Source organism: Acanthaster planci, linkage group LG04, assembly GCF_054643075.1.
Source record: "Acanthaster planci isolate LZ-2023a linkage group LG04, COTS_SCS, whole genome shotgun sequence".
NCBI classification, from domain to species: Eukaryota; Metazoa; Echinodermata; class Asteroidea; order Valvatida; family Acanthasteridae; genus Acanthaster; species Acanthaster planci.
Genome location: NC_141780.1, coordinates 6658187 through 6711469, shown reverse-complemented (window position 1 = coordinate 6711469; position 53283 = coordinate 6658187). Strand labels below are relative to the sequence as shown.

At 41.2% G+C, this 53283-nt stretch overlaps 2 protein-coding genes and 1 pseudogene across 8 annotated transcripts; 2 read left to right on the top strand and 1 right to left on the bottom strand.

The window, feature by feature from the left end:
- Nucleotides 1-1229: 1229 nt before the first annotated feature.
- Nucleotides 1230-10164, bottom strand: LOC147799332 (uncharacterized; annotated as a pseudogene).
- On the top strand, nt 9384-13863 carry tmem187 (transmembrane protein 187). Of its 2 annotated transcripts, none has more exons than XM_022253351.2 (2): nt 9384-9493; nt 10480-13863. In XM_022253351.2, exon 2 carries the CDS (start codon nt 10502-10504, stop codon nt 11321-11323), a length of 822 nt encoding a protein of 273 aa, XP_022109043.2. In that variant the 5' UTR covers nt 9384-9493; nt 10480-10501; the 3' UTR covers nt 11324-13863. The 2 variants fall into 2 exon arrangements, with proteins under 2 accessions (XP_022109043.2, XP_086992327.1); XM_087136201.1 differs by lacking the exon at nt 9384-9493 and adding an exon at nt 9501-9753.
- Nucleotides 13864-18994: 5131 nt separating this feature from the next.
- LOC110989173 (uncharacterized) lies at nt 18995-52872 on the top strand. Of its 6 annotated transcripts, none has more exons than XM_022253345.2 (20): nt 18995-19152; nt 23032-23132; nt 23927-23995; nt 24798-24863; nt 25756-25797; nt 26006-26080; nt 26880-26945; nt 27804-27845; nt 28059-28133; nt 28374-28430; nt 29185-29226; nt 47439-47516; nt 48108-48173; nt 48633-48701; nt 49196-49273; nt 49667-49732; nt 50474-50551; nt 50970-51035; nt 51613-51650; nt 52194-52872. In XM_022253345.2, the coding sequence occupies exons 2-20, from the start codon at nt 23072-23074 to the stop codon at nt 52209-52211; spliced, it is 1152 nt and encodes a 383-aa protein (XP_022109037.1). In that variant the 5' UTR covers nt 18995-19152; nt 23032-23071; the 3' UTR covers nt 52212-52872. The 6 variants fall into 6 exon arrangements, with proteins under 6 accessions (XP_022109037.1, XP_086992078.1, XP_086992081.1 ...); XM_087135952.1 differs by having other exon boundaries at nt 28365-28430; XM_087135953.1 differs by lacking the exon at nt 18995-19152 and adding an exon at nt 19174-19312 and having other exon boundaries at nt 28365-28430.
- Nucleotides 52873-53283: the final 411 nt, after the last annotated feature.

Genomic DNA, 53283 nt, shown 5'->3' with positions numbered 1-53283 from the left:
TTTTTGCAGTCGTCTTTACGCCTACATGCTGCAGGAAAGACTTGTCCCGTGCAAAATATTCTGCTTTTCAATCTCGGAATAATCTCAAGCCCTTTCAAATTAAAAAGACTAAGCGCCAGTGTATTCGAAAATAAAAGTAAAACTAACGTAGGCCTAATCAAACGGAAGTAGATCGGTCCTTATTTTGACTTAAGCTTGTACACTTAGTAACGCGCTTAATTATTTCTACAGCACGGGTAGGCCTATACCGTTATCAGGGATGAGGGGGAATGTTTTCATCAGGGAAAGGGTTTTGAGAAATTTTCCAACCTAACAACAACTTGAGATGCATGTTGCAAACTATTTTGCGACTCGTGGTCCTTCATTTCCTTGAAATCCATCGGTGCATTTACTCCCTCAGTATACTTTCTCCACACAAAGAGAAATTCCCTTCAGTTGAAATCCAGCAACCCAAAAGTTAGGTAATAGATTCTTTCGTTGATATTGCAGAAAATACAAGATCAGATCGAATCGGATCAGATTCATAGGATGATTACATCTGCCCGTCAGTGCGGCAACCGACGATGTGAAACAAATTGTCACCTATAACTTTTTTTCAAATCATGTTCAATTAATTCCCAAATGCTATTCGTGCACAATTTCAACATATAGCTCAAACGGCATGATAACTCCATTCATTTTTCAATGCACTTATATGATGCTAAATTACCCAATCAATATGACATTAAACTAATATAATAATAGTTTATATTAAATCAGCTTGTTCGTGCAATGTTGTAGCAAGGCACAAATACTGTAAAGACAGTAATTGAAACAATATTTTACAATATATGTCGTTTATTTAGCTCACATCATAGACCTTGACTACACAGCGTACCAAAAGAATGCTCCCACAGAATATTTACATTATATTTTGGTGCATAATTATCGGGAGAGAGTTGTTTTGTTATCTTGAATGAACTATATATAGACCAATTCTCTTTTCGGTCCGAAAAAAATCCACATTTTTGCGGTACATTTTCTTTATAGATTCCAGTCTAAAAACACCACGGGATATGATGGTTCAGTGTTGTAACTGAACAAAAAGAAAACTGTGTAAATCTAAGAATAAAGTTATACATAATTAGCAATTTCACTAAAACTGGAAAAAGCTCACCAGCATCCTTGAGTTGGACAGTGAGTATAACATTGAAATATAAAGGCATAAATAGCGCCCGACTTTACCAAGAAATAATCTCTTCAATTAAATTTCTCAGAATTAAGAATTATCAGTGAAACTTTCGATTGTTGAAAATACTACATATATACAGTTTGCCTTTAACTTGAACGTCGTCGTTACTGACAGAAGCTTAAGATTTGCGTACAATAATTGTAAGGTGTTCTCTGATTGCCATTAATATCATAATGTATCCAAATCTTGAAAATTCAAAGCTTAAGTTTTCAGTGCATTACTGTTGACGCTCCGATCCGTCTCTTCTTTAGTTCCCGATCGTGGAACGTTTTTGGTCGCATGAGTGGGAATAGACCTCGTTTCCGTTTCTTCTTTCAAACCCAACATCTTCTTCCACATCGCCCTCACGCGTGCATTAAACGCATTCACTGCGAAGATGGTGACTCCTTGAGTGGAGTTGGTGACGACGAAAAGGAACCACAGAGGGCGCCATGAAGTGGCTTGGGCGATGCATCCAAAGATCCAAGTGAATCGCATTACGCAAGAGATCTGAGGGAGGTGACCGAAAATACCAAGGCAACAGATTGCCATGTATTATTAAGTTCAATTCACATGCCTAACTTAGTCTTCTGAGACCACTAGTCTCTCAATGTCTTTACAAATCCCAAGAGAAGTTATCTCTTTTTTTTCTTTTTTTTAAATTAACTCACTCACCTTCAGGTAGATAACTAATTCGGTTGAAGTATTCCTAGCTTTAGATCTTTCTTGATGGACCATTGAAGCTGCCGCCATTGTCTTATGCACGCCCCAAACAGTCCAGGCGAAGAGCAACCCATTCAGGATAACAGAAAACAGGATGGGGACACCAAACGCCAGCAGCACCGCGAATTGCCCGACAATCCAGCAGGCCTTGTCGCTGCCGGACCGGAACCCCAGACCCGTACAGTCACCACAGAGATGGAAGGAGAAGAACACACAGACGATCAGGAGAGGCGTGCCCCATCCATAAAGGCAGTAAAGGAAAAAGCCTTTTCATCTTGGACCCCCCTAGGGAGGGATGCCTGGACGCAAAGGTCCGTTTGAGGTCCCAGGCTAACACCGTCAGCCAGGTGAACGTGGAGAGCCAAAGGTAATGTAGGAATACGGCTGTAATAACGCAGACAGAGTTGTTTAGAGTCTGCCCGAGAGCAGTGACGGGTATCAGCTGAGCAAGGAACAAAGCAATGCAGAGTCTCAATGTGGCTCCCCCTGGAACACTCCTCAGTTCAACGAACACCGAGTATGTAGCAATGGCGGCCATAAGAGCAATCATGGAGATGATGAATCCGATAAAGTTAACCAGGGTTAGAGGCTCGGTTAGATCAATGTACGGTCCGTTACCTTTAAACACATCAGAGCAGATAAGGACGAGCCCGTCAGGTAAAGACGCAAACTCGTCTTCCATGAACTCCTCACCGGCAAATGAGAGAGACGTGAAGTCTCCTCTGGCGACGACCGAGGTGTCATTCACGTGAGGAAAGCGGCAAGTTAAATGTTCTGGTTGCCGTCCACACACCCTAACCACAGTTTCTTTGAAGAAACCTCCATTGTGGGTATTCTGGTATACGTGCACGCGAGAAAGATAGTATGGCTCAACAATAACGCCTCGGCCTAAGTATAGAAATGAGGAGTTTCCAACTGAAAAGTTGCGGATCACTTCTACGTCTTTGGTGCTGCACCGCTGAAACTCGCATTCTCTTCCTGTTGAGTCAATAACTACATTGCAAAAATCGGCAAGTTCAACCACCTCCAAGTCGCATTTGCCGAGCCATGTGTTCTGGATAGACTCGCCCGATGTCTGTCCCTCTGTTAACACGTAGTCAAAGAACCGCTCGGTGTCTGAGAAATTACCGACCAGGGTGCAGCCTCTCTCTTGGAATTCGCCGGAGTCGACGCTGAGCAGCTTTGATAAAAATGGCAGCGTCAGTCGCATGTTTTGCCATGCTAGCCGTCGAATGAAACATCTTGTGATCTCATATCCTCTTGTGGGAGGCTCTTACGTGGGTCAAGATTGACTTCAAGAGGAATGGTGTGACTCCTGGGAGAAGAGGCATTTAATGATGAGCCTCCCGGCGGCTGCGGCACCACTGTAAGATGCAGTTCCTTACTCAGACAATGGACCAAATCCCTGAGGTGAATATCCAGCGAGGGTGACGGAAACCACAGGTCTGAATCCCGGCCTAAGATGATTTCGAAGGCCGAAGGAAGGTATACGTCGAGCGGCCGGTCGCAGTAGTTGAGAGTTTTCAGGTTTTCTCCATTGCAGATGGCGCAGTGAGGGTTCTTGTACCAATTAAGATCCGTTGATCTTAAGAATTGCTGAATAATCAGTGCAAACCTTCTGAAGATCACTTGTTTCATTATAAACTCCTAAGCAAGTGTCTATCCGACCAGAAGCATTCCCGTATTTTTCTCTGGCATACGTCTCGTAGTTTATAGTATTCCCCGTTGTTGTGTTGACGTAGTTACACTGGGCACATTCCCTGTTTTTATACAGAATTTCCCCAGATGACATGACCGGAATATAGTACACCGGGTCAAAGAACACACTCCCTTCACATCCTAGTCTTATGTCATCGTTCTCCCAAATATGCAAACATCTCTGGATTATGTATTCGCGTTCTCTTCCAGGAGACACCCGACAGGCTATTGGGAAATTGACAATCAATAAAATTCCACGCATCGTGCCTAACACGAACCGATAGAGAATTGCAAATGGCGATGACAATCAAACAGTGTTTGGTCGATTTGAAACTGATAAAGATGAATGTCTCCAAATGAACATAAAGATTTCCCAGATTCAGATTTCCGTCCCATGAGAAATGCGGGATGGAATCCAATCTGCTGTCCGTTATGCTCCAATACGAACATGGAGATATTAACTGATCTACTGACGAAAAAGAAATTCATCAAACGTCATAGTTTGTCTAGCAGGCAACGCTGAAATCTCTATACCCTAAGTCGACGCTACTGTGTCCAAATCTTCTGTCGGTAAGGCAGTCGATCATAAACTCGAGTGTATAATTTTTTACTTATATGATGAAGTGAAATTGCATAATCCAGTTTAGAAATTTTAAAGCCCCGTTTAAAACCACGTCAGCTCTACGTACCGTCATACCGTCTTAAATACATTTTTTTTATTTAAGATGAAGAGTATTTTCTTTCAAAATTTTGGGATATGTTGGAAGTAAGAGGACACAATAGCATCTGCATCTTCAAACAAACCAGAGTTTGTTTACAAACTAATCACACAGAAATCAATACATCTGACCATGTGAGCTAATCGTCAGTACAAGCCACAAAAAGTGTAGCGAAAAGGTAAATTTGAAGCAGAAAGTGCCATGGCCACAAACTTTCCGATGACCAAGATGCAACGTGATGCGGTTTTTTTTCTGCAAAAACAATACGTCTGATTGGTTTATATTGAAAGAATACTTCTACTGTTGATGAATCATAATACCAGAAAGATTTTTTTCTAGTTTGGAGATCTGACCAGTCTAAAATGGCCCTCAGTAAATCACGGAGGTGTATAGTTTCGGTTTGGTGATCTCGATGTAGGCCTGATTGACATTAATCAATAGGCAACTCGATTTCATGACTCCACAATCCTTTCTCCCTGTGTGTGTGAAAATATGCGAAAGTCCTAAATGCGAGGATTTTGGACATCATGGGTTACCTTTATCCAAGGGAAATCTAACAGTTTGGTCCTGAGGTCAAGTTTTGAGGCGCTGTTATTTGCACAGCGTGCTCCCTTGGGTCTGGTAAAACACACCGCATTTTCATCAAAATGTAATTTTGGTAGGGTCGTGCAGTTTCGCCTATGATGAGCAATGTTTCTGTTTACGTGGTTTGGACTGCTAAAATACAGCATACTTTGAAAGACAGTGATTCAGGATGTTTAAACGAGTGAGCAGTAAAGACCCCTCGTTCTCACAAAGAAACTGGCCAATCCCTCCTCATAATTCATGTACGTGCATTCGTACCTGTGTAACAAACCAGACCGACGTCCCAACTGTGGTCGCAAGTATCATTAGCCAGCTGCCATGGCTGCAGCGAACACTCTTCCAACTTTCCACGACTCACCAGCACGTCCCTGCTGCAATGTATGTCGTCAAACCATATCGGGCCAGTGCTCCGACCAAACGGGGAAGTGGCCGACACCGAGTACGCCGCCGGATGGCCGAGTTCACGGCAGGCCACCGACGCCGCCCTATACGGTTCCTCGATGTCTGTGCAGTAGGTTCCCCACTGGACCTGGGTGGGAGGCCAACGGAACGCCAAACAGCCCTCGTTCGGGTAACGGCCTCCAGCTAGACGGACCTCCAACTGATGAATGGAGCTGTGGAAATCTGGTGGAATGGTTTCAGAAATATTCTAAACGTTATCCCTTACCCTAAGCATGGTCAAATCTTCCTTAGCCAATGAACAGCCCGGCTCGGCCATTCTATTCCAACGCAGTGTGTTATTCGGACATGAAGGAACACAAGCAATCGAGTTTATCTGTGCCGGGGACTGGGAGGGGGAATTACTCAAAAAAAAAGGAAAAAATTGCCTGGCCATTGAAATTCCAAAAGCAGTTAGGCCTATTTTATACCGTAAGAAAAGTTAGGCACATTTAACCAACCATGGCCCCAGTGGTGTAAATATCAACTTCGCAACTTCTGGTCACCAGGTGTCCACACAACTGTTCGGTAAATCATAGAAAATGACCGAAATCTAAAATAAAAAGACCAACATCTGGATCACTCAGTCTTTTGACCAACGTTTTTACAATGTACAAATTGGTCAAAACGTTAGTTTTCACTATAACACACTACTTCTTCACTTTTAATAGTCTTGCAATATTAACAATGGTGGACGGTAATTTGTAAACATTATGTTCATCAATGATCAAACCCTTGCAGCGTCGAGAAGCAGCATTTGTAGTCGTACCAGTGTCGTGAGAGACGCGTGCGTCTTCTGAAAGCACAGTTATCTGTCGACACTGGTGTTCAACAACCGACGAGAGAAGCAAGCAAGAACAGGCCAGTCCAAGTAAAAAAATTTGCAATCTGAAGAGCTAACTTCATTCTTAATTTCTGAGAAATCGAAGAGCAAGAAGAATTGACGTTCTCAGACTGTATTCCTGAAACGGTTCCTTGCTTGTCCTATTCGCCCCTCAAACAAAATAGAAAATGCTCTCTCCGTTGGTACCTGCTGATAAATAAAATCTTTCTGGAGCAATTATTCTTTTTAAATATATACTTTTCTCTCTTGCCTGTCTTTTACAGCGTTTTTTCACTGCGCATGCATGGAGGTTTTCCCCCCATTTTTATCCTGGTATTAATAAACGTCATATAGGCCTGCCTTTTCCCATTGTATTGCATTGTACGTGCCTCACGGCAAAGAATGCAAAGAATATGTCCCAAGTAGTACTTGGGAACAAAGCCTCTAAGTAACGACAAAGTAATCGTATTCTCATTCCTTTGGACCATACTCATCTGACTTCCTACCTTCAGGTGTGCACCATCATATTAAGAGGAAACGTGACTTGGACACGCAGTGTTGTACGCGCTACATCAGACAAATCCATTTATGCAAGGTTACTGTTGACAGAAAACGCTTTTTTCACGTAAACAAGTTCACTTCACCACCCAAAAAGTAGCACCGTACCTGATGCTATTCGGGAACAATTTACATTCAGTAAATGAGATATCTTGGTTGAAATAATTAATCAGTTTTTATCTTCTGATTGTTTTAAGGGACTGATTGGATTAGCGTACTGTAATAAAAAACCTAGGCCATTTCCTGAGCGAATTGAAGAGCACTTAGCACATGCACTTGGGTTAGCTGTTTTCTCTCAGTCTGTTGCTGTGGAACGAAAGTTTGTGCTTTGCTGGCTGCATTTTGCAGAGAAATACACCTTTTAGGAGAGCAGTAGGCATCTTGCCCGGTAAAAGTACACTGGCTTGGAAAAATTTCCCATTCTAATTCTATATTAAATCTATAGCTGTCACTACTCTGGTTGCCTTAAGTAGTACACCAAGACAAGTGATTAAAGGGATGAACCCCAAGAGTAACAGATAGAAACCCATCAAGTCAAGATATAAGTTTTGCTAATTACTCCCGAGGAGTACACTACGCCACGTTTTGCACGGTGGGGGGGGGGGCTTTAGCCCCTCCCAAGTTTTTGTGTAGCTCCTCCCAAAAATGCAAAATGAAACGCAGTACCAAAAGTTAGGTGACGTCATGTGCTAAGGGTCTAACCCCCCCCCCAAAAAGAAATCGGCTGTAGAACCACTCTTGACATTAACTGCAGATTTCCAAAGAAACCCACAAAGACAGCTAACGTCCAGCAAGTGATATAAGCCCCAACCTCTCCCAGCCCCCAAAATTGTGGGTTCTTATCAGCAATCATCAGACAGTGCAGGAGAGAGGTAGAGTCGATGACAAATAAAAATGTGTTGTGGGGGTACACGCCTTGAAAATAATTTTTTTCTCAAGGCAAAATTTTGGTGTAGCCAAAATTAAGTTACCGAAAGCAAACAAAAATACGGAAGCTTAAATGAACAGCCATGTGATCTGGTTACTGGGTTAATTTATTGTTGGAACAGACAAACATACACTGGATAACACTGATTTCAAAGATAAATTATCCCTGAAACTCGGAATACAAAGTTAAACACTTTGTGGAAACACCGATTTCCATGATAATACATCCCTGAAATGCATACTACAAAGATAACAAATCTTGGAAGCATGGAATTCCACGATGCTGTATTTCGGAAGTCAATGATGATATATATCTCCAAAATTCGGAGTTCAAAGATTATGTTTTTCCAAAACTCAGAATGCAGTGATAAACATTTAGAGGGTGCACTGGTATATGGCGCATAGCCTTTGCACGGTAGCAGACCCAATTGAGGGTGATGACGTGGATGGGGGCAACTGGGCCATGCGTCTGTGCAGCTGCTTTACATTTTGACTAGTGCCATCATTCAATGCAAAACTTCACCGAAGACGCTGCTTTACAGGTTTGACCCCCCCCCCGAACACAAATTAGGTCTGGAAACGGCCTTACCTACTACCAGTCACCTTGTTTCCATTCCAATTGTATCTTTTGCATAACACGAAGGGTGAATACCCGAGTCTCCGTTGGAAATAGTTTATGTACGTCATGATCATTGATTTCCAGATTTCCGAAATACATAATCGTTGAATTCCATGTTTCCAAGATAGGCCTACTCTTATCTTTGAATTCTGCGTTTCAGAGAAACATTATCGTTGAAATCTGTGTTTCCACAAAGCGTTTACCTTTGTATTCCGTGTTTCAGGGATAATTTATATTTGAAATCAGTGTTATCCGTATGTTTCTCTGTTTAAATGATAAATTAACTCAATAAGGCGGTAACATGGATGGTCATTTAAGTTTCCGTACAAAAACCTTTAAACAGAAGGTATCATTTGTTTTGGTTGTAATTTTCGAAATTTTCGAGAAATATAAAAGTCAGCCTTTCGCTGGATCTCTAGTTCTCTGTATTGATGTGTCGTAATCTCTCCCTTCTTTACTAAAAGTGGCTGCGCCTGTGGGGACCAACAGCCAAGCTTTGCTGGTCGCCCAGCACCCGAGCAGGGCGTTGTTAAGGGCTGATAGCCTTGTAGACATTTTAGTGAAGGTTATACGTCACGCGGTGTCACAGCTAACGACGCGCAGAGCATTGTGGGTAAATTTCAAGCGGTGGTTATCAATTCGATATTTGTTTCTTTTTTCCTCATCGGTATTCTCACTACAGTGCATTCGTTCATCCAAAATGAACAAAATAAGCAATGACTTGAAATGTATCGCCAAAAGGCACGTGATCTGTGATACTTAGTGAAAACAAAAAAATAATCTACTTCACTCTGATTGTACCAACGCCATTTTCATCATAATCATAGCCGATACTTTGCCGGTGCCAAAGCACTGCCATCTGGCGAACCAAAAAATTAAATAACGCTTCTCTCACAGGAAGTGATTCGCGTTCACAGTTTGTGCACAACGTAGCCAATCACAGTGCAAAACTATCAGCCCCCCCCCTCGCGACGCAACGAGCAAACAACAAAATGGCCCAACCTGCAGGCTTGGCCTGGCGGCGCGGCCTGCTACCTAGGCCGGGGCGCGGCGCGGCAGAGAGCTTTTGTCAACAGAGGGCGCTTGTGATCGCGCCAAGAGAGTCAAGCTTGGTGAGACGTGCGAACCGAAAACTGGACTTGGAATTGCTGAGCTTTTATTCATCATCTGAACATCGTTTGACCTTTTAAGAGGTGTGTTTTCTTGTTATCCTTACATTCATGCTCATGGGCACTAATGTTTCTAATATTAGATCTGTTTTAAGCATTTTTTTGTATTTCAGTAGGCGTGTACTTGTGACTACACAAACAGGACAAAAAGCAAAAAAGAGTGCCTAGGCTTATGTCAGTAGGCCCATGGTCAGTAAGGAACAGCGCAGATAAATTACATGTACAACTACATGCACAATTACTCATGGCTTTACAGCTGTAGGCTAAACGCCTTTTCTGGCAAGGTAGGTGTATAATGTTGAATTAAGCCAATGTGTTGAGCATACATGATGTGCATATTGTACATGTACATGGATGTAACTCGTTGTAAATCAAGACCAATTTGTATTGTATATATGTATTTGTAATTAATAAACCATGGTTTGCAGTATTCTGAATAGCCAAACTACATGTAGAATCTAAACGTTTGGACATGATTTGGTAATAGTAGTGTCCTAGAACCAGAGAAACTTCCAGAGACCTTGTTTGCCGTTACTTAGTAGTTTCACTTGAAATATGTAGCTCATGCCCCCAATCAAAATCCTCAGATTTCACCCTGCCCTAATAGTCTCGACACTTTCCAACGTTTCCACTTTAAGATTTCACTTCCAGTGATGATGGTTAAATTCACTTACCTTTGAGAAGAAAAGAGGCATTTCCCGTTCAAGCTGAAAAAGTCTCGGACTGTAGTTGAGCTAGAAGCTTGCCATGTCATTGTCATATGGTCACAGCATTTCAGATGGTACATGTATGCCAGTGTTCAGGGACATAGCAGCACACTGGCCAGTGCACCGTTCATTATACTTGAGCCTTGGGCTGTTTGCTGAATGGAGCAATGTCTGTTGCACAACCTGATTTGCTCAAAGCTAATCGTTATACATGTACTTACACCGTTCAGCAAACAGTTGTCGGTAGAGGCTTGAACGCACTCCAGGCTGGATTTAACTGGATTTCTTTTATTGCAATTTCAGGTCACTAGAAACAAAATTCAAGATGCTGGTCATAAGTACCCTTCTTACAGTTGTTGGGTGCACAGCCCTCATGGTCATCATTGTCTTTCAGGGCATCTTCAGCCCAGCCAAGGTAGACCTCGGGCATGAGCACTATGGCGAAAAGGCTGATTTTTCAATTGGCCCGTTCAAGCTACCTGCATGGATGGGATTTGCCATGCCCCTGAATGCCCTGGTGAATGCCGGTTACTCACTGGTGGGCTTGGCTTGGGTGCTGCGGACCTACCTGGCCCGGAGGAGAGGGGAGGTAGGGGAACTCCAAGCGTACTTTGCCTACACGTTTGCCTGGATGTGCATCCTGTATGGCCCTGTCCAATTCTGGCGGATCATCAGCCAGACACACGAGAGCGCCGTCCTGGACCAGTGGGTGACGCTGCCATTCTTCGCCTGGGCCATTCTGTGGTGCAAGGCCCTGACGGTCGGCTGGAACCGAGAGGTGACGGCCATGCTCATGCTGTCCTCCATCCTCAGCTACAACCTGGTGTTCTTTACGGAATTTGGCTTTGAGATCGCGCTGGTCATCCACTCCGTCCATACCGCCAGCACGGGCTTTGCCACAAACCGCCAATACCCCTGCAAGGGCAACAACTTTGCCCTCTTCATGTGCGGCCTGACCTATGTTAATTTTGTCGTTTTCAAGGTGATGGACCTCCACCTTCCCCACTACAGCGAATTCTTCACCGAGGTCAGTGGCCACTTCATCTCCAAGCTCTTTGGCGATGTCGCATTAGGTCATTTCGCGTTCTTATTCTTTGAGAACCTTGCCAAGAAACAACAAGTGGAAAGCTCCAAGAAAGTCAAGTAAATCAGAGAGGTTAACTTATTCAATGCATCACTTTTGCTGAAATTTGCATCGTGCATCACTACACAAAGGTCATAACACAATGTGCATGACGGTATACATTCTACAGTTGTTACCTCCTGTGTAGGGTTCTATGATGTTTTATCCATCCAAGGTGGCAAATGGCACCCTCAGGTGTACAAAACACCAGGGACTCCTACGCAGCAGGCAAATTATTGTGTAGTGTAGCGTATACATGTAGTTGCATATAGTTGAGGGCATTTTTGTGTTGTGATTAGTCGGATATCACGTACACTGTGGTTGAGTTCAGGTGGCCCGTTCTTGACATGGGTTTCTTCTCGCACTCGAGCAGCAGGAACACAACTCAAGAACACTGTTCTCAGAACAGGATCTCACACCACCTCGTCAGGTTTTTACTGGAACACACAGAAAAACTCGTGAGATTTTGATTTTTGAACAGCCGCAAAAAGTAGAGAGATGGCTTACAAAGCCAGAGACAAAGGGAAGTTGTGAAATTAACATTAGTTATTTCCACAACACCATACAACGCCATGTTGCATGTTGCTTGCCACTAAATACCAGCAATAACTGGTTGTCTGTTCCCGACATTTGAGCGGCCAACCCACATACAGCAAATCAAGCTGTTCGAGAACAAGCTTGTGTGTGGGGCCTCAAGCTGGACCAAGAGAGGGCGCTATTTCCTTAGCAACAGAGGCTCCTTTGGAACTAACTGCACATCGCTGGTTCACGAACGACTCAAAAAGCAAGCGTTACAGTTGCATCGCTACCAAAAAGATTGACCAACTGGTCAGAGATTGACCAATCACACAGATGAACTGATTGCAACCACAGATGCAGTACTATGGAGACAATTCAGAAATCATAGAAAGCCCAACACTCCCTCAAATCTAGTACATCTTTTGTCTACTTGAGAATAAGTAGAAGAAAATTGTCAAATGATGGGCTAAAAATAGTTGCTTGTTCTATTACATTAATCATGTTAATTAAAAAAAAGTGACTAAGACTCTTCAATATGACCCTGTATACAAATTGAGGTGGCAGATGGTGGGGGAAATAACATATCAGGCCACTTTTTTTTCAAACCAACCTATTAAAAGAATTCAAACCAAACCCCCAAATTTCATAATGATGCACCCAAGGTTGTGTGTGTGCACAGCATGGGTTAATATTTTTCATTAATTTGTTAAAGAAAAAATAAAACTTCCTTGTGCTTTACTAGAAACACATTTTTTGGGGGTGGGGGGAAGGGATTGATACATAATGTTTTATTAAAATGTCTTCTAAGGATACTTGAGAGTTTTTTGTGACAAGCAATTTATTTTGATAAGCAATTGTTTTTTTCTTTGCTAACGTTTGTTTTTTACTTAGTTTATGTAGTAATTATGCGTGTCTGAACTACTAGTGTTTCTAAACTCAAGAATTAAATTCTGAATTTAAGCATTCAGATAAACTGTTATCAAAGGGTGAATATTTTATTTAAGTACAAAATGTGGCTAAAAGCCTGAGCAATTAATGAGAAAAAAATAATCTTGTGTTTAACACTGTGTGAAAAATATACCTGTGGCTATAATAAATGTGCATTTTGGTTTAAACAAATTGGCAATAGAGGCTTTTCACGGTAGCCATTTTGCAGGGCAGTTGTTTTGTTCTGCAGGGGAACTGCCTTTGTGCATACCCTGTGGAACAAAAGCACTGGCCTGCAAGATAGGAGCCGTGCATACCCTCTATTATTAAAACTTTTCAGTTGGAATCCTGTAAATTGTTCAGGTAAATACATGTACATTTTACGTGTGCGTGTGCTTGGCACTGAAAAATGTGCATGTTAAAATCAACAATGGCTTGCTGTAACAAATACATTATGTGAATGTAATACAGACATTGGCCCTGACTCCCTTCAGCCCTTGGAAAGTCCTCCCAAGTTGCCCACTGTACACTATACATTTACAGCCTGATATGGGCGTAAATTTTGTTCACCAAGCCGCATGATAGTGGCCAGGCTCTATATGTACATGTGCATTGACCTTTCTCAGTGACAGTCCTTTAAAATTCTGCCGAACAAAGTAATGAAATTATACAACTGGTTCACACATTGGGTCTTCTTTGTCTGTTGTGTCTTTCGCATTTGTGTTAATGAGCTGATAATCAACGTTTGAAATTTGCAGTGTACTGTGTGTCAATGCTGGCATTCTTGGACATAAGTTTTTTTCGGGAGTGGGGCGGACCTTAAAGTTCAACAGTATGAAGTACATGTACAATGCATGTTAAACCTGTTGTACATGTACATGTGTCAATGTCTAAGGATAAATTTAACATTTGTTGACTGCTGTGGTGTGAGCCAGTTCCTTTTCTCATACTGTAAGCAACACAACGGCGCCTGAGGCAAAGCTTAGGGTGTCTGGTGTCTTTGAGGGTTCTCATTTCAGCAGTTGACAACTGCTTTGTTGTATTTTGCCAAAATTCGTTGGTAAGTGGCAATCATGTCTTGCCTGTAAGAAATAAATCAAGCCATTGCAGCATAACAATTGATTAGTTCGAGGTTTTTTGCTGAATATGTATCAGGTGGAGAGTTTTCTATCCCATATTCAATGTGAATCGTACGAGACTGCCTCCACACGCTGTACTTGTTTCTGTGGGACAGAATATGGCTCTTATTTAGTAAAATGCCCTTGATTAGCATGTTGCTCAAGACTAGTGAAATCACAGGACCCAAGACAATAATACTACAAGCACTCAATGTAGACAGATATGTACATTTACTTCACACATGAAGTTGCACGTTACCTGACCCAACAGTATAAATGAATGCCACCACCTACTCGGCTAGGAAATATTTAAATGCCTCTCTCCCTTTCATGTACATGCATTGGTCACCCACTCGATAATGTATCCAGGTTCAGGGTTGGAAGGGGATAGGGAGATGGCGATTTTTTTGGGGGGGGGGAGGACAGTTAATATTTTCACCAATAAAAGAATTCTCACTCCCTGAGAAAGGGTAGAACTGTTTGCTCAAGTGTTGGAGTTTTCAGAAAGTAAATATCAATTAATGAATAAAGTCAGAAAAAATGGCACCATGCCAGGGGTGGGGTGGAACTTACCAACCCCCCTCCCTTCCCGCGATGCACCACCTCGGTATTGGCGGAAGCATTTTAGAAAGCTGGCCAATCACAGTCTAGTTTGTACTGATCTTCGGCGAGGTTGAATACTTGGGGGATAGCCCTGATTTTGCAATCCCCAATATTCAAGGCAGTATTGGATTTAGTTCAAACAAAAAATGCCTTTTCTAATTTGCAAGTGAAAAAGTTACACATCAATATAATTGACCCAACTCACTAAAATTCTAGCGCGCATTGCGTTGTTACAGAGTACAGTTAAATCATACAATCCAGACCGCGAAGGATATTTGATAAAGGACGAGTAAAAAGAGCAAGTAAACCGGTTTTCAGACTTTTAGAGTTTATGTATCACACTTATCATAAATGTTAATAGAAAAACACAATGACGTTGAAGTTCAAGTGACTGACTACTCCCCCTGCAATATTCGTTATCATTTGACCCGTGCCCGGAGCACTTTGGTGTAATTAAAAGTAGAGCCGCTGCCAGTAATGTCACAAGAATCAACAACTTCAACTTTGGAAAGGACGTTGGACTCGGGCTGTTCACGTACTTATGTGTAGTAGGCAGGGCGGGGGTATTGACGAAGGTCCTTTAATTCGCGCTCATATGAGGCTGGAGGGAATACACGCAGGAGTGAGATGCAGTAGTAAGATGCACGTATTCTACTCGAACGTGAAAACTACTAAAATTATTCTATGTTGTCTGGTTGGATGAAATGCTATTTATTTTACTTTAGATTAACGTGTTGGACAACAGGCTGTTTCCAATGTTATTCAGAGTAAATCCGATTTATCACTGATTGCAGGCCGTGAACTTTACCCTGTGGGAAAAAAGTGGACTCGCATCCATTTTTCACAATCGATGTTATTTGTTACGGCTCAAAAATCGGTCTTGGTTTCACCACAGCCATACGACGATCTTCCTTGCGCCTCAGTCGCGGTTAGTCCTGATGTTAAGTCCAGGTAATTTATTCTTTAAAATGGTGTGGATTTTTTTTAAATTAAAAATCCCCTCCGAAAGAAAGTTGCATCTTTTTTAAAATGCTGCATTCTGCAACGTCCACGTCGAATCAGATCAATTTACTTTCTTTTAATGACGATGAGCTTCAGTACTTCTTTTTGGGACTGATCAATCTTGGACAGAAATTGTCCCCAAAGTAATTCTACCCGCCCTCCAATTCAATCAACGATTGTTAAAATGAAGTTCAATGTGTCGTGTACTTTTCATTTAAGAATGCTTTACACATACATTCTGGGTCCTGATCAAACTGTGCACTGACATAAAACGGACTCCGCGAATAGGCAGTTGCTCGTTTCATTATGCTCATGAAGCAGTGTTTACATGCCCAGTTTGAACTTCAGGGTTTCGTATCCTCGTGGGCTTGCACGGTACTTTTTCATTATTATAACATGTTGTTTGTCGGTAAGTGCTCAACTTCCTGCTGTACTCAGCCACGACCACTGATCTGCATTACAAAAGACTACGGCGCATACAGGGTGCGTTCGATTAGCTTACACGTGCAAGTCAAACTTACACAGAGCATTCATTTAGCCATCACGTGATTCCTTGTGCTTACTCTGGTGTCAGCCACCACTACCCCGGCTGGCGAGCGGGTCTCTCTGTAAATAACAAGTGTAAATGACGTCACGGATGGACTATTCGAGCATGGACATGATGGAACGTGGCGGGGACTTGACCTTTTTCAAGAAAGCCTTGGCGAATAAACCGTAATACAAAGTTTGGATGAAATTTTATTTTCGCCCGATTATCCAGATTTTTTCCGACGTGCGAAATGAAATGTTATAAATAAGACCAAAACTATGAAAAGGATTTTCTGACAAACTTGTAGATGGGTATTTGAGTGGCAGTAATGATTCGTTACAAGAATTTATCAACTTGAAATGATTTTGTAAATGTTTGTGTGGGATTTTTGGAGATTTTTTCTTTTCAAGTGAGCCCGTTAAGGAACACTCAGCTGAGTTCGAGTCCAGTTTCTGGACGTTGACGGTTTTGAAACTGAAATTGTTTACAAGGATTCGACACCATGAATCTTACTGGGAATTTCAAATTTATCAAGAAAGAGGTTTGGCAGCGCTGTGTGAAGAAAGTCTAGGGAGAGATGAAGTAAGCCACGTTTGGGGACTTTACTATTGTAATTACCGATGTTGAGTGTTCGAGTCCTGGGTGTTATTGCTGGAAACACGCAACGCAGTGGAACAGACTGTATTTGTAGAAGCGTTGGCAGTGAATGGACTTTAGGATTATTGACGGCTTATGACAAAATAATGGATTTTTCGGCACTTTGCATCTCCGACACAGTCTGCAGACGAAGGACTGGTCTGTGCCATCTGTTCTCTTGGGATTTTAGTGCTAAAGTTTGACGTCGCTATGTGTGTCTCTAATACGAATACTGGGAAAGAAAAGTGGGCCTGACCTAGGATCCAGTGGAAAAACGAGATTGAAATGTGTCTTTACATGCTGTTACTGTGATGCGTGCAAAAAGCCTTGAGAAAAATCCCTTAGTGTCTAACCAAGTAACTTAACGAAATGAAAGGCTGATTCACTGACAAAGATGGATATACCAGGCACGAAATGGGACAGAGGGGTATCCCCCCCCCAACAAGCCCAATTCTTATACACACTCCAGCCTATTGTTACTTAACACATCCCCTAGACGTATAACAGTACCAAAAACTACCATCACAAAGGCCGGGGGTCTCTCTAACCCATACATGTGGTTTGCATCAAATGAAGATGGACCTATGGCACGACTCCATTGGCCCCCTCCCACAGGGTCTGAGGAGAACTTTCATGGAACGACAAAGACTAGTTTTACACGATTCAACCAGACAATACCGGTAATTTATGTATCCTGGATTTATGTGAGCCTGCAGCTCCGACGTGGCAGCGGATCTACAACTCTGTTATTACCTGGACATCAGAAAACTGGTGTCTAGCTACAGCATGTCTTTCGTTCTCTGGTCCGTTTTTTCTTTTGGCCCAGTTTGTTGATAAATTAAAACAAGTCACGTCCAAAGTCACTTTCCCTACAAGTCAAGCTATGAGGGTTGTTCTTTAAGTCAAATGAAGTCCTAAGTACATTGTAATTTTCCCCAAGTCAAGCAAAACCCAGAGTCATTTTTTTGAAGTCAAGTCCGAAGTTATTTTCAGCCTACCTGACGTCGTAACTGGTATTTCAGCCATCCTTTAGGGATTGTGTGACCTCAGATGGTAATCAATGATAAAACCTCAGTGTGACGAAAACCAACTATTTTTTTGCAAACAGAAAGTCAAAGAAACATTTTATTTTTTTCATATATTTATTTCAACAAAATTCTATCATGTAAAAAAGACAAATGTGTGCAAGTCAAGTCACAGGTCATTGTCCCCCCGTCAATCCAAGTCAAGTTACAAGTAAGACAAAACTACGACCAGACTCAAAAGTCGAATGTACTAGTTGGCTATTCAAGTTGACATCAATCATTCTTTGAAAACACCCGTGAGCGATTCTTGTTCGTTTATTTTTCTATGGCGCTATGTCACTCGGGAATGGTACCTGTGCCTTTTACTTTCTCTCTGAAAATCGGCAATTAAATACAAAAACGGTATTGTCTTAATCCACTATTAGGATTAAGCGCTGATGATTCTCTGCATTAGTTACGCGTACAGATGCAGGCGAAGGATAGCAGGTGCTGAAGGAACTCGTTTGCACGCACGTCTCCGTCATAATTTTCACAGTATACCATTTGGCGTTAGATTCGAACAAGTAAAGATTAATACATGAACTGGATTTTCCACTTTGGTTTCCCATACCCTTGGTCAGTTGTTGTCATAATAGATTTAAATAGGGCCTATCGAAAGTGAAATTGATGTATTTACATGTATGTAAATGTATTTACATTTTCGTCAGTTTTATAGGCACGTGTTGAAGTAGGACTATAATCGTTATACCAGCATAACAGACTTCAGGTACATATACCCAGACTATTGTTACTTAACACATCCCCCCAAGATGTCTGAAAGGAATTCCCCAGATTCCTGCGAGACAATGACCAACACAAAGCAGGGGGGGGGGTTCTCTCCGTCTCATACCTTGCTGCATAGGTACAAAATGGTTAGGATCGCACTATTGTGCATCCGATTTCATGGGCCTCTAATTCTTTGGGGAAATGCTCGCCGCGCCCGTGTGTAGGCCTATAGCATAGTTGCAAGGCCGACTGCGCCTCAGGTTTTTACATGACAATAATGCAAATGGTAAACGTGATTGAAAGTTATTTAGGATTGCCAAAATAACTTGGATAGTCAACCAATGACGAAAGTTCGGACTTCTCACAACCAGCTTTGTCTTCTGCGCATGGGTAAAAGCTTTATTTGTGATGGCACATGGGATTTACTGAAAAATAATGCTTTTTGGAGAGACAAACGAGTGCTCCCTCAATCGAACGCAAGGTCTTTGAATACCGCAATCTGCGGTATTGTTCACGGAACCAAGATTCTGACTTGGTAGGGCCTGTGCGCCCACGTAGTTTTTTCTTCGGCTCCGTTGAAGCGTGCAACACTGAAGTGAACTGCAATGCCTATTGTACTCTAAGCCGAGGTTCTCTTCATTACAAGGCGTAGCCAGGCGTCGAAAACAGCTCAGTTGACTGCGAATTCGAGACAGAGCCCCACGTAGACCGCTAGAGATCAGACATTGGGTAAGTTCAACTGGTGGCTATTAGGCCTAAGCTCGACATCACCGCATTAGGTCTGAATACTTGTGCTGTGAGATTCATTCAGTACACCCCTCAGCAGAAGTTATAATGACAATTTACAATCAGAGCTAGGATTGCAAATATACCCAACGACAGAGAACAGGTCAGTCACTTCATAGTGGGCGTGTGATGTAACATGTACATGCAATTAATTATGCAATATGACTGAGCAATTTCCACGAAGGAAAATAAATACCTGTTGCTTTTTATTGACGACCCAGAAAGCTTAAAATCTACCTGTTTCATCTTGTCCGGTCTATAGGCACATTGTCATGGTTGCCGTTAATTTTAGTGGTGGGTTTATTATCACCTCACCTGTTCGACAACCCCGGTTGTCTGTCGAATGATTTGGGCTGATACTTAGTCCCAATTTTGCATGTTCCCTCAGCAATGTTTGGAGAGAGTTCCATGTACGGACAACACAAATTTTCCTTTAAATGTTATAACAGCCGTCAGTAAATAACCAGTCCTAAAAAGTGACATTTAGCTAAGGAAATTAAATTCCGACGCATTTACTATGAAACACTTTTTTTTCAGACAAGTGTCATAGGTTTGTGCACATTACCTCAAGTGTTGTCCATATATGGAACTCTTTCCCAAACCATATACATGTACATGTATGAATGAGACTAGGTTTAAAAATTCTTTTCCTAAGTTATGGGGAAGAGTTCGATGTATGGACGCCAGTAATAATTCCCTATAGTGGCCTATTAGCCGCCAGAAAGCAAAAACATGCCCAGATAGGTTCAATTTAGGAGGGGAAAAGCCGATTCGTTTACTTGGAAATCATTTAGAATTGTTCCAGCCCAGTCCCATAGGGTTTGTGCACAGGGTGTCAAGTGGCGTCCGTATATGAAACTTTCAAAATACTGTAATATTTTTCACTGCAAAATTTGACTTTTTTATGTCATCACTTTTTGATGGCTTATAAACCACCACAACGGAATATAATTAATGTCCGTGTATGGAACTCTTACCAAAAAAAGTGGCAATAGCATACTTCAAGTCCTGAGAAAAATTTCCAAGGCTTTCTGAGGTCAAGCCCTGAATGCCACTGCGCGGAATAAATTATCTCTATGCGAAATTCAACTCGGATTCAAATTCCGTTCTTTATTCCTGTACGTGCTCGGAATACATTGCATGTTTGGGAATGCTTTCAGTGAGCTATATACAGACTCGCAAGGTTAGATTAAATTTTGTTGACCGGACTTGGTCAAGCAGACTCGACGTGATGATTCTCCACCGAGGTGTTTCATGCACCTGCACACGTTCAGAAACTTAGAATTGAAATGATGCCAGACTGTTCACTTTTGTTTTGAATGTTGCTTACAACATTTAGATGTAATTTTTGTCACAACTTTTGTCTTATCAATCAGCAAAAATGACATGAATTTGTTGTGGGCTTTATTTCCTTGTCTTTTGTATTCTCGGGCTCCCAAAATAAACGGCTACTCTTGCTTTCAATTCAAAATGACTGACTTGTGAATAAGGCCAATTGCCAGATTTGCCGTCCACAGACTTTTCACAACATCGATCGTGCATTTTCACAAACAATCCGACCATAAACTTTGCCATTTCTATAAGTACTCAAGTCATTGTAGGGTATGTACCCAAGCAGAAAATGGGCAAATGTCCGAGGTCAGTTTTATTCTTCGGGTTTTTTTTAAAGATGGTGTGGGCATTCAGGTCAAAACAAATGACCCGAATTCAGACATCCTACGTTAACAAATGTTAAAGCGTGAGAGTTGCCACACCATCTGCATGATAAATGTGAGCCATTACATGAACATGTACATCATCTCTGTGGGAAAAAAACACCTTAAATCGTCCCATGTGAGCAACTTCTTTGAGTAAAGTGGCGACGTGCAGAGTTGCCAAGTACATCTATACCCAGAATGCTGTTATTTTGCGTACGTGGATAGGCCTATCGTATTTATCAGTTAGCTGTGCCAAATAATGTTCGGCAAAACAATAAAAAAACATGCTCGCAGAAAACCCATATTGGATTTCAATGACGCCCCGCCAAACCAACAGCGAGGCATGATGAGGCCCGATTAGTGTTGAATCTGAAAGGAAACAGTTGGCAGCGGTAACATGTAACAATATAAGCCTGTGTGCACAGTTGCATCTATCTCAGCAGCCGGGTTTTCGCATTCGAACCCAACTGGCATAAACTTGGACCTATACCCCTGCACGCTAGTTGGACACTGAGAACTTAAAGCGATTAAGATCTAATCCCCTCGATGGATTTGGAAGGATATGGGAAAATATAGGGATATCGTTAAATTAAAAAAATGGTCATCACCATTGCTTCAGAAAGGACATCCCACCACCTTTCCGATGCTAACCATTTCCAGATTTTTCCCAGCATCCTTTATTCAGAGTTAAAAGAATTGTATTCCGGATCATGCATCTTAGAATGCATCTTTCGCAAGCAGTCAAGTTGCTGTTGATCTTTTTAAACGCGCATACGCTGATGCCCTGGATGTTTCAAGATTATGTTAGAGATAATCATACTTTACGTGTAATCGAATCATCTCGTCGTTTGCAAAACCGGACCAGAATAATTACTCCCGAGAGGTGTATTTGTTGGTTTGTTTGGTTGGTGTGTGTTGTCCAATTCCACCGTGTGGACGCCTAGTAACTCACGAAACCAGGTTACTTATTCATGAATTTTGTGTGAAAAAGGAAGGCAGACATGAATATATAGACCCAATTCTAGCCATGCAAGAGAACATTTTAATAAGCCTAGAACGTGTACCATTTGTTGGAATTTGAAAGCCAGGATTTTAAGTCCTTTTCAGTGCAGAGCTAAATTTCAGTCATTCATGGCTTGGTTCAAGGCCTTCATTTCATTTGTGAGAAAGTAGTGCGCTATTTGAACTCACAAAACACTGTGCCCTTTCTATGCAGTATAGAGTGTATTATAGTTCAGTGCAGCCCTATGGAGAAAAGTTGAATGCTGACGGCGTGTGCTGAACAAACAAGTTTGAATCGTTCAGTCGAATTCTTAGGCTTAATTGGATACCGCAACTCTGCAGTTGGCCTTCCAGTCAAGCGTTTCAAAAGTAGGCCCTATAATGAGAGTTTTCTGAAATTGACAGTCACAAACCCCATGTAGTCGCGTAAATTTGTGTCAGGTTCCCAGATGGTTTGCACTCATTGAAACCTTCGTCGCGACTTGGCCGCGGACAAAGTTGCGTCAAGTTGTCGGAGTACAGCGTATACAATTACGCTCTGGTTTGATGACGGGCGTACGTTGTTTGTCAGTTGAGTGATTGGCATTTCGCCGGTTACTCAACGAAATAGCTTCCCATAAATAGATTACGTTAAATCTTCCAGCTTCCACAAAAGATATAAACTCATGAAGTCTGAGTTTCGGACGCTTGGGGGGGGGGGGCTGGTCTACTGACGTCAAACACCGTCTCTTCCGTGACTGTTCGGTGCTTTCGGCGATTGTTACGATCACGCTGGAAACTAACAAGCTTAATGCTTGCGAGACGATTGTAGCGATACAGCAGGGCATGCTTCATCAAATATATAGATTTGTTTCTATTTGCATCCCAGTAGGGTGTATTTTTGTTAAAAGATACTCTCTAATAGGCCTGTAAAACCTAGGAGTGCCTTCATTGACAACACGTTGACATACAACGCTACGAAAAGCAAACTCGAAGCACTCTCGTAGATCCCATACGCATAGAGGACGCATAAGGCCTACCTTATGCGGCTAAAAATTGCTTACTTTGATCCTGCCCTAAACCCAGGCTTTGACAATTCTGCAGACATCCTCAATAGATTTATTGTTTCCCTGTATTTCGGCAGGTATCTTTCCGTTAAGTTGGACACCAAGAACATAGTCACCATGAAGGTACTTCTGCTCGTTGCGATGTGTGTCGGCCTGGTTTGCTCCGCCAGCCTCTTTGGTAAGTATTGTAAACTTATTCATAATGGCTCTTCGTCCAAATAAAGCAAATTTACGGCGTTTTTAAATTTAACTAAGAGATAGAAGCGGGGACTTTTAGTCAAATCCATGGATCGAGAAGTTTCTCAGTTCCTTGGACATTGTACGATGCTGTAATGTTTATGTGCCTATCATAGTGGTCGAGATAACCATGATTTCGATGATTTCGACTCACTGTTCATGCAATTCATGTGTCCTTTTCGTTCCTTACCTGTAAAGACATAAAATCAATGAATTACTTCTAGACTTGAAAATTATCTTACAATTTTTTTTGATATTTTATTAGGAAACAGATATATAACGACATCTTTTTACAGAAACAATGCTTCGTTTAAAATTGATCAACTCATTTAATCGTCTTTGTAGAATACAATTCGTTGTATTTGTGCCTGTTTTTAAGTTTGGAGTGTGCAGATTCGGACTATTGGTGGTTTTTGGTATTCTTCGTTACCAAGTTGATTTGTATGCAATTGGTAAGGTTTGGTTTAAAATTAACATTCATTACTTATCACAGGCGTGCAGTGAAAAGTGCAACAGAAGTTGATGGCTGGTGTGATTAGTGTAAAAAATATAGCTGGAGTCGTTATTCTTCGGTTTCTAATCAATCTGTTTTGATAGAGCACTCTCAATCCATAGCAAGGAAAATAAAGACACAAACATCTCCAATCTTCCAATGACTGAAACACATTACAGCGTCTTGAATCGTGGTTTCGTGTCTTTGAATTATGCTCTTTGGTGTGATTCACTTGTCTGTAGCCGAGGAACGCAGTCTGGATGATCTGAAGGCGCAGCTGGTCCGTGAATTGAAGGACAGACTCGCCCAAGGTAGGCCACCCTGTTGCGGAGATTAAGTTTTCCACACTCCTCTTTTTGTCTTTTCATCAATTCTGCTCTTTGAAAAACAATGCATCTTTCTTAAACCGAAGTCATGGGTTTCAAGCGCTCGGCTACTCTAAATTCCAAAGAGTTGAAAATTCACTATTCGAGTGAAAATTCAATCCCTCCGATTGAAATTAAGGAACAGACGAATTGGGGTAAAATTGCTTCACTCCAAAAGATTGAAATTCCACTCGAGCTTCCACTGGAGGGGGATTATTTTCAGCCTTGTTCAGTCTAAATTCAGAGTGATTTTCACTCTAAAACGTCTTGTCCCTAATTTCACTCGTTCTGATAATGAATGATAACATTCTCATCTGAATGAATGTTTCTGCCGAGGAAGAGGAACGCAAAGCCATCATTCAGGATTATCGATAAATATCCATAAAGTGTTGACAGAGAAGATGCGAATCAAAATCTATATGTAACTATTGACCTTGTGAACAGCACTTGTCTAAGTAACAAAATTGCGCTTTTTTGACGAAAATGCTGCCTGGCGTGACCCAAAATTGAAACGCTTGTGGACGAAATTTTGATGTAGAAATTACCAAACTTGTCTCATCTTTTGAAAGGCCGATATGTGTTTTTCTTTCTTCGGAATGAAAAGACGCAGGATACGGAGCTACAAAGAAAAGCTGCCAACTTGAACCATAAACACTTTCTCTTTCAAACAAAGATATCATAGCTCATAGATGCGAGTGTGCACTTCATCCTTTCATATTAAGGTTGTCTTCTAATTTTTACTTTTCAGCCGAGCAAGAGGAGGAGCGCGAGGCTGTGGGCGAGACAGAGGCTGCAGAGCAACCGGCTGAAGAACGTAAGACACTTCTGTCAAGAAGTTAATCAAAGCTCACATAAGGTGTATTATTCGAATCACTCTTAAGGTCATGCACTCTGGTCAGTTGATAGTTTACTATTCGGTATATTTTTAATGCGGAGCGTTACAAGCAAAAACTCGAAACATTCGACTTATTTAAGGAATTGATTAACTTGACTTTCCCAAGACAACAAAATGTTCTAACCTCTGAGACTTCTCTAGCGTTATTTTGAAGTACAAGTTAGTTTTTTAAATGATTCTTCTGCAAAGTAGGGCAAGCTGACAACTTTCCTGTCTCCCAAAGATGAACAAAACAGAAACCTCATTGAAACGGCGAATGGATCCGTGTGATGAAACGTATGCACAGGGTACCACTCTGGGCACCAGTTATACTAGGAGTCTATATTTGTTCTACAGGCCCAATATTTTCCTTATGTATCCTTATGGCCTTTGGGAGGGGTAAGCTAAATTGTGGGTTTACTTGCTAGCTTTGGAGTCGGGTGACATGAGCCCTTTGCCTGTACCCCCGGCCTCCAATATGAGGGCCAGCTCGTGAGTAAAGCCACTTTTGGCATCACCATTTCCAATGGTTTGTGATCAGTCGCGTGTAACACAGCCATCATCTGTCTTGTGTCAAAAGAAGACAAAATCTCTATGATACAAAGTGTATACTTATTAATAGTGTTTTGAACAAATCATCCAGAAATATTGGTTTCCTTTCAGGCTGTCTTTTATTTATAATCATGGCCCCTGCGCAAGTAGAAAATATACACACGCAGTTCTCACCGACGACAAAATGGCTTGCTTTAATAATACGGTAACTAACTCCGTTCTGCAATGTGTCGGTAGAAATATCTGCACTGACTCATTCGGTTATTTTTTCCATTAACAGAAAGAAACGACTTTGCCGATGCCTTCCAAGAAACTGACCAGGGTAAGAAAAGGATAATTTTTCTGATATCACTTTGAAAAAATTAACTAATGTCAAAAATTGACAATGAGCGTTCTAAATAGTATCCAGTCACCAAAGCAATGTATAGGCCTACCCAGATACTTTTTGTGTGGTTTTTCATGTTTTTCATTGAGCTTCATAACGACAACGAAGTACAGCATCTTTTATGTCGATCATGCTTGATCTTTAGAAAAGACCGACGAACGTAGCCTGGATGAACTGAAGGCAGAACTGATCCGTGCCTTGCAGGACAGACTTGATCAGGGTAAGGCGGGTAGTTACATCCTTGTAGAATTTCACTCACCTGAAAACCCGTGGAATTTCCATCTCTGTGGCGTTTCTTTTAATGCATGTTTCAGAAACACTTTCGTGACATCGGGCATGTTGCGTTCACACTAACTGTCAATGTCGTCCGACTATGGTAAGCAGTAATAAGCACGCCCCTCTGTCCGTCGAAGTTATTGGCTTGTTGGCGACTTAATTCGTCGTACAATGTACATAGACACGTGAATTGTCAGCCGTAGCTCTTGGAGACTAATTCTGATGAGATGAGTTCTTGATCGGCCCCTCATAAATTCTGTTGAATTGGAGTGACTGAAAATATTGTTTGTGAATGCATTTATTCATCCAAAGGGATATTCAAATAAAAAAGTCGAAAGACAATTTGTTATTGAGTGATGGTCTCGGGGAGCATTTCATAAAGAACGAATTTGAATGGGCCTTCTGTTAACCTGGAATTCTTCTGGAAAAAAATCTGTATTAACCCATTCAAGACCGAGTGAACTGAATTAACACAAGTAACAAAATTGCGCTTTATAACGAAAATGCTGCTGCGTGTGACCCCAAATTGAGACGAATGGTCGAAATTTTGATATAACGATGAATAACCTTATCTCATCTTTGGAGAGGCTGGTTTGGAGACGCAGAGTGACTTAGAGAAGCTGCAGGCTCAAACCGTTGACCAGTTCTCTTAAATAATCATTGATGTCAAGGTGGAAAATATCTAGGTCTGATTGTGATCTTCCCTGTTCATAATCTGGTTCTCCTCTAAATTTACCTTTCAGCGGAGGAAGAGGAGGAGCGCGAGGCTGTGGGCGAGACAGAGGCTGCAGAGCAACCGGCTGAAGAACGTAAGACACTTCTGTCAAGAAGTTATTCAAAGCTATAAGGTGTATTATTTGAAGCACTATTAAGGTCATGCACTCTGGTCAGTTGATAGTATACTATTCGGTATATTTTCAATGTAGAGCATTACAAGCAAAACCTCAAAACATTCGACATGTTTTAAGGATTGGATTAACTTTACTTGACTTCCCCAAGACAACTATTCTTACTTCTGAGACTTCTCTAGCGTTAGTTTGAAGTTACAAGTTAGTTTTAGTTGGCTGAATGACTCAACAGCAAAGTAGTGCAAGCTGACAACTTTCCTGTCTCCCAAAGATGAACAAAACAGAAACCTCATTGAAACGGCAAATGGATCCGTGTAATGAAACGTATGCATAGGGTACCAGTGTGGGCACCAGTTATACAAGGAGTCTATTTGTTCAACGGGCCCAGCAGTTTCCTTAAGTAACCTCATGGCCTTTGGGAGGGGTAAGCTAAATTGTGGGTTTACTTGCTAGCTCAGGAGTCGGGTGACATGAGCCCTTTGCTTGTACCCCCCGGCCTCCAATCTGAGGGCCAGCTCGTAAGTAAAGCCAGTTTGGGCATCACCATTTCCAATGGTTTGTGATCAGTCATTTGTGACACAACCATCATCTTTAGTGTAAAAAGATGAAATCTCTATGAGACAAAGTGTACACTTATTAATAGTGTTTTGAGCAAATCATCCTGAAATATTGGTTTCCTTTCAGGCTGTCTTTTATGTATAATCATGGCCCCCTGCGCAAGTAGAAAATATGCACACGCAGTTCTGTTCCGCTATGTGTCGGTATTTTTAGAGGTAGAAATATCCGCAGTGACTCGTTCGGTTATTTTTCCGTTCACAGAAAGAAACGACTTTGCCGATGCCTTCCAAGAAACTGACCAGGGTAAGAAAAGGATAACTTTCCTGATCTCACTTTGGAAAAATCAATTCATGTCAAAAATTGACAATGAGCATTCTAAATAGTTTCCAGTCACCAAAGCAATGTATAGGCCTACCCAGATACCTTTTGTGTGGTTTCTCATGTTTTTCATTAAGCTTTACTTCATAACGACAACGAAGTACAGCATCTTTTATGTCGATCATGCTTGATCTTTAGAAAAGACCGACGAACGTAGCCTGGATGAACTGAAGGCAGAACTGATCCGTGCCTTGCAGGACAGACTGAATCAGGGTAAGGCGGGTAGTTACAGCGACCATCTTTGTAGCAATTCACTCGCCTGAAAACGGTGGAATTTCCATCTCTGTGGCGTTTCTTTTAATGCATGTTTCAGAAACACTTTCGTTATATCAGGCGTGTCGCGATCGCAGAAAACTGCCAATGCCTTCCAAAGTCTTGGTTATGGCCCACGTTAACAAGCTTTCCCCTTTATCATGAGGTTCTCCTCTTATTTCTACTTTTCAGCTGATGAAGAAGAGGAGCGCGAGGCTATGGACGAGACAGAGACTGCACAGGAACCGGCTGAAGAACGTAAGACAGTAACTTAAGCCAAGAAGTCGTCTCCGTAGCTTTTGCAGGCTCACACTGTTTCCCAGTTTTTATATTTAATGAAAACACTCCTTAGGTCGGTCAGTCTGTAGTTCACAATTTCGGTTTGTCATATGCAGAGCAAGTTTATACTGCGCGTGTACATAAAAAACCTCGAAATATCCAACACATTAATGATTTCTACGAATAAATTGGCTTCCCTAAGAAAAACAAATTCCAACTTTCGAGACTTACAGCTTTAGTTTTAGTTGATTGAATGACTCTTCAGCAAAATGGGGCAAGTTAACAACTTTCCTGCCTCCTAAAGATAACCAAAACAAAATATCATTCAAATGCAAAATAAGTCCGTGTGATGAAACGTACGCAGGGGATGCATGTAAGCACCAGAGGCATATTTACGAGGGAGCTCGTGAGTAAAGCCAATGTTAACATCACTATTTCCGGTGGTCTGTGATCAGTTATGCGTGACACAGCCATCATCTTTCTGTTGTCAAAGATAGAAAACAAATTACCCACGATACAAAGCGTACAATTAGCGTACACTGAGTAATGTTCAGCTGTTACTGAGCAAATCATCCTGAAATCTTGATTTCCTTTTAGTATTACCGCAAGTAGTAATGCTCACGCCGCCCTAACCGGCGGCAAAAAGGCTTCCCGAAAAATGGTACCAAACGTGTAGGTATCAAGATAGAACTGTCCACAGTGACCCATTTTGGTGTTTATATTCCCTTAACAGAAAGAAATGGCTTTGCCGATGCCTTCAGAGAGAATGACCAGGGTAAGTAGGCCTACAGGAAAAAGTATCCTAATCTCACTTTGGAAAAAAAAATCAGTTCATGATAAAAATTTGAGTATGCATGCCAAAGATTTCCTGGCTGAATTCGTCATCTACCCAATCATATTCATTATGGTTCATACGTATTCCAACGATTTCTTTCAGCTGGTTGCTACCATGTTTCTTTTTCACACAGTAGAGCCTTCAAATTCATTTCCAGGCGTCGAATAGTGCACTGGGACAAATTCAATTTAGAACTAATTTCATTCAATGGGGGCGATTCACAATAGTGCGCCACCATGAGTTTGCAACCAGTTAGCCAATGACAGCGCGCGAAATTTTTCGGCCCTTTCCGAACGCACATTGGGTCGACAAATTTCGCGCATTGTGATTGGTCAACGCATTGCAATCTCTTGACGGCGCACTATTGTGAAACGCCCGTATTGAGCAGTGAATAACCATCAGTCGATTTCGCTCTGGGTGACTGAAATGAGAAATTCCGAATTTTACTTTCTTTGTCGTCTATGGGCAATGCATGTTCGCACTGTGAGCCTTCAAATTGTAAAACCTCAAGATAGGAGGAATATAAGGCAAATTGAGATGCGTATAAAACAGAAAGGCAGGTTACAAATAGAAATCTCTCTTCGTAGATGTGCATGTATACCGAGATTTTACGGATTCTCTTGACCAATGGTTCATTTTCTTTTTTATTCACATTTTAAAGTATTTTTTTTGCTTTCATGTTGCATTCGGCTTTTTTTTCATCCTTTTTAGACATTCCCACAATGTCCATTTGATGTAAATAATTTTACTTTGCTGTTATTTTTCCTTTTCATAAGTGTTTAAATTGTGGGGTCAAATTCTCAAACCAGTCACTGTCAGTGCCATATGTTGTCCACCATATTTAAAACGGGCTAAAACTACGAGCAGATTTGATGAAGGTTGTCTGATAACGGTGGAAGTATAACTAAGACTGAATTAACACAGGTTCTAATGGAAAGAAGCAGTAGTAGAGAACTGACAGTTCTGGATCACACGCCCTTTTCCGCCGTTTTCAGCAAAAACCCCTGGGTAGTACATCGACTCAAAAAATCGGGGGAATCCCCTAAAAATCTGGAATTCCAGATTTCCCCCGGTACCTCATCGACCCAAAAAATCCGGCTCTAAAATACCGGGTGAATATATACATTCTGAGCCAAAATCTCTTTTACCCATCACACGCAGTATTCCCTCCGGTCGTACTCGCTACGCTCGCTCACCTTTTGACCCCGGCTGACTAAACAACTCGTGACTGGCACAAACAAAAAGGGATTTCCCCTTGCGAACAAGTCGAGACTTGCCCGATCTGAACTCTGGACCTTGGCTCTGTTCAAAGCAAAACACGCTATGTTTACAACCGCCTTAAATAAATGGTCTATATATAAAAATACAAAAAACATGTCAAGTCAAGGCGCCAGAAAAAATGATAAAAATTTTATAAATCTATATATAAAAAGAGACATGAGCTATCAACAACATCGACCTATATTAACGAACTTTATTCGATTTAAGAAGGTGTTTTTGGAAGATTTTATTAAACGGTATAAGATCCCATTACCGTCACCTAGGCGCAAATATCATACACGATCAGAGCTAATAAAAGCTATCAGAGAGGATCAAAAACAATTTAGATATCTCCCGCGTCAGTCATATCGGCAGCTGTTGAAAACGGTACAAAAATATAATATTCCTTATGCAAACAAAGACAGATACGTCAAACAGGACTTTATTGATGTGATTAAAGCTTATACACAACCTAAAGAACTGGAGGAAGTAGACATTAAACGTATAAGGCGTTTTAAAGATAATTTTCGTAATTGGGAGTTGATTCCTCGCTTCTATGAAGACGATTTAATACATTTTTTTGATTTTTATAAGCAGTTGATAGAGAAAACAGCGTTAGTTGAACTCAAAGAAATCGGGAGTTACAAATTACAAACACATCTTAAAGTGCAGTTTAGATTGGAAAAAATTGACGGAACGATTGACTACGGCACCTTTCCCTTTCAGAGTGATCAAGACGTAGTAACGAGTAAACCAAGCGTTAAAAATGCACTCGCTAAGCAACGCGAAGAACAAATCGAACAGGTGGAGGCTCATACACAAAAAGGCTCGGGGTGGATCTTTGACAAAGTTGTCGCTTTTTACGTCAACGTGGTTAAATATAATCCAGTCGGTTCTTCTTACATTCCGTTGCCTAAGGAATTGTTAGACAAAAAAGCAATCATAAATGTCCAAAATAAAGATCAAGAATGCATCCGATGGGCGTTGAGAGCAGCTTTGAAGCTGTATTCAGACGGAGTCAAAAGTCAGCTAGAAACAAATCCAAAATATAAAATAAATAAGGAGCGACCTTCGACTTACCGGTCAGAATCGGATGGTTTAAATTTTACAAACATAAGCTTTCCAACACCGATTTCACAAATTCCACGTATCGAATCGCAAAATAACTTGGCGATCAATGTGTTTGGTTATACCAAAAAAGACGGTATTTACATTCTGCACAAAAGCAAGCGGCCAGAAGAAGGAGCGAGTGAAGCGAGCGGACTACGAGCGCAGCGAGAACCAATCAATTTACTTTTATTTAACAAGGATGAGAAGAACCATTATTGTTGGATTAAAAACTTTTCTCGGTTGACGGGTGACATCAATAAACACGACGGTAAAAAATACTGGTGTTTCAAGTGCATGACACATTTCCTAACTGAAGAAAAGTTAGCCAGTCACAAAGAAGATTGCCAAGGCTTAAACGTTCCTACGTGTAAAGTTGAAATGCCAGTCAAAGGCGAGAATATACTCAAGTTCAAAAATTACAAAAATAAGCAAGACGCGCCTTTTGCCATTTACGCCGATTTTGAGTCTGTTTTAGAAAAATTACCGCTGACTGACACAAACACGGTGAAAACTCAGATTCACAGGCCTTGCGGGTACTCATACGCAGTCGTCAGATGCGATGGAGTTTGCACTAGCCGAAAAACATATAGAGGCCAAGACGCGGCTGTAGATTTTGTAGAATCACTTTCTCAGGAAACAGAGAAAATAAATGAAACGTTTAAAAACAAAGAGCCGTTGATTTGGAACGATCAATTACAAAAAATTTACGAAAAATGTAATAGATGCTGGATCTGCGAAAAGTTGATAGATCGAGCAAAAGCGGATGAACGAAGTGAGAACGAACGAAGTGAGTATGAATCTCACTGTCAATGTGATATTCCAAAACCACCTGAGACAAAAGCTGACAAAATTGCTTTCTGTCATAAAAATGAAGCTGGGTTCAAAGAGTGGAAATGTTTAGATTGTGAAAAGCCCATCAACAATTTTAGAAAGGTTAGGGATCATTGTCACGTGACGGGGAAGTACCGAGGCCCAGCGCACGCTAGTTGTAATCTCAAGTTAAGAATAGTGCCCGACCAAACACCTATTCCGGTTATCTTACACAACTTGGAGAAATACGATGCGCACTTGATTATGCAGGGTGCTCACGAATTTTATGGGAAATCAATTAAGTTGATCGCTAAAAATACCGAGAACTACATTTCGTTTTCTTTTGGCCAACTCAGATTTTTAGACTCATTTCATTTCATGGCGGCTTCGCTAGATCGGTTGGTTAAAAATTGTTCACCAGATGATTTTAAATTACTTTGTGAAAGGTTTCCAGCGAGTAAAAGCGCAGCGGGTACGAAGCGACTGGAAGGAGCGAGGACGAGTTTACTTTTGGAAAAGGGAATTTATCCTTATGAGTATATCGATTCCTTTGATCGATTTCAAGAAACAAAACTCCCACCAGTAGACGCTTTCTATAGTTCTCTGAAGCAGGGAGGGATAACCGAGCAAGAATACACTCGTGCGGAGACAGTATGGGAAGCCTTTGGTTGTCAAAACTTGGGGGACTACCACGACTTATACGTGGAAACGGACGTGCTATTGTTAGCGGGTGTATTTGAGAACTTCCGGAAGGTATGCAAGAAGAACTACGGCCTTGACCCAGCCAACTATTATACGGCGCCAGGCCTGTCGTGGGATGCATTGTTAAAGCATTCGGGTATACAATTGGAACTATTGACAGACATTGACAAGCACTTGTTCTTTGAAAGGGCCAAAAGAGGTGGTATCTCGAGTGTGGGCGCAAAGCGATACGCGAAAGCTAATAGCCCAGAATTACCCGACTATGACCCAAATAAGCCGGAGTCACAGATCATGTACCTAGACGCAAATAATTTATATGGCTGGGCGATGAGCAAATATCTACCCGTAGGGGAATTTACCTGGGAAACAGACTTAGAAAAATTTAATTACTATTACATCCAAGAGTTACGGCTAACTGACGACTACGGTTACATGTTTGAGATCTCTTTAGATTACCCGGAACGTCACCATGACAAACATAATGACTTTCCACTTGCACCCGAAAACATGTCGGTGCCGAACGAATGGTTTTCGAGTTACCAACAGGATTTAATTGGTAATGGCGAGCAAGTGACCTCGGTAGACAAACTCGTGGCTACTCTCAACACCAAACGAAAATACGTGGTTCACTATCGTACATTGCAAAAATATCTCAAACTAGGGTTGTGGATCAAAGAAGTTCACCGGGTACTGCGTTTCCGCCAAAAGCCGTGGATGAAGAGCTATATTGACAAAAACACAAAATTGCGCAAGAAAGCAAAAAATGATTTTGAGAAAGACTTTTTTAAATTGATGAACAACTCGGTCTTTGGCAAGACGATGGAAAATGTAAGATATCGAATTGACGGCCACCTCCTAAGGGACGAACAAGACGCCGCCAAATACAAAAAATTAACGTATAAACCGAATTACAAATCGACGGTGCCATTTGGGGACTGTTCTCTTTCGTTTGTGGAGATGTACCGAACCAAAACAAAATTAAATAAGCCAATCTATTGCGGGGTAAGTATTCTCGATATCTCAAAAACGTTAATGTACGATTTCTACTATAACGAACTAAAATCAACTTTTGGTGAAAAAGTAAACCTACTTTATACGGACACTGATTCTCTATTAGTTCAAATCGAGCAAAGCTCTGACGATTTAACCGGTTACCTAAACGAAAAGCGCCATTTGTTCGACTTTAGTAATTATCCACCGGGTCATCCGCTTTACAGCGTCAAAAATAAGAAAGTCATAGGCAAAATGAAAGACGAGTTTGGCGGTAAAACAATTTTAGAAGCCGTTTGTATCAGACCAAAAATGTATTCGATCTTAACTACCGATCAAAAGCGAGCGTCAGCGAGCAACGAGCGAAGCGAGTACTTTTCTTTAAAGAAGGCGAAAGGGGTCTCCAAGGTAGTAACCGAGAAACGATTGACCCACGAGATGTATAAAAGATGCCTATTTGAAAGGGTTTCTCATTTCAATAAACAACAACTATTTAGATCGGATAAACATCGGGTGTTCACCATTTCACAAAATAAACTTAGTTTGTCGCCGTTGGACACAAAGCGTTACATATTGCCGAACGGAATCGATACGTTGGCTTACGGGAATAAGCGAGCGCAGCGAGCTAATCAACAGCGAAGCGAGCTACTCCGGTAATTCGGTATCCTCGGGCACGACCTGAAGTTCCTCTTTGACGAAACTCCTATTCGGGCCGTTTAAAAGGTAGTACAATGTTGGGCCCGTTTTGACGCGTTTTCCTTTCACTCGTTTAAACTGACTAGTTCGCTTTTCAATTTGGTAGACGTCCACGGACCATATCGGATCCGTTGCCCTTCTGACGGTGCCGCCCTCTTGCTCACCCGGGTAATAGAGGTACCTGACGACTGCGTCTGGAGGAAGTTCTCTTTGGGTAGTTCTTACAGGTGTACTCGGTTCTTGGTTCACTCGCTTTGATTTTATAGCTTCTGCAGGAACGGCATCTATTAACCGCGTTTTTTCCTCGTTTAACGATTTCACGACCTGAGGCAAACGTTCCACCCATTCCACGTTACGCACACCCACGTTTAACATTTCTTGAGCGTATTGGTGGCCAAATAACCTTTCGGCTAAAGTACGGTTAAACCTTTCTACAATTCCTTGAGATCTGTGTACCCCAGGTTCACCCACTTGAATTTGTACTTTATTTTTTGTCATTAACTTTTTAAACTCGCCTTTGAATTCAGATCCCGAGTCTACCATTACGACTTTGGGCCAGGTCAGAGGTGATCGCTTGAAAATTTTATTTATTGCCTCACTCACTTGTTCGGCGGTTTTACTGGTCAACGGTTCTGCCTCTTTATACCGCGAACCCACGTCTACCACGGTCAAAGCGTACTTAAACGTTTTCCTTTTAACTCGGTCCCAGGGTAAATACAAAACGTCCATTTGATGCGCGTAATTAGGTTCGACCGATTCTGATTGCAACATTGTAGGTCTGGGTACGTAATGTGGTGCGGGTAAGTATATTTGCCAAACGGCCTGCTTTTTTAGCCACTTCCTAATAACTGATTTGTCCGCACCGGTCTTTTCGTGTAGACGATCGACAGCACTTTCTCCTCGCCAGTAGCCTTGCGGGCTGTAAAACAATTTTGAAAATTCTCTCTCCATTTTAAAATAAGTTACACAAAGCGAGTGTTACCGTAGCGAGTACCGGTAAGCCAACAACCCGACTATCGCAGTTCCACCTATAATCCAAACAAACTCGCGAATTTTTTGATCTTCGGAAGGCTCGTAAAAATCGGACAACTTAGGCTCTGGCGGTAACGGGATAATACTCTTACCGGTCAATTCTGAATACTCCCGCAACGCTTCGTCCACATTTACAAATGTTTGCTGACTCGCGCGTTCTTGTAGCATTCGTTCGTTCAAAAAGTCTAGCAGGTGCGTGCGTTTTTGTTCCCACTCTTGTTTTGCTCGCTCCAGTTGCTCTAACGCGCGGTCGTGACGCTTTCGTTCTTCGTCGACGTTGTTATCTTTTGATAAACTGTCAAATAAAAAATTTGAGCCCGCGAAGGCCAAGGCGTTTACTATCGCTCCTCCAACCATCATTAAAGCACTAGCCATTTTTAAAATAAGGTTAAATTAAATATGGAGTACGAGCGAAGCGAAGCGAAGCGAGCAACGAAGCGACCAGAGGGAGCAACGAGCGAAGCGAGTGTTACCGAAGCGAGTGTTACCGAAATTAAAGATAAATTAATCGAGATTCAAACCGAACAGGTAGAAACTCAGCTAAAGATCGACGAAATCGCCCATATGTTAGAAGGTGAAAAATATGAAGATCTGTTTTTTCCAGCGGGTTTAACGTTAGTCGTGTTTTCTTTTCTTTTTAAAATTATAAAATAAGAATTGTATTATATAAAAGTAAGATGTATACCAAAAAGCTTAACCCGAGTCGCAGACTTAAAGTTCCTCGCGCGATCAAAGGCGAGCGGCGTGAAGTCACCATTACGCACAACCCGAGTACCGTAGACGCGGGTCACACGTTAAACGTAAAATTCCCAGCCCTAGGCACGGATGAAGTCATGGTACCCGGTACTGCAAAGTTGGCTTTTAAACTCAATCTCGACGGTGCCTCGGACGACAACAGGACGGTCTATAACAACGTGGCGAGAAACCTGGTGTCAGAAATAAATGTGAGTCTCCAGGGAAACAAAATCGTAAGTTACTATGACGCGGACGTATTTCACAATTTCAAGGACAATTGGTTACCCCCGTCGCAGGCTAAAAATATGGCGTATTTTGGTTTGGAAAGAGAAAACGTAGCTAAGATACGTCTAGGGGCTGACGATGCTAATGCCGCCGCAAACGATGGTAAGGACAAAGCAATTGCTGACGCTTTTAAAAACAGGTACGCGATTCCACTAGACACGCCTATGTTGACGGACCATACCCCATTCTATCCTTCGTGGTTTAAAGAGCCTCTAACGTATCAACTAACTTTTAACAGGCACGACAAAGTGGTTAATTCGTCAGATACCGCGGCTGAATATCAAATTTCAGATCTGACCCTGGAATACGAGGTAGTCACCAACCGAGACTTAGCCCAAACCTTGAGAAATAAGAAGACGATGTATTATCTATTCGACCGTATTCACTCGTGGAAGAAGCAAGCGGTAAACAAGAGTGATACGCTATGGAATATAAGCATAGACCAGAGTATTAAAAGTCTAAAAGGAATTTTGATCCTGTTTAAAGACCCGACGACCCAGAACCCACAAAAATTTTATAATCCGCACATCACTAAAACGGTCGTCACGGTCGAAGGAAAACCAAATCAATTGTACTCCCAGGGTCTGTTTGAATATCAACACTGGAACGAAGTTACAAAATATTTCGGAGACTCGGATAAAGAATTGGCTAGAGGAGTCGTCTCGGACTTATCCTTGTTGGGAGTAGACCTAGCGGACTACCTAAAAGATAAATACGGGCTCTGGCTCGACTTCAGAAGTTCTGACGACAATTCCGCTCACGGATCGGGCAGACCTCTCGGTGGAGGCGGGGACATATCTATACAGATGGAACGAACGGCCGAAACCGCAGGACCGCTGACGATGTACGTATTCCTGGTGATGGATTCTCAACTAACGGTGGAGGACGGAAATTTTAAAAGTCTGGTTTATTAAAAATGAACGAGCGAGTGGAACGAGCGAACTACGAGCGAAGCGAGAACGAGCGAGCGAGTTATGAGCGAAGCGAGAACGAAATGTTTAAGAATCCCCACTGCGCCTTGATCGTGGGCAAAACTGGCAGCGGGAAGACTAACTGGATCTTAAATCTTTTAGAGACAGAATACCGATTCACCTTTGAAGCTATCGTCATTATATGCCCAACGCTTTTTAAGAATAAAACGTATTTAGAACGACTGTGGGTGTACACCGACGAAAACGTCTATCTTTGTGATTTAGATCGAGAAAGACTAGAATTAAATGAGGCGATAGAACTTTATCAGAGAGTATTCGATGGTGTAAATACATTGTTTATTATCGACGATTGTGCAGCCGATCAATTCATCAAGTATCGAAAGAAATCTAAGAGTGGTTCAGTTTGCGCGTTGTCGAAAATGGCCTTTAGCGGTCGACACTACCTTCACAGCTGCTGGTTACTCACACAAAAGTACAATTCAGTTTTAAAAGACTTCAGAGAAAATACTGCTTGGACAGCAATTTTTCATTGCAAGGACCGTGGCTCGTTTGATCAGTGCCTGGACGAGAACGACATTGTACCGGATGAAAAGAGAGGGGAAATTAAAAGGCATCTACGCACCGTGAGATTTAGTAAGTTGGTGTTGAATACCGAAGCGCCCGCAAGTTACAATATTTTTTAGCTAGTTATTTATTTGTTTTACTTTGTTGATAATTACTTACCCTTTGCTTGAGCATAGCTAATTCAGCTGTGCTATAATAAAATTTAATTTAGTTATAGTAAATAGATAACAATGCTACAATACGTCCAGCTAGTTATTCAGCTAGTTATTGCAGCTAACTTGACTTATTATACAGTTGAATACATACGACTAAAGCATACCTACAACAAATTTAAAGAGTACTTATTATTAAAATGGACGACATAAAAAGCATATTCACTGAACCAAAAAGCGAAGCAATCAGCTCAAACGTAAAAGACCGCCTTTGCGCGATAGCTGCCTCGGGTGAAAGTAAGAAGTATCTCGGGAAAGAATACACGATAAAAGAAATCGAAGCTCTACCACCAAAAGAACAAGAAAAACTGTTTAACCTCTACGAAGTTAAGTTTGGCAAAGAAATTGTCAAAACTCTCGGTCACTCGATTTTAAGTTTGTACTCTCGTCTACTAGGAATAGCTACCCCGATCGATCTACTCGGATTCAACGTCAACTTAAAATCAGAGGAAGCTCTTACTAAAGACCTAAACGACGACCCGATCATCAGTCAAACGATGGGTAGACTACTTACAGAGGTCTGTTATAAATATGGAGTTTATCTTTCTCCACTTACAACAATGCTGATTACAACAAAACACCTGGAGTTTAACAAAAGTTCTGTTATTATAAAAGAGGATGTCAACAAACGAAGTGAACCCAACAGAAGCGAGCAACAACGAAGCGAACTCGAGCAACCAAATTCAGAAAGCAGTTAAGTCAGTTACTAAGCGAGCAGAGCGAGCTAAAAACCCAAAGCGCGTAGAACAAGGTAAAAAATTGGCCGAACATAACAAGAAGATGAAGCAACAACTCGTTAAGATGAAATTAGCGGGCGAACCGAGTGAAGAATCTAGCTTTACCCAAACGGCCTTTGAAAACAGAAGCTTGATACTCGGTGGATTGGGTATCGCTGGTGTTGTGGTTCTCTACTTAATTTGGAAAAATAAGTCGACTAGTTCACGACAAGTTAGCGTTCAACCAAAGCAAAGCTCGAATAAAGAACCGGATTTAGATATGGAATAAATACTCCCTTCGGTCGTAGCTCGCTTTGCTCGCTTTATTTAAAAGTTCCTTATTATTAAATATGAGTAACGCTAAATCAATCGACGTAAACGGAATCGTCAATACGGTTTACCACGGCGCAGTTGTTTCAGGAATCTCACTCGGATACGCCATGCTGTCGAGTAAGCTATTTAAAATTAAACCACCGGACTTCAATAAGTTGTCTGCCGAAGATGCATTAAAATTAACCGCTTTGTCCAGCGGCGCACTCTTTACCCAAGGTTGGTTGGTGGGGCAGGGTATCTTACCCTCAACGTTTCCTATGGGCGGACCGAGTTAAGTTTTCTTATTTTAAATGGAAGAAGGGAGACTTGAAATGGACGACATGGGTCGAGAACGTGATCAAGAAGAACAAGACGACCAAGCAGACCAAGAATGGGTCGGTACCTTTGATGATGATATATTAGAAAACGCCCCAAACCCTCCTGTAGTTGGACCAGAGTCTAGTCTCAAAGAATTAAGACAGAAGGTAGATGAAGATAAGCTTAGAGATAAAACTAAGAAGGTGGTGTATAGTTTTTATAACGAGATTAAAAAAACTACCGGACTTGAATCGACCATAGACTTAGAAAAGACAAATATATTTAGCCTCGATTCAGAAGAAAGACTCTATGCAACCTATAACGGCGAAGAAATCCGTCTGACTAAATTAACAGCAGATAAAAGTGGGCGACAGTTTCTCGCGTTGTCTAGCTTAGAACAAGAAGGAGTTGGTAGAGATTTTATTAGACACACTTTAGGGTTAAAAGGCTACAAAAACCCTGGATTTCAATTAATTGAAGAGGCAAAAGCTGTTTCAGAAAATATAGAAAAGAACACGAGTGAAGACGGATCTGTAGAAAAATTAGATGAGGCACTCGATCAACTTCAAGAAATAGCACGACAGTCTCATAACTTAGACCCAGAAGATACAAATTCAGAATTTACTCTCAGAGAGATTAGAGGACTCGACCAAAGCTTACAAACAATAAGAGGGCAATTAAAACTTGTAGAAGCTAAGATCGCGAGTGTAAAAGAAAATATTCAGACAACTGAAGATGCATTAAAAGAACCAGATATCACTCAAGAACAAAAAGAATCAGAGCTTAAATTTCTTAGAGAATGTAAAGATGAGTTAGAAGCATTGAATACCCAACGAAAAAATTTAACCTCGGGATTTAGAAACCAACTTAAAATGTTAAAAGAAACGATCCAAACGGCTCTAGGTAAAGATTTGACGCTACGCGAACGAATTAATATTTTATTTAGAGAACAAGGCGTCACGGTCGTGAGCATTTTAACGGCTATTGGTTTAGCGATAAGTACCATCGTTAGTAGTATCGTGGCTAGCGTCAGAGCTGTTGGAACTCCTAGCGTAACGCCTGAACCCGCACCTAAACCAACGCCTGCACCTCCCTCCAAGGGCGGGGTCACCGATTGGATCAAACGTCAATTACAAAATTTAGCCAACGTATTAAAGAAACTCGGGTTGAAAGCTTTAGGAGCTTTGCCCGGGATCATCGGTAGCATTTTGAGTTGGATTTTTAACGTAGCGAGTAAAGCGGTTGGATGGGTGGCGGAACATTTATGGACCTTGTTTGTAGGCTTGGGTGTTTTGCTTTTAACGTACGTGCAAAAAGGGTAAAAATAGATTTTAAAATAAGATAAAAATTCACCCCAAATTTGAGGTGAATTTTTTCAAACCGTTCTCGCTTCGCTTCGTTTAAGTTAAAATTTTATACAGCGTAAAACCGATGACACCCACGGCAACGGCTCCGATGGTTAAGGACAGTTTTTCTTCGTTGTGTGCGTCGAGCGGCTTGGTCGCTGCGGCCTGGGTCGGGGTCGGGGTTGGGGTTGGGGTTGGGGATGTTGTGGTGGTAGTCTGCGGGTTAAAATTGTCTTCAGCCACCGGGTTTAAGTTTAGACCTTGTACGTATCCAGTCTGCATGTCTGCTGTCGCGATTTTTAATTTGTTGTTATATCCCTCAAACGCACCGATGCGTAAGTCCATGTCCGAGGGCACCAGGTATAACCCCGGAGCTATTACATAATCTAACGGCGTTTTAGCATTCTGTAACGAATCTTGAAATTGGTTGATCGATTCTCCGAGGTCAGGAGCTGCGTTAAATAATGCTTGTATATTTTTTTTAAATTGTTGTTGCGCGTCTAATCCAGTGCTGCCGGCTAAAACGCTGGTCTTGGTCTTTGCCTGTGCCCCGAGTAACGCGTAGACGTAAGCTCGAATAGATTCATTAACTTTTCTAATTCCCACGTCCGTCAACTGGGTCCTTTTGCGAGGTATAAAACCCCACCATCCGGTAGTAGCGACTTTTGGGTCTTGTTCGATATAACCTACTACATATTGTACCGTTTTGCCAGAGTTAACTGGCGCATAATGCCAACTCATTACCTTGTGATCTTCTGGCTCGAGGCTAACCTTATAACCCAGCGCATCTTCTAGAGTTGTACCCACGGTTTCCGCTATCTCTTCTACAACTTTATATTGGTCATACTTTTTACCCATAGGATAAAGCGCGTCTAGATCAAAGTTACCACCTGGAACGGGCAACCACCTACCAGTACCAGCTCGGTCAAAATAATAAGCGGTGCCAAGGCCATTTGTATGGGGGTCAACGGTTTGCCTAAAGTTATGGTTTGGGTCAACTCCAAAGTCTTTGCAAACCTTTAAAAACTTCCCATGATCGTAATAATTATTAACCAGATCAAAGATTTTCTCGGTTGGTAAACAAAAATCACACGAGTTAAAGATTCTTCTTACCGTGTAATATATGTGAAAGTTGTACAAGGCGGATATATATGGATCCGTGACAACGATTTTCCCAAAGTCGACTCCACAAGCCGCCGTCGCGCAATAGATTGCAAAATTTAATTGGTTTTGATAAAACGACATCTGGTCTTCTTTCCAGCGTTCAATCAGCTCTTTAGTTTCATATGTAATTTTAGGTAATTTATAAGGTGTTGTCATGTCAAGGAGGTCTACCATAAAAGAATTGTCTTTGTTGACTACAACGTTTAACTGACTAAAGTTGGTTCCCATTTATTTTAAAAGAATTTTAAAAATAATCTTTACCAGTCTTTTACGGGCGCCGTTGGAAGGGTCAAGTTTTGGTATGCGGGTGGATCGCTACGCTCATACCCAACCGACTTTGTAAAACTTATTCGCCAAGTTTTTTCATAAGATCTTTTTTAAAAACCGCCGCTAGCGCTTCTGCTCTTTCGTTGACTCGACGTTCAAATTCTTGCTCGCTGTGAGCTTTGCTCGATTCCAATTTTGTAGACATACGCGATCTAATCTTTTCTTTCATCTCGTTAAACTTTTTCAGCTCGGACAAAATAAGGGCAAATTCTTCCTGGGATATGTCGCCGTCTTCAATCGCGTGAGATACGTATTCTTCGATTGTATTTAATTTAGCGTCTGCCAACATTCGAATTTGGTCGTGTTTTTTAGTTTTGTGGGTGAGTCTACGAGATGCGTACTTTAGAACCGCATAAGCGCCAAACGCACCGATAGCGACGCCTTCCATCACGAGCCCGACGGGACCAGTGATCACTCCCAAAATAGCGGGAATGCCTACGGCCGCCGATGTGGCACCTAGTGCTTCCACGCCGTATTCTACGTACCCGAGCGCGGTTAAGAGTCGTTTGATCTTTTTGTAACTAGCTTCGCGCGCATCGCGTTCTCTTTGGATTTGAGATTTAATTTCTTCGATCTTTCTTAGCCTGTAAATCTTTGTTTCCGCTTGTTCGGTTGAAGCTCGCTCGTTCTCGCTCGCTTCCACCGAGTTTAAATCAGGATATATGTTAGTCGTCATCTTATAATTAAGAGTTTTTAAACGATATTCACCTCGAGCAAAATTCCATCTCCTTCACCGCTTACCAACCTACCTTTGTCGTTTTTTAAAGAAAAGGTGAGTTCGTCTATGTTCCGATCTACGAGCCTTTTACAGGTTGGGTTTACCTCTAAATTGCACAGAGCTGTGTCTCTGGTGCTGAGTACAGTTGAAGACTTCCCGTCATAAAAGTTATAATTTGGATCGAGCTGCTCGCAGTGTATAAACAGATATTTGATACTATCGATGTCATATTTACCTTTGTATATAAAAAAGTTTTGTAATTCAACAGAAGGCAGGCCGAGCAATTGACCCACGTGCGTGTTTAGTTTTAGTTTTAAATAAGGGTCAAAAATGACTAAAGTCACCGATTTTGACTTTTCATATACTTTAAAACTCACGCCCGGAATGGCGTTTAAAATAAAATCAAACCAGTCGATTCCGTAATACCCGGGTTCTAAGGTGATGCTGCCAGTCAATCCAGAGATACTTATAGACTCAAACGCTTGCTTTGTGTAAAGTTGGTTAAATATGGGTTTTGCTTGGCCTTTTAAAATAGATTGTACAGTAGAAGACGTAGTATCCCAAATGAACAATTGTTTCTCTTCAGTTGTCGGTGGTGGCCTGCCCTTTAGATGGTTTGCATAGTCTAATCTATCAAAAATTTGATTGAGGGCGTGTATAATGCCCGCTAGTGTCGTTTGAAAAGACAAAGAAATGATCAAACTTACATCTATTTCAGTAATCATTCTTGGGTAAAAAAAGTCATCTAGCATTTGTATTACAAAAAGCTCGTCTTCATAAGAACCGCTGTCAAGAAGGTTTAACTTTTTTTCCATTTCTTGTCGTAAAGTATCATTAGATAATAGATTAAAATATAAAGGCTTATAATGTACACCAAAATAAAAAGAAGAAAAATCAGTAAATTTGTCTTTTATTACACTTATTATAGATAACATGTGTGCTTTATATACTTTTATTCGTCTAACATTATATTCCCAATTTAAAGTGTATTTTTGTATGTTTCTTAAAAAATTTTGAGTCGCAAAATAAAATCCAAAAAAAACATCTATTAATTGTAAACTTGGTTTTTCAATTTCATATTTTTCACCTATATATAGATCACTATATTTTTGCACCAAGGCTTGATTGATTGATCCATCATCACCGGGTTCGTTAGATAATTCTTTTACCCCCCACTCAATCTCTGTCTCTCTCATAATGTTAAAAAACTTTTTTTCTAGCTGAATGTTTTTGGCGCAGATACGTTTGCTCCCTTTTTCGTTTTTAATCTCGTTTTTTAGTTTAAATGTCTGTGGATTATTAGTCAAGTGAAATGTATGCGTCTCAATATCTTTCTCCATTTTATTAATAGATATCTAATTCAATCAAAATTTTACCGACGTTGTTTAAGAGTTCATCTCGCTCGTTTCTCAAAGAAAAGGTGAGTTCGTCTATGTTCCGAGATAATAGCTTTTTGGGTGTTTTATTCGTTGATTCATAAGGGATAACGCCGAGCAGGTTAGAAGACTTTCCGTTATAAAAATTTACAGAGTGCTCCAATTGCTGGCAGTGAATAAACATAGGAGTTGAGTTATACTCACCTATATAAATAACGTTGGGCGAAAGTTTGTTTTCGGGTAAGTTTAACAAGTTAGCCACCTCTCTATTGAGCCGCAATTTGAGATTGGGATCTGTAATGGTTAAGGTTACCCTTTTTGATTCCGAGTGCACCTTAAAACTTACTCCAGGGATGGCGTTTAAAATAAAATCAAACCAATCGATTCCGTAGTACCCGGTAGACACCACGATGCTTCCTCTTTGCGACTCGGGCAACGGTTGAGCCAAACTTGGAGCTAGCAAAGCATATATAGGTTCTTTCATTCCCGTCAAAATAAGTTTTAGAGCCGTCTCTTTTCTTCTTTTTTCGTTTCTGTCCAAATTTGTATCCCATTGAATGTCGGTGTCTTGCGCCACGTATAAATATTCAGCTTCAAACTGAATGTTTTTGACTCGGACTACTTTATCACCTTTAATGTTGTTAATCTCGTTTTTTAATTCAAACGTTTGAGGATTTTCAGTCAAGTAAAACGTATGTGTTTCCATTTTTAAATTAAACTATTTTTAAACTTCTCCATAGCGTTTTCCCAGTGCTTATCCGAGACACCAAAAAGTTCTTTAACTTTAGATTCGGTTCCCCCAGTGACGTCTTGATAACAGACTGCAATTAAAGCCTTCAGCGGTTTACCTCGAGAGATATTACCATTTAAAACTTGGTTCAATCGATATTCTATTTCACCCGCTTCGCCGTTTTGAAAACAGATATTATACTTCAGCAACGTTTTTCTCGATTTTGGCGGCTTAGGTTTTTTCCAAACGTGATGCTTGTAATATCGATCTCCCACGTCTGCGGCTCCGAACGAAGAAACCCACCCAAAAATTTGACCGCAATGTTTACACGCGTATCTTTCACCCATTTCAACTATTTGGTGATCGCAAGGTGGCCTCGGTTGAACATTTCTCGTTGTCCCAATTATGTGTACTTCCTTTAGATTCAGCAAGTGGCAAAGTTCCGCATCAGTCATTTTATATAAGGGTTTATTTATTTAAAGTAAAAAAAAAATTTAACCCCGGGATAACCGAGGTTAAATTGACTTTCACTAACTTTTATTTAACTCCCTTCGGTCGTACTCGCTCGCTCTGCTCGCTTTTAATCAAACGCGTCCAAAAGGTAAGGTTTCTCTTCAACCGTTAGCATAGCTGATATAACTCTATACCTAACACTCGCGCCGCAAGAAAGTGAACCGTGGGCGCCGTAGTAAATATCTTTAGGAGAGATCAAAGAGATCGCCTGGCATTTCTTATTAGCAAAAAGAGAGCGATCAATTTCTTTAAACGATTTATCCACCAAAGAGGCATCATAGGCGATCTTAACGTACATCCTACTTTTATCGGTATAAGCCGGCTTAACTAAGTAATTAATTTGATCGGGTATGTCATCTAGTTTTTGAGACACCTTAAAAGAGTTACGTGTAATCACGGGGAGATCTTCCAGGATATCATCTGTTAATTTTTCAAAATGTCTGTAAACTGAATCATTTATACGTAATAGCAGCGATTCAGTATTGGGAGACAGTTGATAACAAATTTGTTTTTGGTCAGTAGGTTCCTTAGTACCATATTTGTAAACCGGGTTTATACCGTAACAAGGGTCTTCGAGTCTAATCAACAATCGCTTGTGTTGCCCCTCGTGAGAATAGAGAATCTTAGAAGAATTCTTTGCGGGTCTTAAAATGACTAAATTTTCAGGGTCAAAGGGACCGTAGGTAATTTTTGGGTTTTTGTTGCCGGCATTTAGACGTTTGTGATCATTTGAGACGATATACATGTTCTATTTATAATAAGGGTTTTTTAAATTTTTTATCATTTTTATTCAGGCGGGATTTCAACGTCAGCGTCATATTTAATAATTAATCCAATTTTATATAAGCCAGTCCAGAGTTCAGACCGGGCAAGTCTCGACTTGTTCGCAAGGGGAAATCCCTTTTTTGTTTGTGCAGGCCGGTGCCAGTCACGAGTTGTTTAGTCAGCCGGGGTCAAAAGGTGAGCGAGCGTAGCGAGTACGACCGGAGGGAATACTGCGTGTGATGGGTAAAAGAGATTTTGGCTCAGAATGTATATATTCACCCGGTATTTTAGAGCCGGATTTTTTGGGTCGATGAGGTACCCAGGGAAATCTGGAATTCCAGATTTTTAGGGGATTCCCCCGATTTTTTGAGTCGATGTACTACCCAGGGGTTTTTGCTAAAAACGGCGAAAAGGGCGTGTGATCCAGAACTGTCAGTTCTCTACTACTGAAGCGATTGCAGCCCTTCTCATAGATTACGTGCTGTCATCGGCCTCATCCATAGAACTTTTGAGTTTTTAATTTTTTTTATCATTTGCAGCCGAGGAAGCTGATGAGCGCAGTCTGGATGACTTGAAGGCCGAGCTGATCCGTGCCTTGCAAGAGAGGCTAAACGAAGGTGAGTGTTTTCGCTGTGTTATAAATTGCCAATTTTAAGGTAAACATTCGCAAGCATGTAAACGAAAATTAAATACCAAAGGCAACTAACGCTGCAATTCAGTCACCTGTAAAGCGGCCTTCAACAGTGCTTCAATAATTGATTGTTGGTACTTTTTCAAGATAGAAATACTGGAGCACTGAAACTGATTTATTCAATTTTTTTATAGAAATAAACACCTTTGGCAATGACTTTGAAGAAGACCAGGCTAAATGAGGGAAAGTTATACGGTGAATTTCTTACACTGGTAATCTTTCGCGTACGTTTCAACACATGCAAGCCGATTTTCTGACAGTATTTTCTCACAGAATTTTCTGACAATTCACCAGAGTGGAAGCAACGCGGCCGCTGCGATCAGTGGAGTGGCTCTTCTCGACACCCCCTCCCCCCCAAAAAAATCGCAAGAAACCTAATGTGGCTAAGAATGCTGGACGTCGATAATGGGCTGAAGGGGAGAGGAAAATCATTGGGCTAATCACTTGATTTATCGTCCTGCTTTCTTAGCGCTCTTAGTTCCTTGCACTTAGCTACGTTCTGCCTTTTTCTCTGCAGGCGAGAAGGAAGACGAAGAGCGCCGGGCTCTCCTCCAGAAAGAGGCCGCTGAGAAACGTGCCCAGGGTAAGCCAGTGAAGTCAAAAATCTTTTCACAGCTGCAAATTATGCCGTCTTGTTTCCCAAGGTATATCTTTGTACAGTTTCAAAGTTTACCAACTTGGAGGTTTTAATAGGTGGAAAGGCTTGCGGTATCACCATGGGAAGAAATTTATCTCTGAGGAGTATGTGTGGGTTCCAGTTCTTTTCATAACCACACATACTCATAAGAGATATATTCCTTCGCATGGTGCTACCGCAAGCCTTTCCACCTATTGCTGTCTTTCACCATGAATAGCCTGAAATTCCATTTGGAGGTTTTACTTATTACACATGGAAACATATTTACTTTGTGTATTTCCTTCTTTCCACTTCATTACTGACTTACTTTCTTGCCTTCCGAGAAAGGACATTTTGGTACCTACAAACATTCCCTTTAGAAATTGTAATTGGTTACACTCTATTTGTACATGGATTTATTTTCAGCCGTAGAGGCCGAGGAGAAGGAACGCACAGCTCTCCTTGACAAAGAGGCCGAGGAAAAACGTGCCCAGGGTAAATTGACCAAACTCCTCCTCCTAAAGTTGTTCTTGGGCCGGATAGTTTTTGTTTCTGGTTGTTTATGTCTTTTCGAGTACTTGTATGTCCTTTAATCCATGACGAATTGTCTATCCGTTACATCCTCTTTTTCTGAGAGGGATATAGGCCTATTTTGCCACTTTTGTTACAAAATTGAAGACTAGCCTTCCCTCATTGGAGAAGTCAAAAATAAAACGAGTGAAAATCTAGTAATTTTCAAACATGCCGGAGAAGTATGAAATCACCAGTTCAGTCTGATATTTTCCCCAAAACTTCCCTTCAAGACCACTACGATGTATAGTCCAGCTTTGATACGGTTATTAAATTTTATCTGAAAGTATTAGCTATAAAGCGAAAATGAACACGGGCATCACAAGGAAATCATTGGATAGCAGTCACTGCTATCACTGGCCACAGGATTAGAATTTGCAGACACTTAATGTATGGTTTGATTTGGCTTGCATATGCAGCCGAGGAAGCCGATGAGCGCAGTCTGGATGACTTGAAGGCCGAGCTGATCCGTGCGTTGCAAGAGCGGCTAAACGAAGGTGAGTGGGGGTGAGTCAGGTTGGTAGGTGTGTGCACACCACTTAAGGTACTTCAGACCATACACTGTTTTAATTTATCGGGAATCCCTTCATCTGGTTGTGGCTCATTTAAATATGAACACTTTTGTGCATCTACAAATGCAAACGAAGATCAAATACGGAACTCTAACAGTCCTCAGTCTTCCACTTACAATATGAGTTTTACGTATACTGTGGGACTAGGTTAAGTATAAGTAGCTAGAGACTGACCTAGGCAAATATTTTCAGACAACTCACTGAAGAAACAAAACTCTACAATCATTTTGGAAGCTCTTTTTAGCACTCCCAAATACTAAAATAGTAGGCCTACTTTCATAGCTGCGAAGGCTCGAGTTTTCTGCCTTTTCTTTGCAGACGAGATGGAAGACGAAGAGCGCAGGGCTCTGCTTGAGAAAGAGGCTGCAGAGAAACGTGCCCAGGGTAAGCAAGTTATTAGCCAGCAATATTTTTCAGAACTACCAAAGCCTCGCATTGTTTCCCAAATCCTGAGTGAATGTGCATGGGCAATGTTTTACATTGTTTTACTCTTTCTTCCTGTGAAAAGAAATGTTTTCGCCTTCAAAATTTTCCGTCAGAAATTGATGCTAGAAAACATTTTATTTGGCTCTATGTATTGTCTCATCTTGAAAACGGGCAAAGGAGAAACGTACCACGGAAAATTGAACGATTCCCTCCCCCGAAAGTTAGTCGGCGGCCAGATAATTTTATCCTTCGGTCTTAGCTGCCCCCCCCTACATGGGAATTCGTCTTTGGCTTGCATTTTAAAAATCTCGGATCGATTTGATATGTGTTGGCACACTCTTTGTTAGAAAGTTTAAGATTACACCTCGCCCACATTTGAAAGCAGTCAATTATCAAAAGCTTTTCCCGAAAAATTTGTAGATGATGCTTGTAATTTTCGAACTTGCTGCAGTATAATATGAAATAATCAGTCCAATTTGCTGTCTTTTCCTGCATTTTCCCTGTCACACCATTGCGATGTGTAGTCGAGTTTTGGGGTGTCTGAACGCATTATAGCTTCAAGTCGAATTAACACGGGCGCCAATGGAATCCGTTGGTCGATCGGCAGTCGCTTCCCGGAGGCGCACTTGTACGATTTTGGCCGTGGAGCCACATCTTTCGGAAATACACTTTAGCTTATGGTTTGATTTGAATCTGCAGCCGAAGAAGCCGATAAACGCAATCTAGATGACTTGAAGGCTGAGTTGCTCCGTGCCTTGGAAGCAAGACTCAATGAAGGTGAGTCAAGGTATTCACGTACAGTTGGGAACCTTAGCTAATTTGATGTTCAGTGAGTAGTGTGTTACTGAATAGGCTCGACAGTTGTCTAATTTAAGGAATTGAAAACCCAGGTAATAGACCAACGCATTCAATTTTATTGCACAAGCAACAAAACCTGGAAATATAAAATTAATTTTTCACTCGCTCCAGGGGCTTGTTCATAAATGAATCATTTGTAACATCTTGTGTCTGCTAGTCAAGAAAGTTACCCTCTTAAGTTACTTCACTGGATGTTATAGAAACGTGGCAATTGAAACAGATTTCTTTTTCCTTCTTTTGCCATTTGTGCTTCCCTCTGTTCCTTTCCAAGGTTGTATCGAGTGCTAGATTTTTGGTTATCAAGGGTCCCTCGATTGATTGCTTTGCTTTTTTTCAGGCGAGGAGGAAGAGTTGGAACGTGCAGCTTTCCTTGATAACGAGACCGAAGAGAAACGTGAAAACGGTGATGCCAGCATTGCTTTATTTTATCTCTTTGTTTGTCGTGCTTATTAAGTCAGAGTTGATTCGTAATATTCATCCAGCCGTTAATCTTCTGAAGGGAACAGTTGATGTTCGGTTGCATTAACTTCAGACAAATCGAGATAGGTTAAATGCACGTGTACATAGGACTGGATGGCTTTAAGGTCGACTGTGGGTATGTGTGGATCGCACTTAAATGTCCCTCTTTAGTGTTGCGGATTTCATCGGCCAGACTTTTTGTCGTTTTTGTCTCCGGGTTGAAGTTAAAAACAATGCCTGCCAAAAGGAATAAGAGATCGGAAAAGCAGCTCTCTAGTATTCTTTCAACCTGTAAAATTGTCGTTTCCACCACCTCTCTCTGAAAGTAGATTTTGATTTGCCATTACCGCTTCCATTAATGACTGGGAAAATTGGCGGTATCTTGTGGAGTGCAGAGATTTAATGTTCAATGGAAAGTTGATTTTGAGCTTCATTCCTAATGAGGTGGCGCCCAGTTATTAGCAGGTCAACAAACCAGTGTGACTTCTCGCCTTGAATGTATGTTATGTTCACTTTTACAGAGGACAATGTCGAACGGGAACTGTTTGATGAGCTGGACGTAAGTGTACTTTAATGTTTGCAAATTGGCCATTAAAACGTTTAGTTGTCAAAGGCATTGGGAAACAATGAAACTGAAACATTATTCCTTTAAAATAGGATGTTTTATAATTAGCTATTCATGACATCACGTACCCTTTAACAAAAGGGGTTTATGTATTTTCCTGATATGCCGTATATTAAGATTACATTTAAAGAGAGAAGGCTTGGTCAACAACCTTAATGGCATCATTTGTTTGAAAATAATTGAAGGAAATATTAATTAAGAAAATAATCGTTCATTCAAACACGTGTTTTATTGAGCTTTTCAGTGCTGGTTAAAATGTAATTTTATCGACACCAAATTTTTTCCTACTTTCGACCAGTTTGGCCCTGATAAATGCCCCAAATACAACCGAAGCGTTAACAGAATTGAGCCTTGTAAACGTTAATTAAAGCGAATACATGTGACACTTTAACTTCAAAAGTGGAAAAATGAAGCAGCATCAAAGAGAGAAAATTAGGTCCATATTTTTATAGTGTCCTTTTTTTTATCTTCCTTCAGGATTTGGAGTACAAGTAAACAGCCTGCGCATGTCACCTAGGACCCCATGGTGATCGGCTTCGCGCTTCTAATGGATTACCATTATTGAATTCAAAATTTGCTCTTAAACATTGTTATTAGTCCATGCTAACCAAGAGACATATTTTCCCTACTGGATGAATCAAGTTCAACCTTGGGTAATAAGGTTACGGCAAAAACGCTAACGCAGTAAAAGAAATTCAATACATGTAATTCTTAAAGTAATTTTTCTTTAAGTCCATCTTTGTTCTGCTCTTAAAATTTTAATTTTTTCCATAGCAAAATGCACCACCAAGTAGTACATAATACTTTGGAAACTGTGACACTTTAAACTCAACACTGAAGTGATGCCATCCCTCAAGCGGTCAACGGTATAATGTTGAAGTAGGAAAAGACGTGCGAGTCAGACAGGCTTTTCCTTCTGAGGTGACATAGTGTTTTTACACATGGCCGTGCACATACCCTCTGACGTGCAAATTTTACTGTATTCATATTTAATTTCTATTTTTGTAATTGAAAATACAGATAGCTAGAAAATGTTTCATTAACAATCTTCATTCCAAACAATGTTTGAACTAATTCAAATCATATTAGTTGTACGCTTTCCTGGTTAAGGGTGGTTGGCCGAAACTGTTTTCTTGAATAAAGAGGGTGAAGGGTACACTGGCTTGAATTGTGTGTATTTCTTGAGTTTATTCAGTTGAACCCTAACCCTCGAGGTGTACGTGAAAACATGGAGGATCGAGGAGGGATACAGTGAGGACCTGTTTGTTTCACGCGGATCGAGATCAGTGATCTATCGTTGGTTCATTGACACGAGAACCCACCTAATGGTACCGCGAACCAGCTCTGGGATCACTGATCGCGATTCGGATCTGCAAGGAACAAGCCCTAAATGTTGGGTTTCTTCCCTGAAAAAGCTGTTTCGGGCATGTTTTTTCGCAAATTCCTCAACCAATTTCTTGTGCCCATAAAATATGAAGGGAGGGTCCACTCGGTAGCAGCGTCGGCGTGTAGGATCTTCTTCCGCGCTAATATCCAACCAAGAATTCTTAATCGAGTGTACACGTCC

Bases quoted from the DNA above. Each gene is read 5' to 3' on its own strand.
- tmem187 (XM_022253351.2), top strand. From the start codon at position 10,502: ATGCTGGTCATAAGTACCCTTCTTACAGTTGTTGGGTGCACAGCCCTC.
- LOC110989173 (XM_087135952.1), top strand. From the start codon at position 23,072: ATGAAGGTACTTCTGCTCGTTGCGATGTGTGTCGGCCTGGTTTGCTCC. The intron at 26,946-27,803 runs GTAAGACACTTC...TTCCGTTCACAG, and splicing joins AGAGCAACCGGCTGAAGAAC to AAAGAAACGACTTTGCCGAT. The intron at 47,517-48,107 runs GTGAGTGTTTTC...TTTTCTCTGCAG, and splicing joins GCAAGAGAGGCTAAACGAAG to GCGAGAAGGAAGACGAAGAG.